General features: G+C 44.6%; 6 protein-coding genes across 6 annotated transcripts; 3 read left to right on the plus strand and 3 right to left on the minus strand.

Moving 5' to 3' along the window:
- Positions 1-13,958: 13,958 nt before the first annotated feature.
- LOC306796096 (cystine/glutamate transporter) lies at positions 13,959-17,979 on the plus strand. Its single transcript, XM_079294874.1, has 13 exons — positions 13,959-14,050; positions 14,119-14,359; positions 14,841-14,967; positions 15,056-15,171; positions 15,278-15,403; positions 15,532-15,631; positions 15,736-15,780; positions 15,884-16,007; positions 16,088-16,191; positions 16,303-16,399; positions 16,864-17,013; positions 17,093-17,270; positions 17,568-17,979. The coding sequence occupies exons 1-13, from the start codon at positions 14,027-14,029 to the stop codon at positions 17,630-17,632; spliced, it is 1,497 nt and encodes a 498-aa protein (XP_079151000.1). The 5' UTR covers positions 13,959-14,026; the 3' UTR covers positions 17,633-17,979.
- Positions 17,980-18,836: 857 nt separating this feature from the next.
- Positions 18,837-24,915, minus strand: foxm1 (forkhead box M1). Its single transcript, XM_079294988.1, has 9 exons — positions 24,769-24,915; positions 23,415-23,900; positions 23,153-23,286; positions 22,379-22,558; positions 21,958-22,086; positions 21,720-21,779; positions 21,248-21,296; positions 20,962-21,134; positions 18,837-20,847 (listed from the first exon to the last, which is right to left on the minus strand). Exons 2-9 carry the CDS (start codon positions 23,860-23,862, stop codon positions 20,035-20,037), a joined length of 1,986 nt encoding a protein of 661 aa, XP_079151114.1. The 5' UTR covers positions 23,863-23,900; positions 24,769-24,915; the 3' UTR covers positions 18,837-20,034.
- Positions 24,916-25,085: 170 nt separating this feature from the next.
- On the plus strand, positions 25,086-26,552 carry rhno1 (RAD9-HUS1-RAD1 interacting nuclear orphan 1). The gene is made up of 3 exons (XM_079294125.1): positions 25,086-25,179; positions 25,333-25,520; positions 25,677-26,552. Exons 2-3 carry the CDS (start codon positions 25,356-25,358, stop codon positions 26,385-26,387), a joined length of 876 nt encoding a protein of 291 aa, XP_079150251.1. The 5' UTR covers positions 25,086-25,179; positions 25,333-25,355; the 3' UTR covers positions 26,388-26,552.
- Positions 26,553-27,507: 955 nt separating this feature from the next.
- tulp3 (TUB like protein 3) lies at positions 27,508-46,900 on the plus strand. The gene is made up of 12 exons (XM_079294342.1): positions 27,508-27,574; positions 34,552-34,590; positions 36,069-36,120; positions 39,608-39,770; positions 40,029-40,199; positions 43,073-43,206; positions 43,309-43,500; positions 43,637-43,749; positions 44,229-44,346; positions 44,445-44,543; positions 44,626-44,797; positions 44,899-46,900. Exons 1-12 carry the CDS (start codon positions 27,555-27,557, stop codon positions 45,030-45,032), a joined length of 1,407 nt encoding a protein of 468 aa, XP_079150468.1. The 5' UTR covers positions 27,508-27,554; the 3' UTR covers positions 45,033-46,900.
- Positions 46,901-47,142: 242 nt separating this feature from the next.
- On the minus strand, positions 47,143-49,284 carry LOC306796073 (protein mono-ADP-ribosyltransferase TIPARP-like; the record flags this gene model as incomplete). The annotated part of the gene is made up of 5 exons (XM_079294851.1): positions 47,143-47,590; positions 47,798-48,058; positions 48,180-48,367; positions 48,459-48,627; positions 48,830-49,284. The coding sequence occupies 5 exons, from the start codon at positions 49,282-49,284 to the stop codon at positions 47,143-47,145; spliced, it is 1,521 nt and encodes a 506-aa protein (XP_079150977.1).
- A 948-nt stretch (positions 49,285-50,232) lies between these two features.
- Positions 50,233-52,896, minus strand: trim35-14 (tripartite motif containing 35-14). The gene is made up of 7 exons (XM_079294788.1): positions 52,840-52,896; positions 52,222-52,664; positions 52,041-52,136; positions 51,728-51,958; positions 51,602-51,624; positions 51,396-51,514; positions 50,233-51,230 (listed from the first exon to the last, which is right to left on the minus strand). Exons 2-7 carry the CDS (start codon positions 52,642-52,644, stop codon positions 50,686-50,688), a joined length of 1,437 nt encoding a protein of 478 aa, XP_079150914.1. The 5' UTR covers positions 52,645-52,664; positions 52,840-52,896; the 3' UTR covers positions 50,233-50,685.
- Between the last annotated feature and the right edge of the window lie 11,757 nt (positions 52,897-64,653).

A 64,653-nucleotide genomic window follows, 5' to 3' on the forward strand; every position in this document is an offset into this window, starting at 1 on the left:
ATCTGGACAACTGAGAAAGCCGCAGCTGCCTGAGAAAGACTTTGTACTGGGTTTTGAGAACAGCTGGACGGGCTCCGTTGCGGAGCGGGAGGATCGAGGGTCAGGCCTGACCTTCGCTCCTAACAACTCCAAAAGAACCTTTTTCATCGCACCATTGGACATCCAGCTTCAACCGAGCCGTCTCGGCGACTAAAACTAATGAGTATAATCGAAGAAGATAATTAAATTGACTAATCATGTGTAGTGACATTTTATGTGAGCTGTAGCTGTAACCCTTGCAAAACTAACTAAATATAACCTGCAATAAATATCTAATCTGCATTTAAAGTGAAATTCTCAAGTGCATTAATTTGCTGAGGTAGTAAAGAGTTCCTCGTGACAGTAAAAAGTTAAAGCTATTGTATGTCTAACAACTGAGTTCTGAAAGGTTATCCTAGAGACCGAATCCACTTAACAATCCCTTACGGTTTTAGCAAGAATTAATCCTAGCCGTTAAAACCTAACCTGGCATTTACCAAGAGCGCGGATCCATAAGAGGGAAGCTGCCATAACCGACGCGACTGGTGTGAGCGCCCGGGGCCAGGACTGGTCTCTCGGCCGAGCGCGCTCTGACCGGAGGAAGCAGGGTAGACGTCGGGAGTAACGGCAGTTAGCGGAGCCAGGCGAGTTCCCTCGCCAGAACACCAGCTCGAGAATCTTTTAATAGAGAGCTGAGTCAGTAATTAGCCCCGTATCGGGCCGGAAGTACCCAGGATCTAACAGAGGCTAAATGCATTTTAAAGCCCTGAACATTTCTCACTTAATGACGGCAGGTCAGTCTCCATCGACCCAGTAGACCAGGGTCGGGCTCATTCACCAGGGTCTCATTCCCAGTGGATTTACTCCCTGTGCCTCCCACCCACTCCCACAGTGACCAGACTACATATATGATTGGATACTGAGGCCATTTGTTTTTTTTACATGTCATTGGACGTTAAACCCTCAACCTCTTGGTCCCCTGACAGAGATTCCTGACTGCATGTTGATCCAAACCACCGCAGTTGGTCCGTGCTTTCCAGCAGACGTTGGAATCACAGCTGACCACTTTAAGAACACACAGCTCTGGGAACGGGAAGAAATCGACTTCCTCCTCATTAACGGCAGAATAACGTATGGCGAAGCAAAAGGTCAGCTGCAGTGGCCAAGCTGAATGTCAATAGCCCACCAGCGTACTCCACTTCCCCTGGTGAAGCCTGGTAGGACAGCCTCAGAACAAACCTCTAAATGGCATCGCCGCTCAATCAATAAGCTTGTGCCGATTGCAGATCAGATAGATGTGATCAAAACGATTGTCGGTTTTTTAAGTCGATATCAAGGCGATTATGTAAAAGGTGTTGTAAAAATAATCTCTAGAATCTGCACCCTGCTGTGCATTTAGAGAGGGTTCTGGTGGAGTGGCAAGGGGAGTCATTGTTTCAGTAGAGGAGACTTTGCTATTTAATAGATTTATTTTAATGTTCAGATTTTACAAATGTTTATTCACATGTTCTTAACTGTATTTCTTGCAAAAAGCTGAAAATGGTTCCATTATTTCAAAGCTGCGTCAGAAGCTGAGCAACGCCGCCGCCTCACTCAGCGATCTCGAGGAACCAGGAATTGGACGATATGAAAATAGAAACGATCGCCCGACCCCATCAATCAATCCTTTGTGGAGCGATCAGGCCGGGTGATCCCATCGGATCAGAGGGAACAGAAGTGCAGCAGCCCTCTGGGAAAATGTTACGGGCGTGTACAGTAGAAAAAGACTTACTTAGCCGAGCTGTTCACCTTTCGACATTTGAGTCCTCATTTCAATTTTTCTATCATGCTTTGCTGCCTCATGAGTTATTCATGACTACGTTCAGGACGGGCTTTCCTCATAGGAAGGAGGAGAATCAATAGCGGCAAGAAGAAAAACGCTTTCCCCTTCATTTCTTCACATTTATTCTCCTCTCTTTTCTGTGGATGACTTATTCCATGATGTCAACGATCAGATTCAGAGCACTTTATCCATACCTGTGAGAGCTGTTTGGCCAGTTTTGTGATTACTCTTGTGTTTCAAGTATACAGTAAAAACTAAATCCAAAGCAACCATTAGCTATGATGGAAGATGTGTTTTAGTGAGATTTGCCCAAAAAACAATCAGGAATCAATACAATTTGATTATATTGGTAATCTGAGACTTTTCTTAGATTTGTCTGTGAGGCTCATCCAGTTCATGACTAAGACTGAAACTTTCTCGGCATTTTTTTGCATCCACACCTCCAGACGTTGGGGGTTTTTTTCAGCTGAACCGTAGTTTAAAACACATAAGGTCCTGTTAAACCAATCACAGCTCCAATTGTGCTTCATGTATTAGAATGTGAGAAGAAAAAAATTGTGAAGCTAAAAATCAATATGCTAATTGAGTTTCTCCTTTCACTGAAAATGTTCTGTTTTTTTCCCTAAATACAATCTGGCACGACTGACTTTTCAGGTTTTCCCAGTTTACCAGAGATCTTTCAGTGGCAACATAAAAAGACTAGCTTATGAGAGCTGTTCCTCTAAAGCAGCAGTGTAGCTGCTGATATAGTTTCTGATATAAAGCGTCTTTCATGTCGTCCCAAAAGACGATTCAAGAGAGCAATGCTGTTGCAAACGGCTGCTGCCAAAGTGCATTGAGTTAATGTTTAAACATGCTCTGCTGCGGGAAAATGCTGACTATAGGATGGATTAACTCGAGGAAAGAGTCTAGTGAAAACTCAATGTACCGGTTGATTCTTCCTAAATTGAACATTGTTATGAAACAAATATAAAATATGAAAAACTACACAATATATATATATATATCATGTCATTCCAAATACCTCCACCTCACATTAGTATCGATTGTGGCCGCGTCTGACCATCTGTCTGCCGAGCTATTTGTGCTTTATTTCCCCCAGACTGACACTCCAGCGCAGTAAAGACGGACAGGTAGACAGATGGAGCCTCCATCAACCAAGGCGGGGCAGATGGAGTTCAAACAGCTGTGTTATTACATCGGAGAGGACGGGGGTTGGTGACAGCATGACAACCTGAGAGACCAAATCTGAGCTGGACACTGTATTTCAGAATATTTTCATCAGACTCCATGTGTGACTTCCTGTCTGGTTAAGGTGAAAAAGATTACCGTGGCGCTTTTTTCATTTTACTGGCTCCCCCATCTGAGAAAGTATCAAAACTAAACGTCACACAGTAAAACATGTTAGATATTAAAGATAAAGTAATACTTAGTAATACTTTAGAGTCTTGTCCTCAACCTGAACTGCACCATTCTGTTCACTAATCTGGCAAACTTTCAGTTTAAAGTGTCATTTTCTATGTGATTTGGTAACTAAGAGGCTCTGTGAAAGCGTGAGTCAGCACACGGAGTCAGGGTCAGGAAGTCGGCTGTTATCGGTGCTGAGGGGCAGCCAGGAAGAATTGGACATGACAAAACTGGAGTGAGCTCTTAGTGAGCTCACACCACAAACGCTGGAGAGCAACGAAACGGTTCAATCTATGCTGCTGCAAAGGACGAATGAATAGAAATATTAAATATTGTATCATCTATTATCCCAATCTATTAAATGCTCCACTACGTTCACCAGCCGAGCGTTAACTTTGCTTGTACGGGAGCTTAATCGGCCCTATTATAGTTCAGGAACACATCCGGCTTGTCAGCTCTCAGCAGGAACACAGAGCTTGTGTTTGAACACAACCCAGAGGCTGAACGTTGTTCTGTTGATTAATTGACAATAAATGAGAGTGTCAGCGAAGGTGAGCCGGACGACTCCGACTGAGCGTAATCAGTGTTGTGTTGCGGTGCGCGTCACCATAGAGACAGTGATTTAATCTCGGTTATGATGTGCGTTTCATAACGGGGCTTTTATGAGCCGAGACCTCCACATCACAAACGTATTTCATAAACAATGTCTGCTGTGTCTCGTCCAAATGACGGATAATTCATCCCCCGGCAACGTAGTCAAGATAAGACCGCAGACCATCTCAGAGATCAATTGCTGTTCTTGTTTCACTTTAATATTGTGGTTGGATCTGCCCAGTGGGCCCCACACAGAGATGTAATTGTGGTTGGGTAAAAGAAACGGCAAACATTTTCATGGTCGCACATATTAGATCGGTTTTTACACCTGAGAGCCAGAGAGGAAGTGTGCTGATGGGAAACATCAGTTTCTCTGCAGGGTGAGACTGAATCAGCAGGTCACATAATACGACGACAACAGCAGCCCGCACACATCTGCATCTCTTCCCACGACACACATGCACCGTTTGAGGAGGACGACTTTGGACCACGCAGACTGCAGGAAGGTTTTCACTGCACTTCATCCAGCAGAGTGCGTTTAATGTCACATTTCCATGATTTAGCTGACTATTGAGCCAATTACTCAAAACGTAAGTTGACTAAAAATGGCAACCATATATTCTGTTTGAATTTGGAAGATTTGTGGGAAGATGAATCACCAGTTCACGATAAAACTCTTCCATGGGAGTAATATGTATTTAATCAGAGTCCGATTTTCTTGCCTTGATTTAACTAAGCGACCATGGACGAAGTCACTTAAAGGCATTTCCTTGAATGATGAATACAGCACGAGTTTTGGGCTCTCGCTTCATGGGTTGGTTTCTTCGCCACAAGTGCAAAGAAACATCTAACTTTGTTTTTGAGACAAATGAAGAAGAGGGTTGTGTTTGAAGCTAAATGGTTCAGGCTTTTGTAACGAGCTCACACAAACAATACCAACTCCTGTGAGACATGTTATTTCACCTGTGCTTCTATTGGTCAATAAAACGGCAATTTAGCAGTTAGACATCGACACTATACAATAAGTGGTATTACAGAGTACTTGGAAATCGGCCAAAGCAATTTCATTGTTACTCTGATTCGGACTCACACTCTCTCTTTCACTCTCTCTCTCTCCAACACACACACACACTTTTTTTTACAATGGGTTACCCAGACATCCGCTGGGCAGGGAGGAGGTGTCGCCATAGCAACTGGTTCTCAGCGACAGCGTCTGGTCATCTGGTTTTCTGTTAAGAAGAGAACACTGGCACAGCACTGTGGTGGGTTTGATGAACTGACAAGGGCAGAGATTCATTCATCAAATGTGAGCGGAGAAAATTAAATAAATCAAAGGCTGGGCGATAATCCAATATGATAATTTAACGTCTCTGAATGGAATAATGTCGTGATGAAATCATATGTTGTGATATATTGAATTCTTATAAAACTTGCTATATTGTGATATATATCGTTTTTGAGATGTGAGATGACCTACATATAGATTTCAGAAGACACACGTAGCTCAGAGTTCAAGAAGTAGACCCTGAAGGAGTGGATGAATGGTGCATTCGTGTGACCTGCTTCTCAATTATTATTCTTGGCAACGAGTGAAAACGGTGTCGTTGACTACATCGCAGCCGCGTCGAATTAATGCAGCAGAGTAAAGCAAAGCACTTCATCATGTAGGACATCAATTCCCTGGCCGGACAGATTTACATTGATTGAGCACACCGAGATGAGCTGAACACGCCCCTCGAGGTAATAAAGTGCCACAGTCGATCACCCATCAGACTCTCATCACAGCTGTATCGCTGCCACCGCGGCCCATCGGGCAGGTTTCCCTACAAGCTGTCCAGCAATATGTGGAAGCCTGCAGTGTGAACTGAGAGGAACGCAAAGACACGAAGAGGAAGACGAATTTTGGAGCTGGCATACATTTGTAGTGGGCAATAGTTGATCCCCCAATGCGAGTTGCATCACCATGCAAAATAATTCTGCAAAAGTCTGTTTTTAGCAGTCTTTAAAGAACACTTTAACATTTTGGGAAATACGCTTATATGCCTTCTTGCCGAGCTTGAAGCTCTCGTAGACTCGTCCAACAGTAACAAAACTCCACCGACCAGCAACACAAAAGCTCTGCAGCGCGCCAAGAAACAGTCCACCACAACGCAGGAGGGTGGATCATATCACCCCAGTTCTGATGTCTTTGCACTGGCTTCCTGTCCAACAAAGAATTGACTTTAAAATCCTACTGTTGGTTTACAGTTACAACAGCTTTTAGGACGTCCCATCCGTGTTGGCGAAAGCAGCAGATGAAGACAATGTAATATGGTTAAAAGCTCTGGAAAAATATATTTATTAATTATATATATTAACAAACCATTGACAAGATTTTACAATTCATTTAGTTGTACATAGCTCCACCATTTCATGTCCCTTCTGGTTACAAAAAACTAAGATGGCGACGGACAAAATGCCAATTTTGAGGCTTAAAACCACAGTCCAGAAACCAATGGGCGACGTACAGTCTGTGTAAAAAAGTCTCAATTTGTCAATAATGTGTACATAGACTACAGCTGAAAATATGTCTCTGAAACCTTCACATTTCTAAAATAAGATCATATAAATGGAAGGCTGACTTAAAGCTACAACAAGGCATACCACATAGTTGATCTCTTAGATGACAACACAGTGTTGAATATGATGCGTTTAGGTTTGCAGGAATATTTAGAGAACAAAGACCTCGTGGACGCATCAGTGTCGGTGCAATGCTGAGGTTCTTGTAACGACGGATGACGTTGAAATGAACTGACGGAATTCAAAACAGAACAAACATTTAGATATGACAATTACAGCCATAACTCAGGGTGCCGCGCATGACAGCAAAGTAAATTGACGACAAATGAGCGCAGTCAATGCCAGCCAGAGAAGGTGATGAATTATTAATCGTATTCATTATTTTTGATGAACACTGACTTGCGCACGTGAATTACATTGTTTAATGATTCACCTGCAACATCGCTCAGACTAACGTTGCCATGTTTATCATACCAACACAAATAAGGTCATGGGTGTCATCGTGATCGCCAATCAATCAAATATTAGCCATCTATATACACGAACTGAACTATGACTCACTGTCAGAGATTTCACTTTACCAGAGAATAGAAACACACTGTATGAGCCAGAGCTCAATACAGTTTACCCTGCAGACAAGTATGAATGTCTGTCCAGGGTTCTAGACACCCAGGATGTATGTCTGTAAGCGGAGAGAAAAACGAGAGAAGGAAATGGCAAGAAAGAGATTAGAGGAAGAGAGATTTCATTCTGGGAGCCACAGAGTCAGACGGGGATGATGAATTGATTTTTTTAACCCCCGTTCTTTGCCTTTTGGCTCCGGGACAGTGGGGGTTTGTATCGCCACGCTACAGAGCCGGTGGTGTTTATTTACACTTCAGATAATGGAAAGACCTCAAAAACCCAAAGGCGGCTTTGAATCGCTGCCTTTCTTGTTTGTCTCCAGGCTAAAGAACCCGTGGTGTCAGATTTTCAGTGAAGTCTACAGCAAAATGCAACAACATGGCTTCTTTTACATTTCTGTCTACGTCTTTCTCTCCAGGGCCGAACTGTAATTATCTCTGCCAGAAGATTATGCATTCAGTCATGTGTGTGCATCTCTGTGTCCGTCTTTCTGTCAACGACTAATCTTGCATACTGCTAGAATGTGTCAACTAATGTGATGATCCTCTTCCCCTCACCCGACAATATTTATAATTGAAACACTCTGTAAGGTGAAGTGTGTATGTGTGACGGAGTCGGAGCAATAACAGATGGGCTGTCGGGCATGACCTGGATGCTAAAAAGCAACATCCCGAGTGCCATTTCAAATCTTGTATTGATGTGTGGAAGTTTTTCCATCATTTGATTTTAATGACCGAAATGACCCAAGTTTTAACCTTCCCACTCTTGCTCCAACCTCTTACAAGAATGAGAAGTTAAGTCACATGAAACCGGTCTCTGTACATAAAACGAGCATATCATCAGATACAGTGACCAAAACAGAAAATCTTGACAGACTTTGCCCCATGCATAACAAACCCCACCCACTGAAGAGATGCAGAGGGTTCAGGAAAATGATCTTCGATGACAGAAAGCGATTCTTAAAAGAGAACAATATATGCTTTCGCTGCTATGCTTCTACTACTTACCAGGCAAAATCCTGTGAAATGTACAGAGTGTGACAGCAATAAACACCTCGCTGCTCTTCACCCTGGTCCTGCTCCGCAATACCAGCCAGGTTTTTCCCCTTCTTCAGAGAACGGCAGGGAGAGGGAGGACACAAGGCAGCCAGATATCACATCAAGGTGTACCAAAGTATGTGGTGAGGAATTCAAAGGCAAATCCTGTTCAAAGACCTGCATTGTGAATGTGTATCCCAGTGGTCATCGCAACCTACAGAGAAAAATGTATGCCATTTTAGATGACCAGAGCAATGTGTCATGAGCTTGATCAGAGTTTTTTGAAATGTTCAACATCGGTGAAGCAGCAGTGGCATACACACTCAAAACCTGTGCAGGGATGGTGGAAACAGCTAGCAGAAAAGCCCATGGATTCACAGTAGAATCTATAGATGGAAAAATAGACATCCCACTACCTACACTCACTGAGTGTAATGAAATCCCAAACAATAGAGCAGAGATCCCGACACCAGAAGCTGCGTACCACCACCATCACCTAAGGCAGATAGCAAATGAAATCCCACCCCTTGATCCAGACACTGACATCCTGCTGCTATTGGGAAGAGACATTATTAGGGCCCATAAGGTACGTAAACAGCACAATGGCCCTCACTATGCAACATATGCACAAAAGCTAGACCTTGGGTGAGTCATCATAGGGGATGTGTGCCTAGGAGGCGCTCACAAGACAAACGTAGTGGGTGCCTTGAAGACCTGCATCCTTGAAAATGGAAGACCAAGTTGCCTTACTCCAGCGGTTCCCAAACTTTTTAGCCGCATAAAAATCGGACGAATGAGAGAACAGTTTGCTCGCGCGTGGCGTTTGTTTACAAGATAAAAAACACAAAAACTCTTCCTGCACCGTGCCTTCGAAAAGGTAACGGACGTAACGTTACGAAGGTAACGGACGATTGGCCAGATTGGCCACATCTGTAGACTCGTCTACTTGCAGAGAGTAAAACTCACTCTTCTTCACGCAACCGACCAATGTAGCCAGGATGTCTTCGGACAAAGCATCGATGCGCGCGACAGTGTTGTTGGACACCGGGATCACGTCCAACTTTTTCGCTTCTCTCTCTCCAATCATACATTCCACCATCTCTTTCACATTTTTCCCTCTCCTTCTCCCTATTACGCGGTCAGAATACTACCACAACACGCTGCCTGTCTTCGGCAGAAATGCGCTCATCCACGCACGGGAACAACACCGAGTTGTAATATATACGTCCATAACACCCCGCCACTCTCGGCTCATACCTCCCCAGCAACGAGGCACATCACCCGGTCACAATACCTCCAGAATGTCCCCGGGTGAAATCCGGGACTTGGTTTTATGGTTCCGAGTGGCGGGCGCTCACCCGTTGGCGCTGGGACGCGAGGTCTCCAGCCGCCCCCGCCGTGAGGCACCCGATCGTCAGGTCTTCAGCCCTCGGAACAGGCCGCGGGTCAATAACTTGTGGGTGGCGGGGTAGAGGCGAGGCAGATCACAGAAAAATAATAAAGACTAGAGTACAGCAAAGATATGTTGATGAGAAACGTATTTGTACGTCAAACACAAACGTAATCAGGGAGAAAATACGTTCGTGGTAAAACGTAATTGAGAATGCATTTTAGTTTTGGGGGAACGTCATTTTTAGGAGACAGGACTGCACCGCCATTACATTTTTCCTCTCGCGCACCCCCTAGAGGCAGCTCGCCCCACTTTGGGAATCCCTGCCTTACTCCATGTGAGAATCAGATACGAGTGAAAGAAATCTATAGTATCAAAAGTAATGGCAAGAATCCTCTCCTACACAAACCCACGCAAAGTGCATTGATGGTATCAAAGATGGATAACCTTGGAAAAACGGTTTTCTGTACAACAGAGAATGACAACCTGCTCGCTCACTCTGTTGAGGATCTAGCCTTCCTTCAGACCATGGAAAGAGAGTCGACACAAACAGCTGGGTTGCTCCTCTCCCTTTCCGTCACCCAAGATTTGTGTGGCGTTTGATTCCAGTGCACAGTACAACGGAATCTCACTGAATGATGTGTTGCTTTCTGGACCAGACCTTAACAACACCCTCATTGGAGTGCTTCTCAGATTCAGAAGAGAAACGGTTGCAGTGACAGCAGATATACGGCAAATGTTCTACTGTTTTGTGGTGCACGAAGACTGCAGAGACTCCCTACGGTTCTTGTGGTACCGGGAAAATGATCTCAACCAGGAAGTGGTAGAGTACCGCATGCGAGTTCATGTTTTTGGGAACAGCCCATTACCTGCAGTGGCAATCTTTGGTGTGCGGAGGGCATCAAAACACCAAGAGGAACACTACGGCAGTGATGCGAGGCACTTTGTTGAAAGGGACTTTTACGTCGATGATGGTCTTCGATCATTCGCAACTGAAGCTGAAGAAATCAATGTTTTGCGTCGAACACAACAAATGTTGGCTGTGTCAAACAACGCTGCACAAGATGGCCTCAAATCGAACAGAAGTGATGGATGCATTTCCGGCAGAGGAAAGAGCAAATGATATCAAAGACCTCAACCTCTCCATAGACGACTTGCCTGTCCAACGGAGCCTTGGAGTCAGCTGGAACATTATGTCTGACACTTTCACTTTCCATGCCCCTGAGGGTCAAAAACCATTCACACGCCGAGGCGTACTGTCAACAGTAAACAGTCTGTTTTATCCACTGGGTTTCTTGGCTCCTGACACTATTGAAGGCAGACTGCTCCTCAGAGAGTTTTCAACCCAAGATACAGAATGGGACACATGTCTTCCTGAGGCCAAAGCGGAAGATTGGAGAAGATGGCATGAATCACTGTCAACACTAAAAGAGGTACATATCCCACGCACATATGCATCTTTTTCCATTTCCAAAGCACAAAACACAGAACTGTGTGTCTTTTCTGATGCCTCTGTAAAAGCAATATCAGCAGTGGCTTACCTGACAGTTACAAATGAGCATGGTCACAGTGAAGTAGGATTTGTCTTTGGAAAGTCCAAGCTCGCTTCCCAGCCTGAGCTGACGATCCCCAGGTTAGAGTTCTGTGCAGCTGTATTGGCTGTTGAAATTGACCTGAAAGTGAATGCGATAAAATTCTACACAGACAGCAAAGTTGTGTTAGGATACATAAACAATGAGAGAAGAAGATTCTACGTCTATGTGAGTAATCGCGTACAGCGTATTCGACAGTCAACACGGCCAGAGCAGTGGAGTTATGTTCCCTCTGAGTTAAACCCAGCAGATCATGGGTCCCGATCTGTTCCAGCTGCCAATCTTACAGACACCACATGGCTGACTGGAACAGCTTTCTTGACCAAGCGGAAAAGTTCAGTGGTCGACACTGAAGATAAGACGACATATGTCCTCGTAGATCCAGATTCTGATGCTGAGATTCGTGCCAGCGTAACATCACTCGCCACAAAAGGTCTGCTGGTCTGCGTTTGAGTCCACCATCATGCCCCATGACAATAGTGGCTTATTTCTTAATATGGGAGTGTATTGTATTCAATGTATTGGTTATTTTATGTCCTTTAGCAACACCTAGTTGCGATTGTGAATAGCTGCACTGAACGAAGTGTAAATAGTCAGAGTAACAGGAAGTGATGTTCAAGGAGTGCCGTGTGCCCATGGACTCATTGAGTGAGCATCTCAGCATTCAATCCATTGAATCCTGTGCCTTGAAGTCCACAAAAATCGGCTTCATCCGTAAGTGTGCTACTATTTACAGTTATATTAACAATAGCTGAAAACTACATTTTACTAAAACAAGTTTTAGTGAGGACAGCACAGTTCCTTACACAAACAGATCAGAGCATGCACATCTGTTTTCACAACAAACGCTAGGTTGCTCGTGTGTTCTTGTCCTCACCTGTCGGAAGGCCATCTGCGAGCGCACCAGGCATTCCTGCTCAATCTGCTGCAGGTTCAACTTCTTCCTCTCGTTCATTCCCCTCTCTTTATAAATCATTCTCATTGTATAACACGGTTAGTCCGCTCGGCCTCTGTCCCACTGCGGCCCTCTAAGCTTTCAAGCATTTCGAGCTGAACGAGGCTCTGCTGGAGGCTGCACCGCATGCATGTTAGCAGCTAGCATGTTAGCCAGACCCCACCCTGCACCACCTGTGTTTGATTTGGGTCACTTGGCGTCACTTATCAGTTAATTGGGGCAGTAGTAAAAAACACAGCATGAGTCACATGACATAATTCCACAACTACATTTTGTTGCTGAACCCTTTGTTGTACAATAACAATAATTTACCCAAACCTGAAACTTGAATGACTAAAATAGTTGATATATATATGTATGATGAATTCGTGGACCAAAATAAACATATCTTGTTATTATATAGAACAACACACAAGTGTTAGATTCTATTTTGTTATAATTATTTGTAATAGTCAAATTCCACGTTTAGACTTGGGATAAAACCTACATTTGGGATTACTTTCATCACACCAGAATTAATACGTAGCTTGGTGGTGAAGTTGCTAAAACGTACTCATAATTACAATACTTTGTATTCTCTGTGAGATGGGCTTATGGGAGAAGCGGTCTACAGTGAGCAGTTGAGGCTGGTTTGGCCTCCACTTGAGTGGGCAGGGATCTTGGGAGGTCAGGTGGAAAACAGCCGGGGAGTCGGGCTCACATCTCCTGGGGCCGGTGTCGTGTGAGCTCGGGGCAGGGTTACCCGCTGAGAGAGGGGCCCAAGTCAGGCCTGCCGTGGGATTTCACAGCGTGATGCCCAGGATGTCCCAGGGCCTGGAAGAGATATAAGTCACTCAGTGTCAGATAATTGATATCTAGTGAGAGATGAGGTCGCCATCTTCTGGAGGAAACACAGAGTGCACCCAGCTTTGCCTAAATTGAACAAGGTTGGTGCATGTTGTGCAAGACTTTAATAACTTCCTGTATGTTTAAGTAAATCAGCATTAATGTTGACTCTGTGTGTATGCTATAGTGACATATGTTGTTTTATGTCTTTGCACACAGCTCTTACGTTGGTTTGGAATTTTGCAATACATTTAAAATCATGTATTGCCTTTAACAGCAGCAACAAACATCCCCCATCTTGGCACCTGTCAGCTTCTTAACCTCTCAACAAAACAAAGACATGTGATCCATCATATGATCCTGTTATCTGTGTGCCATAACATCCCATAGTCCTGCATTATCTTCTGTATCTGCTTTTGGCTCTGAATGCATCAATATGACGTCTCGTCACAATCTGACTGCAGATGAAATTGGTCACACTTCATAACTCTCCAAAGGAACCTATTGGTAGTGGGTGTGAAGGAATTTTAACAAGCAGAGTTATAGCACTGATGAAGTGAAACTGACATCCATGCAGTGGCCAGTCGAGTGGAAATAGGGACAAAAAACAAGCCTCAGTGATTCTCTCTGCTGAGCTGAAATATCGCACAAATGTTTCAGGTTTAGCCGAAGCCACGGGTGCGTGACAGCTGGGAAAAAAGCATGACTCAAATAAAGGACTACAAAGCTTGTGAAACAGAGCTTTGGCTGGGACAAGATTAAAATGTGTGTTGTTGAAAGCGGCCCCCTAGAGTCTGTGCAGCTGCCCCCACATCACCACATCCCTTTCCCCCCCCCAAAGGGCTGAAAGGCCTCTGTCAAGCTGTACACACACACACACACACACACACGCAAGAGCACAAACCCAAAGTGCAACGCAGGAACGTGTCGAGTCTTTAAACTGCAGTAATTACTGAGTGTAGTTTGGAAGAGTGCTGGCTTTGTTCCCTGTTCAGACTGGGGGGGGGGGGGGGGGGGGGGGGACATTCAGCATACATTCGGGGGAGAGGGGGCCATGTTGTTGAGGCCAGTGTTGTCTATTCCTTCCACAGCCTCATTTCAATTCTTTAACTGCTGCAAATGTGTGTCCAGAAGTGTTAACAGGAGGCACGGAGAGGACTGTTGATTGCTGTTTTCTGAAACAGCATCGAGGGGAGAAGTGGAATGGATTCAGACACACAAAAAGAGGTGAGAACTTAAACGATGTAGGTGTAAACTTCATATCAGCAGAAGTAAGGAAACTTAAGTGTGTTCAGTTGAAGTTGTCCAAAATGGACGGGACACGCGTGAGGAAAGAGGATGACAAGAAGGAGAAGACGGAAGATGAGGTGGTGCAACTTCGGAGGGAGATCGGCCTGCTGCCTGCCGTGTGCTTCATCATCGGCTCGGTGGTGGGCAGCGGGATCTTCATCGCACCCAAGGGAGTCCTGTTGAACAGCGGCAGCGTGGGGCTCTCCCTGCTGGTGTGGGCGCTGTGTGGGGTCCTCTCCATGCTCGGTGAGATACAGGCCTGATGCTGCCTGTTAGAACTAAAGTGTTCATTTCTGTGTTGATAGAATTAATTTGACTTTTATTCAATTGCCATGTGTTTGGTGCAGACATGGAATGGAATATTTTGGGAAAACAATGCAAAATAATAATTAAACAAATTAAAATATTTACTTTTTCTAATTTTCTTAAGCATTCAAACATGCATTCATTTCTTTATTTTTGATATAAATAATGAACTAAGATTATTAAAGTTTTTGTGGTTATTTAACTTTTAAAATGTATTTTTGGGCAGCATCATGTAAGCACTTTGTTTTCCATATGTCAGTCAATGCATTCAAACATGCATCAATTTACCAAATTATTATTGTAATAACAAATTCAATGATTGTGTTTATTTATCGATTTCATTTTGCTGCAAGTTATTCACACAACAGGGGACTACTTGAATTACATGTAAAACGTTTTTCTCTGCCGTCTGCTCCGTTAGGGGCCCTGTGCTACGCTGAACTGGGCACCAGTTTTACAAAATCAGGGGGCCACTACATGTATCTACTGGAGACACTGGGACCACTGCCTGCCTTTGTACGACTCTGGTCTGAGTGCTTATTCATCAGGTTTGGAATTAGGTGGATTAGTTTCGCCCTGTTTGTCTTGACTGAAAGTTAAATCAGACCATCATAACAAGCATGTTTCCGTGTCCAGGCCAGCTGTGGCTTCCTATATGTCCCTGGCTTTTGGCCGCTATGTGGTGGAGCCGTTCTTTGCACCATGTGCTGCTCCCACAGAGCTCATTAAACTGGTCAGCATCCTGGGATTGAGTGAGTGGTTTTATACAACACCAATCATACCGCTCTATAAGTCCACGTCGTGCCAAATATAGATTAGCCGTTCTCTCACCAGCTGTTTGTCTCTGTGTCTCTGTAGCGATAGTCGTGGCAATCAACTGCTCGAGCGTGACCATGGCCTCCCGCACTCAAGTCACCTTGACTTTCATAAAGATGTTCGCTCTGGTCCTCATCATCGTCCCTGGAGGCATCGCACTGGCCAGAGGTGGGAGGATGTCATCGTTTATCCTGAGGATACAGATGTTTTTTCCAGCTGCTAAGGCCTTGTCAAATGATTACCATTTGATGATGATGCTCCGTTACTCTCTTTCTCTGCATCTTCTTTTTTTCCAGGAAAAACAGAGAGTTTCCAGAATGGTTTTGAGGTTGACTCATTTAAACTGGATACGTTGCCACTGGCCTTCTATAACGGCCTATATGCCTACAGCGGATGGTAAGCGACCCTTCATTTCATTCATTTACTGTCTCTATGACAGTATACCAACCAGTGATAATAAAAATGCTTGTGTGGACGGACCTTTTCTTTTTTCCTTTTAGGTTTGCTCTGAACTTTATCACAGAAGAGGTGATAAACCCAAACAGGTATTTTACATCTGCCATCCTCACTGCACTCAAATCCATTTCTAAAAGCCTTGTTGCCTTGACAATACTATCAGATCTCTCCGTGTGTATCCCGTCTTGACAGAAACATCCCGCTGGCAATAATCTGCTCCATGGTGACAGTGACAGTCTGTTATGTGCTTGTTAATGTGGCCTACTTCACCATGATGACTCCCGCTGAGCTTCTGCTCTCTGAGGCTGTGGCTGTGGTCAGTGGTGTGCTGTAGAACACGCACGCATTTAAAAAAGGAATGTGTTTGAAGGCCGTTCTGCTCCTCTGTCTCTGCAGACGTTTGCGAACCGTGCTCTCCAGGGATTTGCTTCTGTGATCCCCTTCCTCGTGGCGATGTCGTGCCTTGGGGCGCTTAACGGCGGCATCTTTTCGTCACCCAGGTGATCTGTGCACAGATGGGTTATTATTGTTTTATACTCCAGCATGTGCTTTAAGTCAGCCAAGAGTGACAGCTTACAGCGCGAGTGGAAGTCTTACTGTTTGAGTTGCAGGATGCTGTTCGTGGCAGCCAGGGAGGGCCACTGGCCCCCAATCTTTTCCATGATTCACATCCGCAGACGCACACCTTTGCCTGCTGTGCTATTGCTGGTAAAACACTTTCCACACAATAAAAACAAAGCTAGTGGGCAATCTTTGATTTAACATCCACTGACTAATTATTTTCAAGGCTTTCAACTGTATCTCACTGTCTTCACCAGCAGATGGAGCTTGCTTGTTACATTTTAGAATTGCCGAAAACTGTCCAATTTAAACACAGTAGACTTCACAACTTTATTTTTTGTTAGAAATGATAAGTGAATGACAATTGAATTAATATAAGTAACCACCGAAAGGGGTCTCCATATCCCTTTTGCATACTTATATTTCTGCTTGTTTATCGGTAAGATATCTTACATTTAGGACATGGTTCGAGATGGGAACCCACACTTAATTCTCATTCCTAGTGGTACCCACATGTAACATAGCAAGTTATGAATTAAACATCCCTATATGTAACAGTCACAACAGACCGAGTATGGATGTGTCATCATACCTGCATTGTCTGTCTCCAGTACCCCTTGATGCTGGTGGTGCTATTGACCGGAGAGATCTACCAGCTCATCAACTTTGTCTCCTTTTCTCGCTGGTTCTTCATCGCTTTGGCAACCTCGGGGATGGTCATCCATCGATTTCGCTTCCCCAACCACCGACGGCCTTTCAAGGTTCGTGAGTCAAACTGGATATAGCATTCTCTATTATACGGTTAACTACGTTTTATTTGCTCTTTTTGATGACCCAAAGGTGCCGCTGGCCCTTGTGCTTACCTTCACCGTGGTTTGCTTCTTCATCGTGGGTCTGTCTCTGTACTCGGACCCCTGGAACACCGGGATGAGCAGTGCTCTCACACTGACCGGGATCCCAGTTTACTATGTGACCATCTACCGCTATCGCCTACCACATAGATTGAGACGCATCTTTGGTAAGTTGTGCCAGAATCTGCAAACGTATTGATTTTATATATCCATTTAGTTGGGAAAAGATGTAGTTACATCTTCAAATGTGTAGCGCAGAAGGTGAAGAGAGCCAATGGCATAATTGTGGAACAAAGCTTTTCCTAAGGAATGTAATGTGTGTATATAGGTTTCTTTAGGGCAGTTTGTTTGTAACATAGAGATGGAAATTACAAACAGCCTGTTCTTCCCAAAACATTTCCCCCTTTTAGCTTACTAAACCTTTCCAACTCTTCCATAACTCGGATTCTCTTCAATATTCCCAGACTACTTCAGCAAGCACCTGCAGATCCTTCTAGAAGTGACTCAACAGGAAGTCCAGACGTTCTGAAGATGTCTTTCTACTGGATGCCACCTTAACAAGTCCAGGAATCTTTTTTGTTTAGATTTTGAGCGTCCATTTGAGTATTGTAGTCATTTAAAGATTTTTAAAAAACAATGCTGGAAACAGGTTGTGTATCCGACTTCTCTTGTAGAATTTTATTAGCGCTTTATATTTGTGCATTGGACTTTAAGTTGCTTACTTTTTTTTAACTGCCATTGCCACTGGAGTAAGAGGTGCTCACTATCATTCTCCATGATGTGAGGAATTTAAGTTTTTAAGCTCCTAATTATGGAAGTTATATGTTACAATGTATTTACTTTAGGAGGTTTTGACCAATGATTCTCAACTGGTGGGTCGCGAGCCTTTGCATGACAAATAAAATAAAAATAAAAATAAAGTTGTGATTTTGAAGGGCATTTTTTATGCAGCGGATTTATTCTAGCATTTACGGCACTTGTTCAGCGGTGCAGGAAAAACAATGCGTTGTGAATCACATCACGTGATGCAGCTCAGCCAATCAAATATGAGTACCAGTATTCTGACAAGTTTCCTGACTTGAGTGAGATGTACACACACCGTGACACACGGGGGAGAAACGAGGATACAGAGAGCAGAGCAGGACTGTTGAGGTGTGAGTCGAGTCAGTCAAATCATAGGACGATTTCCAAAAGAGAAAAATGTCCAGAGTCATATAAGTGAATTCTTCCAACACTAATTTCTCTTTTTAGAAGATGAGAAAAATATAATTGTGACTTTTCACTTTACCCTGAATGAACTGAATTTAAAGCTGCAGGGCAATTCAGTGAAAATAATGTTTCTAAAATAGAATTTCGTTATGTAATTTATTTAAAAATCCATGTTATTTTACTTGAAATAAGAACATTTATGTATGATTTATAATCCATCCAGTTAAATTTGAAAACTGAGAATAATAATTGGTGTACTTTCTTTATTTGATTTGACAGTTGACTACACAGAGACGTTGTTACTACTACTAGACTTCTTGAACATATATATTTTTTTTTCAAGAAGTCTAATATATATAAAATTATATATATATATATATATATTTAAAATTTGGTGGGTCGCGGCTTGTCCAAATGTTATGGCCATAACAATGAAGATCTAAATCTCCGCCTACAAAGTTTTGTAAGACCAATAAAGTCCTTCTTGAATCACAAAGACAACCTATGAATGGTTTCAACCTTTATTGAAATATAAATAACAAATAGTCAACCTTGCCATGTCTTCCATCAGATGCAATCCACCCGTACCGGCGTTTCAACAGCACTGTACTGTGGTTTGTGTGAGGTTGTCAAAAACTCTTTATTTACATTTTTGAAATGTGAAAAGAGCGAGGCAAACCGCCATGCTCTCTGAGGCACCGACACCAGCGCGTATCATACAGACTTAAAGAAACACCAACTTTAGGAAACAGAACAAGGCACACGCTTTGCTCAAAACCCCAACATCTCACTCTTGAATGCCGTGCAGCGCATGAACAGATCAACTAAGTGCAATGCGAAACCTCTCCACACACACACACATGCGAACAAACCAGAAGGAATGATTTAAAGCCTTACATTATTTAGAGGCATTTACAAAACGAGAATATCTCCCATTCTGCCCGCCAAAGATGGTGCTTACAGAAAAATACATTTGCATCGTTACTGAAAACTAATCAAATCTGCTAGATGGACGCTACATAGTCAGTATTTTGCTCCCAAAGATCTTCAATTATGGTGTTGACATGAGGGTAAATGCATGCAAAATGTCCCCGTCTGCAGGTGCACAGTGCCTACTGATGGCAAACTAGTGAACAACCAGGATTTATAAAGTCAAGTGGGGAAGACAGTTCTAGGAGTGAAGCACAGAGACAATCCCATTGCCGTTGGTGCCATTTGTATTACTTTGCCATTGTTTATTGCCGACAATCTCACAACCTAAAAGTCGATTCCAGGAGGCCGCCTGAACCAAACGGCACGGAAGCATCTCGCTGGCAATATATTGTCTTTTCATTCACAAATGCAAAAGCTAAATTATATATTAAAATGTGCAAATCGACATACATAAGTGTATGTGTACATACATACATAAGGATAGATTTCTCCTTCAAGAGCACAGAGATACGACAGGTAGGATGAAGTATCGAAGGAAACAGGACCCGCCAGTAGCTTTACTGGTAGAAATAAGAGAACAAGACAAAAGCCGATGAAGAGCGATGGAACCGATAAAAAGCCAGAGGTGGAGACGAACATCTAATGTGGGGGGGGGACGAGTAAGCAGCTTGCTAATTTGACCTGGAAACAAAAATCAAAGTTCCCCCGTCATTATTCCCATCTTCTCCTATAGTGTTTCTGAAAACAGACGACACATCGATGTGATTAAAATGTGTTTTGTCCACCCGGCTACTTAAACTGAGGGATGAACTCGGACCAGCTGATATTGGCCAGACCCAGCTCCTCGTCATCCAGACCGGAGAAGCTAAGGTCCACTAGTATCTTGCTCAGGCTGTCGTTCATCGTGTCCAGGACGAGGCCCTCCGTCATCGAGCGGTTGGTGGGCGTCGCGCCGCCGCCTCCCGCCTGAAGCAGCTCCCTGGAGCAGCTGCTTCTGAAGCACTCGATGCGAGAGTCGGACAGTCCCGTCCCTCTGGCGGGAGCCGACGAGAGCAGCTCTCTGGGGGAGCTGAACAGAGGCCAGTCTTTGAAGGGGGTGCTGTTGAAGCTGAAGGTGGTGTAGTCGAGCCGCGGCGTGACTGCGGGGCCACCGGGTGTGCGGATGGGGCTGAAGTCCAGAACGCTCTGGCTCCCCTTGCCCACGGGGGTCACTTTCCAGGGCTCGGGTAAGACGTGAGTGGGAGGCTTGCTGGGCGTGGAGGAGGTCAGGTGGCTGCTGCTTTTGATGGGCGTCTTGAAGGAGAAGTCCCGATCGGGGCTGTGCTCCTCCAGCTGAGTATCCCGCATGTCCTGGAAAGTCGAAGCATCGGAGACGACGCCGGAGTCAAAGAAAGTATTATTGGGGCAGAGGAGGACGGGCTCCTCGTGCAGGGAGTGAACCAGGCGCTGTTTGCGTCGCGAGCTGCTGCCTTGTCTCTTGCGAGGGACTTTGGGAGTCTCGCATTTAACCGGGACACATTGAGGCTCCTCCTTCACCATCACCATGAGGTCTTTGTCCTTCTGGGGACACACTACCACAGCTGGGACGTCACTTTGTGTCACCTGTCGGACATACAACAATGCACTTTACAATTCTACCAGTAACTGTCCATCATACACACCCCAACACAGAACGTAGTTCATTTTAACATCTGCAATGCGTGAGGGAGCCTTTACCTTCGGAGCTATGCGCACTCTCTTGGCTCCTCGCGAAATGATCTGCTTCTGCAGCGAGCAAGAGGGAGGAAACTGGGCCAAGGAGGACGGCAGGAAGAGAGAGGAGGTGAGGGGGAGCTGGATGGGAACCAAGTAGGAGTCGGTTCGAGGGAGAATAGGTTTCATCCGTCTCTCTGAAAGTACAAAAGAAGAAAACAACTCAGAGCAGAGCACCTTCATTTCAAATGACTGACGTTTGTGTGGATTTGTTTCCTCTATCAAAGTCCTTCCATCTTTGTTGACGTACCAGAGCTAGTTGGCGTTTTTCTTGCATCAGGAAGCATCCTCTTCGGTTGCTGTGAAAAACAAAAAGACATAACATCAGTTCATGCAGTGGAAGCGTACCGCCTCAGTGGCCTTACTGTGCTCTCTCATTCCTGACCACAACCTGTGTTCTCTGCAATGTTTTAAGGATTTGGCAAGCAAGAACAGGCAAAAGTCAGAGTAACACCTCTTATGATGGATACTTTTATTTCTGAGTGTAAGCATTCCTCGTTGGACAAGGCGGACTCCCTGCTGCTCACATAATCTCCTCCTGCAATAAAAATAATAACCGTAGACCTCACGCTGCAGCTGCACTCTTTGGATCAAAGGGTCTGATGATTAAAAAGAAAAAGGCAAGTGAATGTGGACATCTGATTTCCTGTCCCTTGTCTGCTTTCTTCTGCCTGACTGATGAAGACTGTTCCGAGAGGACTGAAAAGGTAAAGACATCTTACTTGGTTGGGAAATAAAAGTTGTGGCACCAGAACAGGAGCAGTCATTGGGTCACAGCCGGACTGTAGAGAAAGATGTGGAGTAAATCCAAAATGATCCCCACGACACCATGGATGATAATGATGGTATCCAATACACAAAATGATGAACAAATAAAACAAAATAACTCAATTCAGTGTCGGGGCTTCGTCCTTTATTTTAGATAAAAAGGGTGACGGTGGTACAGTCAGTTGTGCTCACCTTGTACACCTGATCAAGAGTGAGGCACCTGTTGGCCTCAGGCCGGATGGTCCAGAACGAGAGTTTACCATCTGGCGACGACTTACGAAGGAACATGTCGTGTAGAGAGAGATTATGGCGGATAGAATTCTGCAATCACAAATGAGTAAAAGAAAAACTTTAAAAAACTGCCAAATCGGAAATTCAGTGCTTCAATATAACAGCAAAAACGACTTGCTGTGTGATATAGTGGCGCACAGAATGAAGTCACTCTCCCAGATCAGCCGTCACCATGTTGAGAGCCGTGTGGAGGCAATCCCTCAATCATAGATATGCTCCGAATTTGGAGTTCAGGAGTTTTAATGCATGTTTCAGCAAGTCACCCTAAAAGACTTGCTGAATATTATGTGCCCACGAGTTCAATTTTTCAGTTGTAGAGTACCTTCCATCCTGGTTTGGCCACCTCTCTGAAGTAAGGGAAGTGGTCCTCGATCCACGTGTAAATCTCTTTCAGTGTCATCCTCTTGCTCTTCAGACTGTTGATGGCAAACTGGATCATGGCCATGTAGGAGTACGGTGGCCTCTCCGACATGGGTTGCTGAACAGCCTCTGCATTCTGTGCCTGTAAAAGAAATGAAGAATAAGAAAGAGGCTTCAATACATGATACGAGTATTAAACTGGAGACAGATTGTTTTCAATTCAGGTGATCAGCATAAAACATGGACAACACAAGAGATTTCTACTGAATCTTTATGTACAGAAACATCTGAAATCTGACTTCAGTCAGGTTCTCAAATGTAAAAGCTGTAAAAAAAAAAACCTCAAAGTGGCACCGTTTGTGACTGAAAGTGAGCAACTTCCAGTTTAACTTAAAAATTAGCAAACGATGAAATGGTGAACTGTAACTCGACTAATAACTGCAATAACCTCAATATTCATGGTAACGACAATGTTCTACAGGTGTCCACATACACTAATGTTTCAGCTCTGCGCTTTACCTCAGAACTGAAAGCGTTTCAAATCTAGCAGCATGTTTTCTGCAATCCCAATACCACAGAGGTCTTTGTAAATCACAATAGAGTGAGACAGACTGGTTACGGATGGTGTTTTAGGGGACATGCTGACACATGCCTGAGATCAGTGTCTCCTCCACACATGCATATTCTCACATCAACAGTACGATTCACACTGAGGCGACATCGAGGAGCAGCTGACCTGTGAATTCGAGCTTTGGTTCTCCTTGACGGCCATCTGCTTGGCAGCAGCCTGTTCGATCGCGGTCATCGTGCCCAGCCATTGAATATTGGTGAGGCTGTCATCCAAAGCACCACACTCCAATTCCTTGTTCACTAATAAAGAAAAGCAAATGCCATTACTGTTTCAGCAAAGGGAAGGACTAAAGATAAAAAAGATAGGCAATAAAACTCTACAATTATACTTGAAATATCATCTTATCAAATCAGCCTCATCTCCATACATGCTTTGATTCCAGTGAGAGGTTTAACGTCCAGGGAGACGGGCACAGATTCTTCTTTCATTGGTTGTCCAACTGCAGCGACGTCATCCCCCTCAGCAGCAGGCTGACAAAAAGATCCATTGTCCCGGCTGCCACTCCCACTCAAGAGGATGAACTTGTTTGGTCCCTGGACGCCACACTCTTTGCCTTTGGCAGTGAGCGCGCCAATAATACTTTGAAGGTCTGCCGTTTTGGGGATGACAACCACCTGTGTATCAGACATGGAGGGGTGATCCATAATGCGGACGCCATCGGGGAAGCACTGACTGGTGGCTGATTTGGGAGGTTCTTTGAAGCCCGGTGCATCAGCTCGGCTTCGTGGTTCAGCCGCTGGCGGATCATTTTGCTGAAACGGCAACTTTCTTCTTCTGAGGATCAGGGGTCTCCTTGGGCTCTGTCTCATGGTCATCAAATGATTGAAAATGCTCCTTGGTGTTCACTGGTATTCTGCACAAAAACAACACAAAGACCAATGCAAACATTTGCAACTAGCGCCATAACAAAGTTTATTTTAAAGCCCTCTAATCTTTTATCACTGCCTTGTGTGCATCATATCACCACACTGTGCTCACTAGATGCACCTGTAATTGAGGTTTACCTGGCAGAAGGTATGAAGTCAATATCAAGTTACGAGCAAGCTAACCAACAGTTAAGAAAACCAGGCTGGATTCCACCCGTTTCTCCGTCCCTTGGTCGATTTATATTGACAAGATGAAATCATTTAACCAATATCAAATAACGTTACCAGTCTGGACACACTGTGTCACTGATGATCCGGGTTATGTGTTAATAATGGACCTTACAATTAAATGAAAGCTCCGCGTTGTCCCCTGTGGACGTCCTTTAGCTGTGAGATTGCTCGGTTTAGCGGGTTCTTGTCAGATCAGTTGCTTTAGTTCCCTGGCAACGCATCGCCTTCTAGAACAACGGTTACATGTCATGCAGGCGACGACGTGATTTGTGCAACGTTTACCGCTGGTTCTCTGGTGAACGGCTAACGGTTATATGGATCCATATCTGACAACAATAGGCGGTGCAGGAACTTAGTTCAATGTGACATCCATTTGACTGACATGAATGTCATACACCAGGGCTCGAAATGAGGGTTAAGGAGGAAACATGTTTATTATTATTATACATTAAAACCTGGAGAAAATGTAGCTCGGCTATTGCACTCGGCGAGCTTAGCTAACATTACAACTTTCCCTTGGTTAACATCAGCCATCTGTTTGGAAGCTAGGCTAAGTTAGCTATGTGGCTAGTCGTTAGCTCACTACACCATTGTAACGAATAGCAAAGCTAGATAAAGCCATACCTTCATATTAATGTGATGTTTCAGGCGATTCCACTCGGCTGGACTCCTGCCAGTAGTTGAAACACCTGATTCATATTCAATGCGATATCAGAGGACCCCAAGATATCGATTATATTCTTTAATTTCCTCTTATTTACATGCTGTCTGTTCGACTCAACAACGTTTTTTGAATTTTGGCGCTGTGGGCGCCACCCCCACTCTGGTCACATGGTATAAAAATGCACTAATAGAAAGCTAGGCGTGACCGCGCTGCAACCAATCAGAGACGTCGATGGTGGAAACCGGGAAATAACAAGTAACAAGAGGACGGAAAACAAAGGAAGTTCATAGTAGACAACGACGGTGGAATAACCAACGTTTTATTAATTATTTGCAACAATGGATATGTTTTGCTCGAAGTATTACATTTAGGTGAGTACAATGGCGAGTTAGTAACTACAAGTGAAAACGTTCAAAGGTATACAGCTGGCTGTTGACATATGACCCGTAAACAGTGATCTTGTTGACGTACATTGAATCAGAAAGGTACGTTACATTGATGAAGTGACGTTTTCATTCCACCAGGTTTTCAGGGATGCTTTCTATTAATGCCCCGTAAAGCCTTAAAGACAGAGAAGCCTCCCCTGCTGTTCCTGGAGCAGCCTGTGTGTGGAGCCAGACTCCAAAATGTGCCTGAAGTCCGAGCAGCACTCAACCCCAAAGAGTTTTTCCTAGAGACACCGGCACAGAGCAGCTCAACTCTTGATTCTTGGGTAAGTTGTTGAATTCATTAACACTGCTAGTCCTCGAGTATATCGCTGAATCTGATCTAGCTTAAACGGTCTGCAGATAATCATCATTTCACAGAATAATGCTTATTTTATGTTACATGAGTGTTATTCAGATGTTCCTGCACTGATCTCTTTCAGGTCAGACCACAATTCGACCGTTCGATTGCAGCTGCACTGCCGGTGAGACGAGGGAGGAGAAGATGCGTCTCCGCCACAAGCATCCTTGACAGTTGCAGTCATCTGTCCAGAAAGAAGAGCGTGTGCAAATTCCCCTCATTATCGTTTCAGACGAGGTCAAGAGACGAATCTCATCAACCAAAGAGCACACGCACAAATAAATCTACAGAGTGTGATGCAGGAAATCAACCACAGGGATCGTGCCGAATAAAAAGGACGGTTTTGAGTGCACAGTACTCTGACACACCAAAGAAACAGCCGACCTCAATCAGAAAAAGGAATGAGGAGCGATTTTCCAATGGTGCTGCATCCTGCAGCAGATGTTTGGACGAGCCTGAAGCTCCATCTATTCAAGTGACAGAGAAATGCAGGATTCCAGCAGACGGTGCGTCAACACCATCCAATGAGGTCAGCGGGGTCAGTCCACCACCTGATGTGGACACTCCAAAAGTAATTCAAGGAGGCAGTAGCTGTCCCCCCTTCACCTCTCTACATTTGCTACAGGCTCCGCCATGTACACCACCGTGTAATCAGCCACGTGACATTTTAGTGGCTGACACACCAGAGCGGGATTATGGGGTGAAGGTGACATGGAGGAGGAGGAGGGGTTTGATGATGTTGTTGAAAGAGAGGGGCCATCTCTCTGATTCAGATGCCTTAATTAACAGCTGATGTAGAGATTGTGTAAGAAGATGATTAAGCAATGTCAACAGAGACTGTCACAGATTATTCATCGGACCCACTTCTGTGACCAGAATTCTTTCTATGAACTGTTTTTTATTTCACTGAATGGAGCTGCTGCATTTTCAAATCATGGTCGCATTATTAAATGTCTCTCACCCAACCCCACTTCACAACCCTGGTTTATTATTGTAGGACTCAAATAATCAAAGAATGGATCAATTTAAAATTGCAATAATTACCGCAAAATCCAAATAGCAAGCTTTTTCCATGAGTGGGAAATTATTAAGACTGATCCCATTATATATATTATGTGGGAAATTCTGAATAATCCTGACCTATCAACACCAGCCTTTTGTTTCTTCCTGCGCTCCTACACTTTAATGGCAGAAGTGTGGGAAACGGTCATGTTCATGTGGACTATATTGAGCAGACACTATAATTTTGTCAATGACATGAATGCTTGACTCACTGGTGTAATATAACAAAGGATGCTGCTGAAAGAACGTTTGTGAGCAATGCTCTAACTTAAAACCATTTTTTTTTCTTTTTCAAATGTGTAAATACATAATAATAAATGTATGTGTCCAAAGGGAAAACTAAATTCTTGGTTTATTGAGACTTCTCTTAGACTGCATTTAGTGATATGATGGCAGGGATAGTGAAACTCTTACGAAGATCCCATTTCTCTCCGAAATGTGATTACATGATGTAAATGTTGATAGATAGATACTTTATTAATCCCGCAAAGGGACATTTGTTCGCTACAACAGCAAAAAATATACATAAGAAATCAAAGTAACAAGTAAAAAATATTAAGTCTAAAAATGCACAAATATACCATAAAAATAACCGTAAAATATATCATGTAAAAAATGCACAGTACATACAATTTATTTTTTACATTTAATATTTTTTACTCTGTTATTTTGTATTACTTATGTATATTTTCAAGGTAAAAAGGACAACATAACAGGTCTCAACAGGAGGACAACTCTCTCTATCATCCAAGATGTCCGCCAATCAGAATCCACGTAGGGAATCGGCCGACCAATAGGAACGCCCGTTCTTAGTGTACTCGGTAACCAAGGACCGAGTAACTCTCCACAAAAGAGAGTTCTGCTGCACGAGGATATTCCTTAGTAACCGTGGATAAACATGAGTTACTACAGTATAAGGTAAAGTAAAAGATAGTATTTGTATTTGTTCCGTTTGGCCAACTTGGGCACGAGAAGCTTACCGGTGTCTCTACCGTTTTCTTTTACCCGTAAAAACTTTAATTTTTTTATAAAGGCACCATTGCATACAGTAGAGGCAGCTAACGTTAGCTTCCAATCGCAACAAGTTAGCTGTAAAATGTCCCAGCAGGCGGATAAACACAGCTGACGGATAACATGTCTTCTCTCCCCTCATTTTGACGATATATGTGACTCATTTAATGTTAAGCTAAAGTAAGCGAGCTAACGGTCGAAGTGTCACAGCACAACAAAGGAAATAAATTAACTATTCAGCTACAATAACGCTATTACAAGTGAATAACGTGCTTTAATAGTGTTTATGGTGACTCGCTAGCCAATACGAATGGAACAAAATTTGGAAAGCAATGGACTGTCTCGTCACGTAATATATTTTTGCATTTCTGTATTTTGACTTGCAATTTCCTACGGTATTCCCGTCGATACAATGTAGCGACAACTTCGCTCAATATGTAGCTTTGCGTGGAGTTTTGGAATGTGGAATTATGCGGCGCCTTGTGTTTAATTACAACGTATCAAGTGTTATGCATCGCAGATGGTGGAAGGCACACGGTCACTTCAGAGCCCTGGCTTTAGGTTGAAGTAGCTTTAAGTCCAGTGACGCAAGAGACATAATTAAAACAAAATATTGCACGTCATGTTAGAGCATGTCTTTCTGTAGCCTCGTCTATTCTTGTGTGAAAGAGTTCCTGTTAAGTAGTTACGTTATACGTCCTCGCCACGTAAACGAGCAACTAAAGTTAGACCTAATATATCGATAACCAAGTGAAAGAAAGTAGGGCATTTGAAAAGAGGGATCGATTGCACGCATGTAGCAGAAGCTTGGTAGTCATTGTCAGACTCAAACACATAATTCACCTCAGCATAATGCACAATAGTGCTTCCTACACGTTCCCTCTGATGTCCACTCACTGCTGGTCATGCAAACAGGTGTTGGAAAAAAGGATCCTCTGTGTGTGTGTGTGTGTGTGTGTGTGCGCGCATTTCAAGCACTGGTCAGAGGTCTGCTTTCATTTTGCAGAGAGATAAAAATCAAAGTACCTCCCACTCTTTCCTGTTACATTCCCATTCTGAGTATGGAGTGGTCTCACCGACGTCACGATCTCCTTAGTTACGAGGTCGGTCGGCCATGTTGGAGTACATACAGATCCTACATGGCGGCGCGTAAACAAGGAAGTGCGGCGAAAATACCATACTTTGAATCACTGGATAGTGCATCAAAGGTTCGCTACCTGGCCAAATTGAAGGTTATTGGTAACTTGGATCCCTATACGATGAGTGCAGATCGTTGCAGTGCCGATCCTACTTATCTTCCATCGGTAAACTACGCCAACATCTACGCGTATCTCGTGAACACCCCCAGTCCTTACACAAAAGACGAGCTGGAGTGCTACAAAGGGCTCGACGCTTATAATCAGTTTGTCAGTGGATGGGTCCGAGACGTCAAAGCAACGGTCGTCGACAATTCTCATATCGTCATTGGAAGGGTAAATATATACAGATCTGGTCCGATATTTAGCAATATTCAATGTTTACTCAGCGCAAACAGACACGTGTGTTTGTTTACATTGTACGTGCACGTCATTGTGTGCGTGTGTGTAGGAATTCACTTTCAACTAACTCCTAACTTCATCCCCCCCCACACATATATATATACATATATATATATGTATATATATATATATGTATATATATATATATACATATATATATATATGATCTGACGTTAAACTCGTATCAAGCAATGCTGAGGCTGCATCTCTGTGTTTCGCCTGTTGTACACGCTCGACACGTCTCTGGTACCGACTGCTGTCACGGGCCGATGAAGCTTCGGTAACCTTCTCATGTCAAAGTTTAATTTATATTTCCTTTATTAAATACTGTTCACAAACGAATTTGTATATAAAATCACGTACCACTTATAAAGTGATCCGCACATACTCTAGTGTACGCCAAATTCCATTCCTTTATATCTCGAGAGATGCGTGACAGCCATTTCTCGCGACGTCGCTTGGATAGCTCCTTCGTGTCATTTCCTTGATGTGTAATGACCGCTGGCAAAACGAAAGAATGATTTCTTGTCTTTATCAGCTCTGCTGCCACAACCAAAGACAGCACAAAAGTTCACCGTGATCGATAGGTTATGCGACTCAGCCGTGCATGCCAGTGGCTTTGTGTGTACTCCAACATGGCCGACAGCTAAACTGTGACGTCACACGAGACCACTCCATTTGTTGTTTTTTCTTCCTCCAGTTTGTCAACCAGAGCTGCCATTCAAGGCACAGACGCAGAATGCAACACATTCTTGATTGCAGTTACAGATGTTACTGCAAACAATTATGTGGCTTGCTACATCCGTGGTATATTCTTGTTAAATTGTCTTTGTACTACTTCCATCCTAAGTGGTGCCAGTCAGTGTCGGTGGGTTCGTGTGTTAGAAAACGACGAGCTACCACCCTGGTAATGTTTCCCCCCAGATGTCTATAACAAACACTGGGCTTTTAAAAAAGGAAAACTCTTGGCTTTGTAGAAATGTGAGACACAGCAATGGACTCACTCCTTATGAGCCCACACGCTGTGATGCACTCAGCTCATCGGCTCGATGAACCCAGACAGTTTCTGTTATGAAGTTCACAGATGGCTGACTCAGCATTTGTAATGATCAACCTTCGTAGAAAGTTGAATAAGGGGCCTTTTCCTCTGCGTCTTGTTGCTTTTTTTTTTTTACAATCTCTTACAAATGTATTGATTACTATTAGTATCACTGTGACACTGCAGATGTATTTCCAAAGCACAGGGACGTTAGAGGGAAGCTTCTACAAATACCGGAGCCTGCTCGCAGAGCTGACACATCTGAGGAGTGGCAGCTTTTCATAACAGCATCGCACGTGTATCATTAGAGTGTAGAGTTGAAAGCTTTCTGTTGGCTTGTTGCATTATCTTTGCCAGGGTTAGCGGTAAAAACGACACACGCAACCGAAATGCGAAATGGAGAAATCTGTACTTTAATGGCACCGAAAGACTTCCTGTGTCGGGTAGAAGGTAATGAAAGCCAACACGTTTCCAGGTTGTTATTGTTGACGACTGAAGCTAGGTCTGCCATGGCTCTTAACCCCAGTGGGCGGGTTTTTTGCTATGAATCTGGGTTTACGTATCGTATCACCGAGTACCATCAGTATTACTGTCCAGACTATCCTATAGAGTGGGTGCAATGTCTTAACAGCATTGAACAAGGTCAGAAAGATCACAAATGCCACAGGAGTGAACAAGCAACTCACTGTTATGTGCAGGAATTGCCATCAAGGTTGGAAATGCAGCTGACTAAACTGCCAAATGTATAATGTGTCAGTTCCCCAAGAGGAATCGATGTATGAAAATGAATTCAGTACTTCAGGACCTTCTCTAACTACACCGTGGCTTGTGGTTGAGTTGTGACTCACTGTGGTGTCCACACACACGGGGCCAGAGTATAATCCTCTCTGTTGCTCAATCACTGAGACACTGAAAGCACATTCCTGGTGTTTTGTAATGGACTCACTGTGTCTCCTGGTTGAATGCTACCACACACGGCATACATTTCACTGAAGACGCAGTTCATGCTGCATGTCCGTGATAAGTCGGTCTTTCTGCATGATGTTACGATCAGTGCAGAGTGTCTTCAAAGCGAAGCGTCACTGTCGGAGAGAGTGTTTCCCTTTGGAGTCCACAAGGGACACGGTATCATTATCAACTCTTGTAGCTTCTTCTTTTTTCCATCATTTGTTTTGAGCTCAATAATTACTCCCTGTGGTGAATAATTCCCCCGCTTATCAGCCATTGACTTGTATGTCAGAGCTGTCTCTCAGGACACACGTACACAAACACATTCTTCATCTTCCTCCCGCTCTTGCAAATAGGCTCAGAAAAAAAAAAAAAGTGATTGGGAGGCTCATGGTTCCCTAGCAACTGGATCCCCACACCATGTCTGTTTTTAGAAAGGAGTAATCTATAGGTTTCACTCTATTGAGTTACCTTTTTGTAAATATGAGGAACACCGACTGCCACGTCTTACTCATGCGCTGAGATTTAGGCTATTTAAAGCTCAATAAATTCCTACTATTGCGTGTAAGTGAGATGCCAGACAGATTGTGCATCCGTGGCGTGATATATCAGTGGCGCCTTATGAGTCAGAGGATATGAGCTGTGCCTGCCGAGTCTTTCAGAAAGTAGCCGGGCAGTAGAATAAGAAGAACTCAGGTGACGGCAAGCTGTCAAATAGATTTTATTTTGGAAGTGTATCCAGCCACTGGGATATGGGGCGATGTTATATCACACATAAAAACAAGCTCAAACAGCCAACCGCTGCACTCACGGCGTCAATCCTGCTTATGTCACTTCACTGACATTCATAGAAAATTCAGCCTTGTGCGACACTCGTATTCAGGCCGATCGCCTTCATGCCTACCCCCAGTTGAACCCTTGTGAGTTGCCCGAGGTGTGAAGTCATAGCAACAGCTCAAAGCCTCCAGACCTCAGTCGGTAGCTGTCACTCCCCTGGGTGGGACATAGCGACTACATAGTCAGTGATCTTGGTGCCTGCGGGGCTTACTTACTGTCAGGTAGGACCGCACAGTAACTCCGAGCAGCTCCAGTGTCAATGAAGAGCGGTGTGATAGGAGAGCCCTGGATTAGCATTCCTGCAGCCGCATCCATGGACGCCATAAAGGATGGGGGAGCTCAGCCCGTCTACAGCCGCTGGTCATACAGGTATAGCTGTGCACAGGCACACGTATGTTCTGCTCTTTGTACTATAGAGTGTTGTTTGAAAATAGCCTTCCTTGTGTGCTCTCCAAGACTTATGGTTTATTTGTTCCAGCAGGACAACTGGCTCCTGCATCAACACACACACACACGGACCAACACATTTTTCCTTTAGTCCTCCAAGCTGTATTGACTTTGCAGGATTGAGGATTGCACAGTGGCCTGTGCCAGGACGAGAGGTCAGCGCTTCTATAATGTTTCTTCCAGCCGCGCCGCTCCATCCCTCTGGCCAGCCGAATGGCTGACCTGCAGTCAAAGATGTGCCTCTCGCTCATGTTTCTGCCACCGCGTCGTTACTTATTCAGGCCGTGACTGAGCTGTAACCAGAGTTGGTGATTTACGTGTCCAAGGCTGTTGGCTGCTTGATTGAAACACTCATGGCACTGAGGATGTGCTCAGAATATCCATCCAACTGATTACTGCAACAGCTGAAATGACTGTGACTGTTCAATGTGTCCTCTTAGCATTTCCTTTGTCAGGGCTCAGCGATGTCTAGTCTCTAATGTAATGGCAGTGCGTCCTTTATTCGTGATCCAGTGTGTTGAGGGTCCAGCTATACGCTTTGTTGTCAAAGCACCAACAAAGGGTGACGTGAACCCCTAACTGTGCTGCGTCTCGGTGCTCCTGTGCTATTTGCACATATTTAAATTAGGTAATATGCAAACAGTTGGTGCAAAATTGTCCCCTTTCTATGCAAATGAGCCACATTGCAAAAACAGTACAATTCACAGAGATCGGCACTTACAGCCACAGGTGGGGACAGTGAAATGATTAGCATCTTCTGGGAACTGAAGCACATTTATGAAGGCTGTCTCACTCAGACTTTCCAGCGATCATGGCAGCAGTGATTGTATTGCATCGTCATGACATCTTCTTTTACAGTCTGACGCTGTGAGTTCAGAAACGCCGACAGACGGGGATTTTGAATCCCGAGTACGGTTTCTCTCACGTCACGTTTTAATTTGTTGCCTGAAGTTCTGCCTCTTCAGCTCTTTTTCATTTTCGTTTCGCAGCTCTGCCATTGTTCTGCCTGCTGTGTTCTTGGTGCAAATGCAACATTTATACTTTTCCACAGACAGAGGGGAAAACAGGCAGATGATGATACTCTGCAGCAAATCATCAGGCCAATATCTACATGGTGCTATCAGCCACCTTAATCCATTCTTTGTGAATTTGCCTCTTAGCGTAGACGTGGTTCTACTCGGGGTTGCTGTTTCAGATCAGTTTTACACAAGTGAGCTATGTAAGACTCCACAGGGAATCGGGCATTTAATCTCATCCGTCCTCCTTTTATTCTGTGTCCTCTCTTAGATGGGAGCTGAATGGCCCGTGGCAGACATTACGTTGTGCTCAGTCAACTTTTAAATTCCTCTTTGAAGTGGCAAAGGCTTTTAATTAAAAACGAACAGCAGCCAAAAATGGCCTGTGCTCCGATGAGAAGATAATGCCATGCAATGTTTTTTAATAGCTTTGATATTGTCATCTTGTCCTCCTTTCCACCCTGAACCCACAGTGGTGCGATGGAGAGTGATTAACATGTCATTATTTGCAGCATTAAAATCACATTATATATCTATTATTTATGTGCAGCCCAGCAGTAATTAGACCCCTCCCTCTGCCGCTCTGTAAATCCTTACAGCACAGTGTTAACACCTCCGATTACAGTCAAGCCCCAAGAACTGGCTGCAGGCTTTTAATCAATGCTGGTGGAGGTGCGCTGTTGACGGAGCTCAAGTCTCCATGGCGACACAAGGAAGGGACAACAGGGGCCCGTCCTCTTGTCACCCAAGCTGTGACGGACTAATGAAACATTGATCACTCACAGCTGTGATGAGGCACAAGTGTGTGTGTGTCTGTGAACATTTGCAGTAGAGGACATTCTCTCAACCCCCAACAGATTGAAGTATTTGTGATAATACTCTGATGTTGCACCGGTTCTTCAGCTGTCCTGTGTCTTAACGATCAGCTTGCTGGCCTCATCAGATCATTACTGTCCTCCTAAAGCACAACCTCTGTTCGTTTTTGATCATGTTTCTGAACTTGTTTCATTCTCCTGTCCTCACTGCCGCCTTGGTGCCAAATTGCCGTTGTCCCTGAAGACCCTCGAGCTCTGCCAGCTTCTCTAACTCAACGGCAAGGTAGGAAGCGACACACTCGCACGCACACACACACACACACACACACACACACACACACACACACACACACACACACACACACACACACACACACACACACACACACTATCTTCTCACAACCTGTGTCTTGAACTACCAAGTTAACAGACGTCTAGTTCCATTTTCAAAGGGCATTTTCTCCGTTGTGTAAACGCCACGTTTGTCACATGGCTTAATGTCATGTCAGAGACGCTTTCATCCTTTATGATTGCTCTCTTGGGGCTAGAGTGCTACAGAGTGGCACGTCTCTTTGTGTGGGAAAACATGCTCGACTATTTCGAAGCCACCATAAATACATTTAATCACATTCTTTTCAAAGTTTGCCCTCAGGGGTGAACCGCACACTGGGTTTGAGGTTGAAATCGTCAGGGAAGCTCTCCGACATAGAGGGCGTGTCTTCAGCCATTCACGAGACTGTACTTTGCATGGAAACAGCATTATAAATAGCACAGCACAATGGGAAATGTAAGTCAACATTTTGTGGCTGTCCTTTGGTAGAAGTAAGTACTCATGCAGAGACCCGTCGTGCCTTCTGCCATGTCTCGCTGTTCACCTGCACACTTCTTTCCCCACCCTCCTAAATGGCAGTCCCGCATAATTAAAAGCTACTATCATCCTCCACCCTCGATTACCTTTTCCGTGTGACCAGCACTTGTTCTCAGGAGCCATAATGGCCTTGACATTTGGAGAGGGATTTACAAGTGAGATGACCCATCTTGACGGAGAAGCGACTGATCGGAGGTGTTGTTGGAGGGCTGTGAGGAGTGGAGCGGGCCTTTTGACATCCAGCGACCGTCCTCCAGTGCTGAGCAGTGATGTCAGCCAGCTTTGGGCTTGAGGTCCTTTAAGTAGTGTGTGTCATCACCTACACACTAGAGCTGTGGAAGGGCGACAGGAAAAGATGAGAGAAATGGAGTTAGTGGCCTGCCTACACATTACATCAGCCTATGTGAGAGACTGGGATACTGCAGGTCTCTGACTCCGACAGCACAGACTCCTGCTGTTGCCCTTCTCTCTCCTCACGGTAGCTGGGCAACACGGGCCTGGTCCCTTCAGATAGGTGTCCAGGGTGAATTCCCAGAGGACCCAGACTTCAAGGCATCCTCTCAGCTGGAGCGTTGTATTTTCTTCTTTTCCCCCTTCTGTCACTTTCAGAGAATGACTCTTTTTTTCACCTGCAGATTTGTCGTTATTTGGTTTTATTACACGTTTAAAACTGCCACTACTGTGACTTGAACCCTGTCGACGCCTTAATTGGTTTATTTCATTCAAGACCATGCAAGAGACAAAGCCTTTATTGCCTCGTGTGCAACAGCAGTGGTGGCCTCTGCTGGTTTAACATGGAAAATCAAATTCAAGTGTCGATCCTCTCAGAGATTAGCATGCGTGAAATCTTTAACTCTTCATAAGAAAGGTTTCTTCTTTTTTTTCCTCCGCAGTGGCATCGAAGATGACAGCACCAGTCTGATGCAGCAGAAGCTGGAAAAACAGGTAGGAAGCCAAAGGTCATTCACGAACACACACTTTGTGTAATTCTCTGTTTCCTAGTGTTGAGACCTTGATGTCTCCACTCTTTCATTATCATAGTTTTAAAGCAGGGAAGCACCAAGGCTGATATCGGGCCGATACTGACTCGAGTAGCTGGATCGGGTCTCGGTGGCACTTAAAAGAATGATGCCAGTCACTTCCACACAGTGAGACAAATAGCCAGTATCGGCCGAAACCCGAGGCCAGGTATCGGCACCGGGACTGGAAAAGTTTGATCGGTTGCATCCCTCTTTCAAAGAACATCTGCTCGGCTTCATAGCTGTTGTGCTGCACCTTTAGCCTGATTAAGCCCTCCAACTCACACATAGGTGGTGCTTTTGAGAGCTAACATGTTAGTTGTCTATTTGTAAGCACCTGCCAAGATTTAGAATGAATACGGGGACATTAAAAGGGCTGAGATGACTCTGGGTTCTGGTGTCACCAAGGGGTGCCAGCTGTTGGCAGGAGCAGCTTCAACACCGCCGCAGTTTAGTGATTAACGACGGGTTCGGAAATCTCCTGTTTTTCACCCCCTGTCGCTTGGAATTTTGAGGCTTACTCACTCCTGAGACTGAATTGTTTCCTCTTATCCACCCTGTACCTGACATAGCCCTTCTTCTGTCACGCATTTGCTCTCTTTTCAACAACCCCCCGAGTCTCTGTGAGACGCTTTATCCCAAACCTCGCTGAAGAGCCGCGGTGTAGAGCTTTGATTTAAGCTGGAAGCCGTTCTCCACTATCTCACACATTAGGCAGAAAGGAGCGGGAGGGCCAGATTGGTGAGTTCAAAGAGAGGATTTAGTGCGCAGTGTGTGCCCCATGGTCCCACTGTGGCTCAGTTATGCTGCACACTTTCAGTTGAGTCCAAACAGCCTCACTTGAGAGTCTTCTGTTGTTATATAACTCATCATGAGGACAAACACACACGCTGTTCTTCCCAGAGGGGGGGGGGGGGGGGGTCACATGCAGGTTTTGGAAAATTTATGAATATTAAATAAAAGTAAAATCTGTCTTCTTTTCTACGTTCTCACTGGTTCACACCACATTTCAAATAGTAAAAAGGAAACCATTCAGACAGTAATACCGGGAGCACTGTGGCCGTGACCGTATCTCACTTTGAGCGCAACCCCCCCCCCCTTTCTGTGAAGAAACCGGTTAACTTTGGCTCGCACTCAGGATCTCAATGGAACGGGTTGGTAATATCTAATGTTTCTGTTTCTGATGTATGTTTTACTTTGTGATGATAACAGTTTGTATGAAGTGTGAGGCTGTTCATCCAGTCTTCCTGTCTGTCTGAGGTCGGAAAGATTCAGACACCCAGTAATCTCTCGCTGACTAAGATCCACTTTTGTCTTTGAGAAGCCGCACATTAATAAACCGTATGCCTCCTCTCATCAGATTTATAGTTTAGTCCACTTTACCTCATGTTTTGGCTGATACAGGAAAGGCCGTTAGAGCTTGAATGAAGTCACATCCTGCTCTCAAAATGCCAAGTACAGAGTCTTAACAAAAGAATGCAATATTACAATAGATTGGCTTAAAGTAGCAGCTGCACAAACGGTTCAGACTTTGATTGCATGAAGAATTAGTCCAGAGTGCAGACGACTGATTGTCTTCTTTTCAGTTGTGCCCAATCAATCTAATTCAATTCATTAAAAGGTCAATATCTCGACAAAAGGCAGACGAACTGAATGTAGAAAATAATTGAAGAGAATCTTACCGATATGTTTAATTTCATGGTTTGAAACCACCAATAACAAGATGGGCTTCAGGCCATATTCATCTTTACATGCAACTTCACCATCATCAGTAAACATCATAGAACTTTGGCTGTATTTCCACATCTATTTATGACCCTACCAGTAATGACGTTATTATGATCATCTAGGTGGATGTTTCCTTCATGTGTCGCCTGTATTTATAGCCATATTGCGAAATCCCGAGTATTTTGAAATGACAACAAATCTCTTTTCATACCCGTGTGCATTAAAGAACCAATATATTCACTGATACAATTTCTATTGCCTTTTTTATTATTCGTCATACCTCTTATATATTCCCATCTGTTGGTCAGTGCACCGTGCCTCTTTGCAGCCATGGAGATGGTTTCTTTTTATGGCGCTGATGATGTAAACGCTTCACATTCATCCGTTAACCTGTTCACTGGCAGGTCATGACGGTGGAAGCAGATGTTGTTGTGGTTGCACAGAAACAGTGAGACGGATTTATTAGAGACTGACTGATGAGTTATGAAAGCTGTTTTGGGTCCGGCAAATATGAGACAAGGCCTCCTGGTCTCTTCAAGCTCGCTAAACAGCATCACCAAACAGGACTCGTTGTGCACTTGACGCATTAATGAGTGTGCTTCCATCGGCTGCTTTGACCACAGAGACGGGCCTGTGGGCAGCGGACACTCATGCTGTGTAGTCAAAGGGCAAAACATACCAGCTGAGGAAAAGGAAAAAAACGCAACGTCACTGATCACATTTAGTTGGAAACGACTCTCGTTGGACGATATATTGTCCCATAAATAATTGTGATTATTGTCATTTTAAGCCACTGATATGATATTATAAAAGCAAAATAATGCAAGTGCACCCTTTCAAAGAGCAATGAACTTTAACGATATCCAGACACTGGAATTTGAATGTGAAAGTAAAACATAATGTCCATACGTCGTACGATAAGTCGATAACGTAACTCTCATGACAGGCCTCGAGCCTCACAGGCCTCACTTCTATCAAACCTCATTGGATGGAATGTTGGCCATTCTCTGTTCTAGAACAATACAGCACACCACCAAATGAGACTCTGGCAGCAGCCGTGAGTTTGTCTGTTCAGTGAACCCGTTCAATCCACTCGGAGGCATTCATGCCTTGGCATGATTGTTGGCTTTATTTTGTTTTGCCTTCATCTTTTTGCTTTACGCTTCTTACGGGTATTTTCTTCTGCTGTGCAAGTCATCCTGTATTCACATTCACGTCACCTCTACTGAGTGTTTGCATCGCCCCATGCGGTGCGTTCCATCACTATACTCAGTGTAAATAAAGAGATTCAAGTTTTCTATACCACGAAAGGTTGCTTTGTCTGGAATGTAAAATATTCGTGTGGCTGCAACACTGTGTTTGAAAGTAAAATATCTTTGGTGAATCCATTTAACATCACCCTCAGCTGTTTATTGAGAATAATTCACATTGTGCAGTTGTCGCCTGTATCTTTTAAAGTGTCCCGATATTTCCTTTCTGTCTATTTTTAATACCGACTGATGGGCACAGGTTGGCGCTCATCATGCGTACTCATGTAATTACCCTCAGCTCAGGAAGTCAATGTTCTCCGGCTTGGCTAAATCCTCTCTTGTAACATGTAATAGAAGCCTTATGTATAAATACGTGCGTGATTTCCCGGTAGTGCTCCTTGAAACTCCTTCCTTTCCCCCCTGTTTGGTCCACAGAGGGCACTGCTGGAGCAGAAGCAGCGGAGGAAGCGCCAGGAACCCCTGATGGTGCAGCCCAACACGGAGGCTCGGCCCCGGCGCTCCAGGACGCGGCGTGGTGAGGAGCAGGCCCCTCTGGTGGAGTCCCAAGTCAGTATCACCCACAATGTCATCATGGATGGTGAGGAAAATATCCTCTTGTTATTATGTTGCGTCATTTCTGAACACCACATGAGGGATATCCTTCCTCTCTGCATGGAGAGTTGGCCTTGATGTGCTACGTTCTGTTTATGTGGACGGGATGATATCTATGTGTTTAAAAGCCAGCATTATAATGTGTAACTGCGTGAATGCTAAAAATACAAAAAAGACATTTATTAACCAGAACATGAGACCATTAACAGCTGAGGGAACAACTGACTGGTTTCCCCTGCTGCAGGTATCGATGGGCCAGCTGCTTTCTTGGGCTCAGAAGCCCCTGATCTGGGAATAAAAATCCTGTCAGTGAGCCAGTCCCAGTCCCCTGTTGCCGAGGAGCCTGAGAGAGATGGAGACACTGAGACGCTGCTAGCACCCAAGACAGATATCCATGAATTATTGCAGAAACAAGGTGAGTCCTAGCAGAGCTTAATACTTCATTGGCTTTTCAAGAGAAACTACACTTCCTCCATTTTCCCGGAGACACAGACCAGCCAGTTTGCCGTTGTCAGGTGGCCTCAATCTCCCCTCATTTGGACCCAGTTGGTAGTCAAATCCCTCTTAAGAGGCGTTATCAAAACATAGATGTCGTTCGTGAATTAGAGAAACAAGTAAACGTTCTGTTGTTTGGAACAATGCAGCAGGAAAAATCACCCACAAAGACATTTTAAAAAGGGGAAGCGCACTCCTCCTTAAAGATTTAAAGTACATATTGGGCAGGAGAAGATCGGCTCCATGACAGAGAGAACGTTGAGTAATTAATAGGAAATTACATTTCAGACTTGAATATCCTTTTAATTCACTTCACTGAAGGATTAGTGAGGCACTAATTCTCCATTCAGACATTTTAAATCCATTGATTGACTTTTATCCTGTCTTCAGTCAACTATCATTTGGTTTCACGAGCACGCCCGCTTAATTATTTGCCTTCCTCGCTGACTCTGGATTCCCCCCCGATCCCGTTTCCCAATCCACTCTGTTTTCATGGAGTCGGCGTTGTCAGTCACTCCAGATTAGCAGCTGTTTGCCAGACTTCTTGACATTCCCTCGAATTCTAAGCAGTCTGCTGCTGCTGCGGCGTGGAACAGGGACGGAGACGGTGGTGTGTGATGGATGGCGACGCAGCGAGAAATGGGTCATTTAATAATAGGCCAGGGCATTGTTCACACTGCAGTGCTCATCTATGGCATCATTATAGATACGACCACCCACACTCACCAGCCGGCTGGCAGGGACGTTTAGAAAGTTTATGGAGGATGCATTAAAACCATGCCCGAGTGGGTCGTGTACTCTTCTGATCCACCTGCTGCTGCGGAGCAAAAACAAGTTTCTCCATCCGAAAAACATGCTCATTTAAAACCATAAAGTTAAAGTTTATAGCAGCTCCACCAGTGTAGTGTTTGCACAATTGAATCCGAAGTCGAATCACGAAAAGCTGCTCATATTTAGTTGTGACCGGGCTTTAGGGAGATGCGAGGCCTCCCTGCTAACGCCAGCCCAGTTTATCATCGGAATATGTCCCCAGGACTTGCAGAAGGTATTTTTGGCTCCCTGTAACTTGCATAACACCCCAAACCCCCGAGAAACAGAAAAGTTGTGGGACACTCATATTTGATCAGCTCATTTTTGACTTCCCGTGAAACATATTCTTCACCAGCTGCGGGTTCATAATCATGTAGATGTGTGTGTTCTTTGGAGGGTTTATTCAGTAGGTTGTTGGTTAGCAAATTATGAGTCCTCTCTGACATTTCCAGATGGTTGATTTCAGAAGCCACTGGCGGTTTCATTGGAGCCCCGGTGTCACGGTTAGAGCGAAGATAACATTTGCAATCGTGTGTTTCATGATGGTACTCGCCGTCTCTCAGGGATCGCTGGAGCCGTCTCTTGTAAATAGCCCAGGATAAATATTGTGCTTGGCTGTGTTTGTCTGTCACATTATTATTCTTGTTCAATACTGCAGAGGCAAAGTGCACTCCCGCCGCTCACGCTCTCTAACCGGCCCATGACGTGTCGGTCCAGGTGGAGGGAAGAAGTGGCAGACCGGCTCGTCGGTGTGCCGAGTAGAAAATGCTCTCTGTGTAAAGAAGTGGGCTTTGCCATTTAAATCAATTCAAAGCTGAAGATTATATTTTGGGAAATTGGTGCAACATGCTCCATCGTTTTCTACCAAACCACATTCGGAGCGTTCATGTAATTTCTGGTCAAGCTATTCATTTTACAATTCTTAAAACATTGCAAAGCTCTGGTGACACGAGCTGCCCTGCTCAGTGGTGGACCACCGCCATCCTCTGACTCTCTAGCTGCCGCCAAGAGCAGCGTCCTGGCCGATCAACCCAATTACCAATGAAGAGACAGATGTCTCGACTGGCTGCAAGCTGTGCATCTCTTCACATGAATCTCACCATTGCAGGAACAGACTTAGAAGGAAAGATGCATTGTTTGTGACAGGTATTGAGGCCGTGCCCGGATGTGACCTTTCGGTTGGGTGAGTGCTGAGCAGAGCCCTCTGAACCCCGCGCCGTTTCAGGGCCTTTTGTTTTATTTGTTGGTCCTCTTGTCACATTTTATTCACTGTGTCTTGAGTTTTTCTCTGCAATAGAATAAGTCCTGCAGGTCTATGGAAACAGCTGGTGTTAGTTAGAAGTTGGGGGAACTCAAAAATGTCTCTTGTGCAGTATTACACAGTCGCGATGCCAAAAATCATGAAAAAGAAAGAAGAAAAAAGACAATTTCAATGTTTTTGATCATTTCGTTTACAAAAATTGGAAAAATATATATTAAAAACATTTTCCCAAGTGCCCATAAGTGTAACCAATATTGAGAAACAAATGTGAGCATATTGAACTATTTACAGTTCAGTTTGATGTCTCAGTCAGATTCACTTCGCTTTGTTCATTTCCCTCTTTTGCTGTTAAAGAGATTAAATAACCGAGTAAACCAAATATCCTGCTTAATATTTCTGAGAAATATCTTTCTATTGAATAATGCACTACTTTTGCTTAAGCCGTTGCACAAGTATTGCATCATTTCTAATTGAGCTTTCATACATCAAAGACCGTAGATGAACCGAAAAACGGTGAAATCCATCTTGGGGACAATTTTGTACTTGAAAACGAAAGAACCCCCCCTGGGAAGTCTTTGAGATTCGTTTTTGTACTTGGAAATATACACAGACAGAGCTTCTGGGATATATTTTCTAGTCTGGCGTGTATTTTTGTGAAATTATAAAGGCCTTCATGTGGCATTAAAGCTCCGTCCCACCATTTGCCTCTTCTTCCTCGCCAGGTCTGTCTGGCAGTATGAACTTCGATGAAGACAGCGAGCACGAGGACGATGCGGAGGAAGAACGTTCACGTTCTCTGTCCCCCAACGCAGACAACACCAGACCCGCCTCCGCCGCCAGTGGCAAGGACATTCCAGTGAGTAGCGCAATAAAAGCACTGAACCAACACGCTTTTAACAAAGACGAATCCCAACCCCAACACTGAACATTGTGTGTTCATGCACCGCGTTGTGTCCAGGAGGTGGGATCCGCCGGATCGCCCACAGCAGAGAGCTCACTGATCGATGTGGACAATCCAGAGGAGTTTGTCCTGCGTCCGGCTCCACGCAACGTCACCGTTAAATGTCGAATCACCCGAGACAAGAAGGGCATGGACCGCGGCCTCTACCCCACCTACTTCATGCACATGGAGAGAGAGGATGGCAAGAAAGTGAGTGTGTAGCCATCTCGGAAAAACAACTTTAACATACAAAACTGACTTACTTTCAAGATGAGCAAAGAATTAACCTCTCAGGAGTACAGCATCTGTGTAGCGATATAAACACTTTTTCTGTCTCTTTTTCTAGGTCTTTTTGCTGGCAGGAAGGAAGAGGAAGAAGAGTAAGACGTCCAACTACCTTATTTCAGTGGATGCCACTGATCTGTCGCGGGAGGGAGAGAGCTTCATAGGAAAGCTGAGGTAAAAAGCACACTTTCTCTCAGATCTACCTGCATCTACCTGGTCATAGCATACCTGAATATACATCTCAGGGTGCTTTCTCCCCTTACCCGTTTGGTTTGGTTGAAACAAAACTCGCCCAGTTAGTACGGTACATTTGGGTTGGCGGGAAAGTTGTCACTGGAACCCCGGTGTGGACCAACCAGCGAGCCGAGACCGCATGAAGACGTGGTGTGAAAGCAAACGAACTAACCACAAGGTTTTATGACAGCAGATGTTTGATTCTTTTTATCTTTCAGACACTGTGCAGCGACTGTTAGTAATTGCTGCTGTTAAACTGTGTACAGGTATGAAATGAAACCTTGCAGTGGTTACGTTTGGTTGGTTTTAAGATGAGTTGCCTTCTCCACTACACGTGATTAGGATGTTAAAAATGCTGCCAGCAGTGGACAAAATGTGAAACGGAGGAAATATTTCATCTCGGGTGTGTATTCTATCAGGTCCAACCTCATGGGCACCAAATTCACAGTGTATGACAACGGCACCAATCCCTGCAAAAACCCCGGGACGCTGCTGGAGGAGAGCAACACGCGGCAGGAACTGGCTGCCATCTGCTACGTGAGTGAATGACAAAAGAAACACACAAGCGTCCGCTGCGTCCCGTGTTCATTGCTACTATGAAGTGAAACTGTGACGCTCTCTGTACCACTTGGCAGGAGACCAACGTGCTGGGATTCAAAGGACCACGTAAGATGACCGTAATCATCCCCGGCATGAACATGAACTTTGAGAGAGTCCCCGTAAGGCCTCAAAATGTGAGTCCGATGCTCCCGGAATCATTCCGTCGGAACCAGAGCATGGGCCGAATGCGTAAACATGAGTGTGATTGTGTTACAGGAGCAGGAGAACCTCCTGAGCAGGTGGCAGAATCACTCGCTGGACAACCTGATTGAGTTGCACAATAAGGCCCCCGTGTGGAACGATGACACCCAGTCGTACGTGCTGAACTTCCACGGCCGCGTCACCCAAGCTTCGGTCAAAAACTTTCAAATAGTTCACGACAACGACCGTAAGTATTCCCCACTGGTCACTGTTTGTCCCCCGCACGTTTTCATGCTTACAGTGACGATTAACAATACTGTGTGGTTGCCCCCCCCCCCAAAACTCTAGCGGATTACATCGTCATGCAGTTTGGCAGAGTGGCTGAAGACATCTTCACTCTGGACTACAACTATCCCATGTGCGCTCTTCAGGCCTTCGCCATTGGCCTGTCGAGCTTCGACAGCAAGTTGGCTTGTGAATGAACCGCCGGTTTTTAGCTCCACACCACCACCTTATTCCTGTCCCCCCCCCCCCCACCCCCCGTCAAATCTCCTCTCACAGGACTGTTTGGAAGCCCACAGCTACACTGCTTACATCATCAGGGGCCGGATCACGCAGAAGTCAAGAGACAAATATGAGACTGAAGAAAAGAGCAGGAAGATACTGATAAGAGACGGCGGTGCTCTGTTGTGCCGATCCAAAACGCCCTCTTTGTTTCTGTGCGGAAGCTTTTTTTATCATGTAACTCTAGTGGGGTGATTTCAGTATCAATTTAACCATTTTGTACAGTTTACATGTACACGTGTATACAAAATAAAAGGGAAAAGACAAAGCAGAACACACCCCTCTTGTTTGTGCCAGACACAGGCACTCTTGTCAGACATCTGGTGCAGAAAGATCAGATTATAGATGTATGACTCAGTCAATGTTTGCAGGGGGTGATGTGTGTATTAACCATGTATTGTCCGTTGCCTTTGAATTTGGTTTCCCTGCGTGTTTTTGCCACACTAGCGATTTGGCTCCAAGGACGGCAATGCCGGCTGAGATTTGACTCTCCAGAGCATAAACCATATTTAACGACGTGGCCTTTCCTCTGGCACCACCCTCAGGCCAAACCTCAGAGTTATCTGGTAACAAGGGACGAAGAAAGCAAAGTTGTTTTTATGTTTTTCATAAATCAAACTGCAAGTAAGTTGCATCATGGTTAGAATTACAATCTTTATTACATGTTTAAATGTGACGGCATGGTTTAATCTTGTTGTCGTTCTTTTGTTTTGTCAACCTTTTTTTATATTCTTGTGTGGAAAGTGCATTATTCAGAACAGACCTGTGTTATGGTTTTTGTTTGGGGTTTTTTTTGTGAATAAGTGTAATTTTTATTAGTGACGAGTTGGATTGTCATGAGAGAAAAAAATGCAGAATTGCACATGTAAACAGAACATAATAACTGTACATAAAACACAAGGTAATGCCTTATCTGATCTCTTTTAGCAGTCTTTAAAAAAAACACAAATTACGAAATGTTATTTCAAGACATGGAATTTTAAAATATTGGCGTTAACACAACAGATAGATTATATATTTTCACTGGTGCACAAATACAGAGGTCGTCCCAGACTTTGTTTGCATGAAGGAAATGAAGAACTCTGTTTCTACACCGAGTATTCAAGATATAAGGGAGCTTTCGTTCAGCTGAGATAGAGGCCGTGATGTACAGCTCACAGGTTTCTCTTAAAGCTTTAACAATATAACTGCCAGTGTCTCCTCCCTTTAGAATTATAAGGGAAACTTAAGGGAAATCAAGAAAGGATGGCGTCCTTTACGGGTCTATATGTCATCATTAAATGTCTGTGTGTCTGTGAGGGACATGTAAAAACATCTGTATGAACATAAATAATTCAGTTATTTTAAATCAGTCTAATCTGGATCCTCGAAAGAAAAAAATGTTGCGTGTTATTCAGGGTTAAATATAAATGCTGCTTGATGGCACAGATGCAATCAAGAGTACAAACACCTGGTTATGTCTTAAGGGAATTCATGTTACATTTTTTCAAAGTGTGCCAGCAATTTATGAAATTCCTGTTTTGTCATTTTGTGTGCAATGGAGTTTTGAGGAGAGAGAGAGAGAGAAAAAAAAAGTTTCTCACAGATATTTTGAAATATAAATGCTTTTACTACAGGAGACTTCTGTGAAACACATTCCAGTCTGACGACATGTTCACACGGTTTTATTGGAACAGATGAAAGTGTAACAGTGGGCGATCATGTTCAAACACAGAGAGATGAGTGGATTCAGTGAACAGGTTGTTTTCGTGAACATGACCGATGTCAATTTGATTCAGAACACCTTTGAGAGAAAAACAAAAGTACTTATTTACATCGATGTAAAATGTTTGAGTAACCAAAATAAAGAAACGTTTTGAAAAAGTGCTTCGAAAAGTTTGAACTACATTTGAACCGTCTTTCATAACGTCATTGCACATCATCTACATATTGATATTTTGTGCAAGTGATAACATTTGATAAACATTTCCAACTGAACACTTTATGTCGGAACAATCAACAGCTAACTAAGGCCCGTCCTCTTCGTCATCACATAGTAATCAGCTTGGGCAGGTCTCTGTACTTGATGAGGTAGTATGGGTAGCACTGACAGCTGTCAAAAACTACAAACATGGTGGGCTCGTCAATGTTGTCCACGCAGGTGTCGTAGCGAAGGAACTGACTCGTCCTGGAGTTGAGTGGCGGCGGCCGGCGGTAGTGGCTCCTTCCGAGGCTCACCTTCCCCACCAGGACTTTGGCCAGGAACATGCAGCGGACCTCATCCGGCCCCGACTTGGCTGAAAAGGTTTTGGAGAGGGAGGCGGCGGGGGCGAAGTAGGAGCCGACCCCGTTGGACGTTCCGTTGACCCCGGCCATGCGGGGGTCGAAGTTGTTGTGGCAGATGTCCTCCGAGGGGTCTTTGGTTGTCCCGTGGAAGAGATGTCTCTCCAGAGGCTCCTGAGACGTGGCGTGCTGCTTCTGCATGTACGCCTTGTGCCTGCAATGACAACGCAGATCAATGGAGACGGTGTCTTTTGGACATGTTTCAGTATGTTGTGCTGAAACAAGCTTTTAATAAAATGCAGCAGATTTTGCTTCAAGCTAATTTCTGTCTGCAGAGAAGCAATTCTGTGTATCTTCAAAACCCCAAATCAATGTAAACTTAGTAACTAGAGTATTTTTTAGACACAAACAGCAGCTGGACCTTTGGTACTTGTCCCAGTGGAGGATGTTCTGGACCTGCTGGATGCCAACGACGTCCACCTCGGTCTCAGGCAGGCTCTCGTGGAAGAAGTTCTGGACACTCCGGTAGGCCTGTGTGCCGGCCGGAAGGTCCACCAAGCTGTAGTCCTGCTCCGAGTCCAGGCGCCACACGGGAGGATACCAGGAGCTGAACTCCTCCAGAGGGTCCACGCTGAAGTTTGCCCCGGGGGGATCGCCGACAGGCTCAGTCAGGATCCCTGTCCTGGGTGTAAAGTAGACGAGGTTATCATCGTGATGAAGAGGAGATACAGGGCGACTACGTGGGACCTGACAATAACTACATCATGCCACTGAAACAGAGACACAGAGAAATGGACACCGACTGCAGGTAAGGCCGCATGGAATCGGGGGAGCGGTAGAGGGGTCTGCAGCGAACATTTCTGCAGACCCCTGTGGCGAAGTTGGTCTGGATCATGGTGGTGAAGTCCACCTCGTAGTCCTGGGAGCCAATACAGAAGGTACACTCAAGCTCCTTCTCGCTCATACTCTTCAGCAGCGAGGCGGACGCATCCTAACGGGGAGATGAAGCAGTCAAGTGAACAAGGAGCCGCTGCAAAACTCATAGCTCAGGGTTTAGAGGTAAGAGGAATCATGCCAGTCACCTTGTTGTACTCTTCCCAGTCCCGGTTGTTCCACCAGTAGATTTTCCATTTGCTGGGAAAGTACGGGTTTATGGCCAGACTGTCAGAGTTTGTGAGTCGTCTAACTCCGTCATACTTCGATGAGTCGTGAATCTCCATCGAGTCAAAGACCAGACTGCAGTGGAGATTGCTGGAGGGAGTGTTGCGCAACAGCATTGTAAGGTCACAATGAAAACACACCAAGTTATATTTTTGACTCAGGGAAAACCAAACTTGCTGTCAACAACCCAAATGCAAAAAAAGGGGACAAAGAGAATTTCAATGTCAATTTTCCGACTCAAATAGAAACTCTTAAACCAGAGATTCGACTCCAGTTCTGCGCTCTCACTCACCCATCGACGATGCAAATAACCTCTTGTTCGACGTTGCAGTAGCTCTTCTCCAGTAGGACCTGAGAGCGAGAGGGGATGTCGATCCACTGGTGGGTGACCACGCTCCACAGCTGCCAGTGGAACGGGTAGGGAGTGTGGTGCATCGTACACTTGTTCCCCGCGTCACACAGACTCAGGAGGAACTTGTCGCAGACCTGGATGTTAGAGGAGGTCTTGGTGTGGAATGGAGAGGGGACGTGCGGAGTGACGGACTGGATGACCATCTGAGGCTGCAGGGTCCCGGAAGAAGGCAGCGAGCTCTGCGCCACGCTGGAGGCTCCTTCGGTTCGGGCGGAGGTTGCACTCTGAGACTGGCTCAGGAAGGTGACTTTGGAAGATTTAGACAGAGGCTTCAAAACTGCAACGTCGTCCGCCATCTTTCTCTTTGAGCGTCTGCTGGATGAAGCTTTAGGCATCTTGGACCTCCAGTAAATAAAACACACACACACACACACACACACACACACACATTGGACTATTCATTTTGAGTAAATTAGCACAAAGGACGTTAAGTGAGTTTAGCTCAGTATAAAGTTAAAGTTATAGAAATAGAATCAATCTATAAAGAGAAATGTGTTTTTGTTAGCGGCTGTATTGTCATAATTCATGTACATTTATGTTTCCTAAACCTTTCATCTTCACCACCTTTTAACGTTCTTGTGAATTGAATACACACTTAACTTAGCTAGCTACGTGCACCGTTAGCATTGCGGCTATAACGAGCTAATGAAAGCGTATCAAACAAGATGGTTTTTTTGGCTAACCTTACCCTGAACACCCGCCGAAGGCCCTTTGACGTGGAAACGTGTTCGTAAAATTAAAATGCAGCTTCAAAAATTCACTGAAGGCCGAAAAGTTAAAGTAAGTAAAGTTTCACGACTTGTTCGGAGAAGTACTTGCCAGACTGGCTGCAACTGTTCTGCTCTCAGTGAAGAAGCTGTCGAGTCGACGTGCCGAACGACACAATGTAACGTTTGTGGGAGTAAAAAACTAAACCGCGTGATGTGACCAGTTGAACGTATTTTCAGTCAGAGTAGTAGTTGCACGTGCAAGCATACAAACCAATATAATAGGTTTTGCTTTATATACGGCAGTAAAAAATAATCTCCCATAATTCCCGAAATATTTACTTTTCCAATCGTGGAACCACATTGTGAAATGCCGGTTTCACTATATCGATATTATTGTGATATATCCCTGTTGCCATGCTTGTTAATGCAGTAGCTGACAAGAAGTCGTCTTTTTTTTTTTTTAAAACCCGTTTCACATTATTCTCATAACCCATAAAGTCAGAACATTATTGACACTTAAAAAAAAAAAACATTCATCTTTTTATTTCAAGCCAGACTGGATTTGCAGGTTGCACAAAATAAAGGGGAAGTAATGAGATCAGCAAATTATTTATTTGTAGATTAGTATTCTCATATTAGTATTTGCACATAAAGCATATTGTAGTCTTTGCAATATATCTGAAGCCGTAAACAAAAATGGGCTTCACAACCAACATTCAGAGTTTGACATGCAAATTCAAAATCATGTGACAAACAAACTAAAGCCACACGTTTGGTGACTTTTTAAAAACGCACATCATGCTTTTTTGCATGAAACAATTTTGAAGAAAGTGCTGAGATCCAATTGTGTAGTCATTATGTTTGAAGCTGGTCGTATAAGACATTCCATTGGACCAGGAAAGAAAGTGCTGAAATTATGCAATTTTAGATTCTGAATGTTCCCCTCATACCGTCTGAAAAATGAACAAAAGTTCCTACTGCTTTTGTGCCGAGCAGAAGTAAAAGCTGTGAAGCGGAAGTGCACTTTCAGAAATATTCAACAGCCTTCACAGAAACTTCCAGCGGCTCCAGTGTCAAAGGACACTGCTGACAACCCACCCAGAAGTACGGGAAGACTCTCTCGGTGACGGCGTGCTTGAAGGTGTAGATGTGCGTGTTGTCATGCGGGTCGTAGAAACACACCCGGCCCTTGTCACAGTCCAGCTGCACTCTGATCCTCTGCGGGTTCCTCTTCAGGTTGAGTCTCGTGAGAGGAGAGGTGCCTGCGAAGTACATCTTGTGGTAAAAGTACACGCTCAGGTAGCCGTTCTTCAGCACCGAAGACACTTTCTCTTTCCTCTGGATGGATTCTTTGGCCACGCCCACGACCCACGCAGTGTTCTCTCCCACGGTGACGACCCACGTGTGCTTGCCTGAGGTGAAGCTCTCGCGGCCCAGCACACCGGTGTCGGGGTCGAACCTCTCCGGGTTGTCGGGCAGCTTCTGCTTCTCGTCACTGTCACAGACGCTGGCGAGGTCTTCTGACAGGATGAGCCACGGGGCGGCGGTGTTTGGGTCCAGAGTCACCGGGGCTGAAAACAAAAACAAAACATGGCAGACTGTCAGCTGCCTCTGGTAACACACTGACTGTAGTCCACTCAGCATCACAATCGTTCATGCACCTCAGGAATACATGACAGTCTGAAGGACTACAGAATAAACAGAGAGCTGTGAAGCAGGATAGAGGATGTACTCACTGAATTTGACGGTTTGATGCATCTTCTCCCACACGTGGAAGTTCAGAGACCCCAGACATCTGGCCACATCGATGAGTGCTCCGGGAGGCATGACTGGATCCTCGATTGGGCTGTTAGCTCTGCAGGGAGCAGAATCAGGCAGTTCATGCATCGTGTTGTGAAAGCAGAGAAAAGACAGAAAACTTTAAAAAAAAGTTTTTTTGCACCTTGCCAATGTTGTCTTGCATTTCTGAAAAAAAAGAGGCAAAGTCACGACATTTTTAAGAAAATAAATGGTATATTTATGAGAGTATCTTTGCACTTATTCATATTTTAAACGTTTACAAACGCACATGAAGGACAGAGATGCCCTCCAGAGCCATCTCCTCCTCTAAAACTCTGATGGATTCGGACACGGACGTTATATTCCCGACGATTTCTTCGATCTGCCGCATCAGCGCTCGACTCTTCTGCTCCTCCTCCCTCCTCAGCGCCTCCATCCTGGCCTCCTCCTCGGCGTCAAGGAAGCTGTGAAGCTTTTCGAACTCCTCCCGGGTCCGTCTCTCCACGAAGCGAGCCTGGACCTGAGGTAAAAACACGTGTGAGCATGGCTTGGAAAGGCCCAGCGCTGCTTAATGAGTGCACGATCTTTAGCAGAAATCTCACCTGAATGTATGCAACAGCATCCTCGCAGCTTTTCTTCATGTTGTCAAAAGCGTCCCTCTTCACCTGCATTGAGCCAAGGGCAGACTTCATCTTCCCCTGAGAAGGTAAACAAGAGAAACTTCATTTGAATGCTTGTTTGATTGTAAAACAAGGTTTTGGACACAACGGCTGCTGTATTTACCTTCACATCCACGATAGCCTCGCTGACGGGGCAACAGTCGTGCTGTTTGTGCTCCCTGGAGGTGTGGCAAACCACACAGATAGGCTCCTTGTCCGGGAGGCAGTAGAGCTTGAGCCTCTCGCCGTGCAGAGGGCACATCTCCCCCGGATCGCAGTACAGCTCTCCCCCGGTGTCCTCCAGACCCTCGCCCTCCTGGATATAGGCCTCACACAGGTTCTTCAGGGTGAGACTGGGCACGGGTTCATCCACACTCTGGCTCCTGCACAGGGGGCAGTCGCGCCTCCGCGCCCCTTGGGTCCAGTACTGCTGCAGACAGGGTGCACAGAAGCTGTGGCTGCACTTGAGGACCACCGGGTCCCTGAAGATCTCGCAGCATATGGAGCAGGAGAGGTCCACCTCCGGGAGGGACAGCCTGCCTGCCATACTGACGCCCTTGTTTTGCTCTGAAAATTAAAAGTAGGGCAAAGGCACAGATCAAAACACAAAGCCCTTCTTCATACCCACAATCCCTTGTAGTCTATTTACTTCCCCCGATGACCACATTAGTCTTTAAAAGCATTCGAGTGCAAACTGATGAACTTTTCTGACGTGAAACTGACAGTCAGAGGCAAAACATACCTCACACACAGAGTCCTGTAGCAGATATCCGAGCTTAGACGCAGACACTTCCTGCTTCCTGTTATGGTGAGTCACCCAAAGGGGGCGGAGTCTCAGAGCAGGCGTTTTTAACCCTTCACTAACCCTTACAAGGTATTCACAGTCCAAATCAGTGGCTCCCTGTGGGGTGACCGGGAGGCACACAGCATGCTGTCACCTCTCCAGGCCTCCAAAAACACTTTCACTAAAAACACTTTCACTAAAAACACTTTCACTGAAAACAATCTGAGAAGATTATTTGGTTGAACTGCTTTAAACTCTTTATGAGGGGGGTCACAAGTAGGAACTGCTCCATAAGCCAAAAAAAAGAGTTTAAGATTCATTGTTTAAGATCCATAATCTACACTGAATAATAATTCAAAAAGCCTTAATTTCAAACTCAAATTCATCTCAAATTGAACATTGAAACTATAAATAAGAAATCTTTAAAATCGTATGTAATGCTATGCAGTGGAAAACATGTGCATTATGAAATATTGAATAATCATGTAGCACTTTGCTCCCAAACAGCAGCCTCTTCGCATTGGTCTCTGGCGGTGTTATGGAGTCCTGTAAACTGCTTTTAGCATATGTTGCCATCTAGTGGCAAAAAGCAGGAAAAAGGTTTATCATCAGTGTGCAACTAACGCCAACTGCTGAGCAGATGATGCAGTCGAATGGGCAGTGTGATCAGTCAGCAAATTTCTGTTTTTACCTGATATGAGGGTTCACTTTACAGTCAACACACTCATTTGGTATTTTCATCTTTCATTTAACAACAAATACGGCAGTTTGTTCCTTTCCGATTTATGTTCCATTTGATTTTCATGAGAAAACCTTTCTGTGGATTTATCATTCATAATGTATGTTGAAGGGGTGAAGTTGTTAGTCACACTCAGGCATTTCTTTCAGGATTCTCATCCTCATTTATCACACAGTACGCTCCAACTGTCCAAAAAGACTTTCCTGTATGTCTTGCTGTTTTTATGCTCCAAAGAACAAAAGCAGATAAGAGTCTGCTCACTGTGGGTTCTTGCTCCTTGATGAATGTAACTGTAGGGCATCAGTGTGCAGACTCTATTCATCTTCATTTTTCATTGAAAATTCACTTAATTTCATTTCACTTGGAAAGTTGGACCCATCGACAGCCTCCACGTGGCTTTTGGGATTGTAACTTGATGAACTGCGTGTAGCAGGAACTTTTCTTGATCGTTTGGAAGCTCCTCGTCAGGAGCCCGGGGGCCTGATCATGTGCCGTGTTTGGCCCTCTGGTGATTAGCGCCATGGACTCCTCACCTGGTCAGCACTAACCATTTGAGTAATAGGGAACATTTTGGAAAGAAACAAAAAACACTATACATCACATCAAAATGTCCCCCGGCCAACCTTGCATTGAAACGCAAGTCTATCAAGAGCAGTTTTTGGAAATGTGGGTAAAGAGAAGACATGGTGGCAACATTTTACTTTTTTCCCCAGAAAACTATTAAATTTACTTTCTGCAGGAAATGTATCTTCTTCTCTAAATGTATTGCTTGTATGTGGAAAGATCATAAGATGCTTTACACGGTATTGGGGGAATTTTGATTGCCTCTCAACAGTTCGCAACATGGCGAAAGGCTATTTGAATGATAGATTGATGGTCGTCTGTACTCGGCCATCCTGTCACCTTCAAGAACAACGTCAGCTTTCCAAAACTAACTTTTAATTGAGCAGCGTTTTCCTCAGCTGATGGCGCTATACTAGGCGTCTATGGCTTTGACACGAGTACAGCAACATGCACAGATGGCCCGTTTGTCATTTGTAAAGGAGGGTTTGGAGCTTCCAGCAGATGCTCTGGTTGTTAATTCCTTCACTTCCCTCCTGGAATGACTCAGAGTCTTTTAAAAAGGCCCGCTGAGCGCCGCTCCAGTTTGGGTCAATGAAGCATTTACTCTGTTGATGCTCTGTGTAAATACGACATCGTGAAAATGCTGTCATGTCGTTTGCTGGCCTGCCACTGTTCATACAGTATGACACTAATGCTTTTTATGCCCGAGGGTGGAATTTATGTGACATTGTGCATCATAAAATGAACTTGTTATATATGCTTGTTGTGCTTACACTGCTTCACAAGTCTTTATGAGCCATATATCATGTACATATTTGTCACGTCTGAAGTCTGGAAGTTTGCATCTCACTTTGTTGGGGAAGAAACTAAATCATATTTCTACTCACATGACACCTTGGACAATAAAGACTGACACCATTCTTGTACTGAGATGAAATGCAGCACCTTGCCCTGGTGTTGTAATGATCATTCACCACTAGATGTCAGAATGCACCCACGTATAGTGAAGTCAGCTATAAAAGCACCAAAGAAAAAGGTACTTTATGCCGCAGCATTTATGCAGAAGTCTCCCGATTGCTTCACATCAAAAATGACTCGAGGTAAACAGACAAATATCAGGAGACAACATGTAATCTGTGTTATCCTCCCATGTTAGGTGCTTTGGAAAAACCTGTGCCAAATCGGAATGAAGCGGTTTAATGCTCAAATACCTGGACGTCGCTCTGTCCAACCTCTCCTTCCCTGTAAATTGGCTGTCAGCCGGTGTGACCCAAGATAATAGTGATTCAATATTGCTCACACCCTGCTAGTCTTCACAGAGCTTCACAGGGGCTGGAGGTGGAGGGGGTGGGGGGTGGCAGGTGTCAGGGTCAATCTCACAGCATCTAATGAGGACAGGCAGGCTAACACACAGCAGAGACAACTCCAGGTCGGACCTGTCTCTCGGCAGAGAGCATCGCTCTGACGGATACCGTCAGCGGACGGAGCTCCATCCTTCTCAGGTTGAGGAAAGTATTGACGGTTGCAGCCGAGGCGGTGCGTTAAAAAATAATTTGTGAAACATAATTCAATATTTACTTCATCCTCGTACAAGCCTGTATTTGCACACTTGTGACAAAAAGCCAATGGTCTTTGATGCAGTAAAGCTGGACAGCAAAAAGTAAACTAAAGCCAGTGAATTATGGGAGACTAAGAGGAAGGAGTGGAGAGCGAGGTGTTTTATTGTGTAGATTGAGGATGTTGGCAGGCCTCCGTAGAGTCCCCATCACTTCATTATGCTTTCACAACACCTGTCCAGTTTCCCGATGGCAACATATCCCTTTATCACGGTCCCGCTTTCTAACTATGCAGTCTTTGCAATCGTGACTTGTGCCTGTTTTAGTGGCCAATGCTTTGTTGATGAATTAAGCAAATAAATGAATGCTACTTAAAATGACAAAACTTAATAAAACCTACATTAACGTCACGTTTCAGCCACTTTGTGGCAGCAGAAGAAAGCTGTAAACAAAAACAACAAACAACTTCTTAATTACTTGCAACTTAATTACCCCTTCTATGCAGCACACCTCAGAGCATGTTTTAATCCTCTGAAGGATTTGTTTGTTTTGAAAGCTAAGCTTATTTCTTCCTCTCTTTATTCGCATGAATTTGAGCAGTCTGTGTTTTGTTATTTGTACAGACATTAGCTTTGTATGCGACCACACGTCAACGCTCGCAATGTATCAAGTCGAACTTCGTGGCTCAGTTGTTTCCAATTTGGAAAGCTCCTCCTGTGACTGCAACCGTCCTTGTACATTCCTCTGAATAGTGAAATGACTGCAGTATAGGCAGCAGCTGAGTCAGAGCGGCGCGTGGAGACGACATTATAAGATTCATCTCAATTGCTACCCGGGAGACGAGACAAAGAGAGAGGGACAAGGCCACCAGAACCGATTTATGCTTTGCCGTACAAACATTTGATCTTTTTCAGATTAAAATACTTGTGACGCATTGACAAATCATTTCCATGCTCTTCACATTGTGACTCATGAGCAGAGAGCTCCATCGTCGTCAAAGGGAAAATACATCCATTTCATCAGAGGACGCTTTCATTCCGTCTCTTCTTTCACACATCAATTGAGTGCTCAATATGAATTGGATTAAATGCACAATTTCACCGGGGCTCTCTCACCAAAGACCAGGAACCCTTATTGTTCGTCATATATTGATTTTTGCCCTTGGTAACAGCTGAGAAACTTTTGACAGCCATCTCACACGGACAGGAGATGTAGTAAGAAGCAGTTTAGTTCTTTTCCCTGTTGGCTATTTTTAGTGTGTATTTGGAGGTGTGTGGACTGAAACGACACACTTGCATGTTGCTCACACACACCCACACAGACAGATGTGCCTGCACATGAGCACCCCGGCATTTTCACAAACGCACACTGATTTTGAGGTGAAGTCAATCTTATTGGAAAAGCCTGGGGCTCACAAAACCTCTTTCAGTCTCTGGAAGGTTGCCAGGCCCTCCAGATTCACAGGAAAACCACAGGCATCATTGTTTCCCCTCCCCTCCTCCACGCTCACTCACTCACACACACACACACACACACACACACACACACACACACACACACTCACACACACACACACACACACACAGCGACCCAACCCACTGGAGTTTAAAAAGGAGTGACAGCAATTCAATGAGCCCGGGCTGACAGGGACATACGCCACAGCACAGCGGCTCTCTCCATCTCTTTGCTAACCCATTTCCCCTCCTGGCGTCCTCCCTTTAAACTCTAGCTCAGCAAAGCAGAGTGATGACAATTTAGTTTTCGCCGGATGAATCTGCTGTCTGTGATGACCCACATCTTTATAAGGTGTTTTTCACTGCTTCGCTGTCAAAAAAAGCGGTACAGAGAATATCAGGAAATGGTTTCCCCTGTCTCGAAAATCGCTGACAATCATTTTCTGCTGGAATTGAGTGACATGTTCCTTTTTTATTTTTCTTCTTAGGATTTCATGTCATTTTGAGGAGGCGAAGTGAGATATCCACTAAATTGTTCTCATTCCTGTAAAGATTCATGATGTAGAAAAATAATCTGAATTACATCAAACAGATGGAATTGTAGACTTTTTAAGTCGGATCTTTGTGGAGGCTGCAGGGCCAGGAGGGCCGTGCACCGGCCGTCTCTATGTGGGTCATTTGGCTCAGCCCAGGCCAGAGCCGCCTGTCACCGTCGATGTGGTAAATCAGCGGTGGCATGACAAGATAGGCTGCGGGGCTGAAGCCAGGAATCTGACATTATCGAGCTCGAAGCCCGCAGGATGCTCGCACTAATTGTGATCAGCACCTGCATCATGGCCGACTTCATCCGGTCTATCAAAATCCACTTTAAAAAAAAAGGACCAGAGCAAAAAGCCTGTGAGGGGTTTTGTTCTCCAGGAACAAATTGGCCCCCAGCATCTTCTCATTTCATCTGGCGGAGGGAGGCTTGGGTCTCTTTAAAGCGCAGATGGATGTGCTCGCTCCACCAGCATGACACCCAAAGGGCCTCTGCCACGTGATAATGCACATTACGAGCTGATCCCGTTGACAAACACCCCGCCCTTGATGGCTCTATGTTGGGGCAAATATATGATATGGATTGCTGGATGGAGCTGCACAATCCCCCACTGACCCCTGCAAGTCCTCTGTGTGTGTGTGCGTTTGTCAGTATAATGTTATTTTTTTACTATTGTTGATTTCTGTTTTGTTTTTCTTGCCGGACAACCAATTGAAACCCACGTACGTGCATACATGAACATCCATATGCACACATACTTACCTGTTTCTCATTTTTTCATTTGTTTGGTTTGGTTTTTTAAATTATTATTATTATACATATATATTTTTTTCCTCCATCTCAAAAGGCTCAAGGACATTCTCACACACACACACTGACTATATGATATTTTCTGGCTTTTATCCCACTGTTCTTGTCATCCTCTTGTTGTTATGTCTATGTATTGTCTTAATATTGTCTCGTGTCTTTCAATAAAAAATATAAAAAAATAAAATAAAATAAAAAAGCACAGGACAACACATCGAGGAGTGGGTGATAAATGACCTGATAGCCTGGACAAAACCGTGGCAGAATACAGAGCTGACTTTAAAAAGAAAACACGAGAGTTGCTTCGGTCGTCGTTTTCAGACAACCCAATCAAACACACCTACGCTGGTTAAAATACTTGCCCCTACATTCCCTGTACTTTTTGTGACCTCAGCGTTGATTAACATTCCTGGGGCTGCACATGTCAGAATGATTTCAGCCACTGATAATTCTGTGGGATTATGATATATATATATCTTTGTATCTTTAGCTCCATGGAGAGTATGAATGATATGAAATCCCCATTGCCAGAAAACGGATTGGAGCTTTCGCCCGACTTAAAGGTGTCGAACCGTCCGTGATGGCTGTAATCTTCCTGTAAAGGTCCTTACATCAGTACGTACAACACACACAAAGAGACGGACAGAATATACAGAAGGACAGCACTGCCATTAGGACTAAATCTGCCACACCAGCAACACCTCCGCCCACATCGCATCTGCCATCATATCCCACCTCGCATTGCTCCATTTTGCCCTCGGCTGAAATCACCGGGGTGTTGGCATTTTCTACGGGATTATAATAATGTTCACGCTCCCTTTGTCTTTGAATATTTGTGCTTACATTCTTACATGTGATGGGTTGAGTTTTCTACACAAAAGTAAATCGACCTTTGGGCACATTCCAGGTGTTTGTATTGTTGCTGTCCTTAAACCTTTATTAGAATGGTCATAGAGATACAGTGGGCTTCTGGCTTCTGGCAAACGGTTGCACCAATGGCACTAAAGGTCTGCCCTGATGCATGCGACCTACTGGAAAGGTGTTATTTAATATTCACCCTCGTCCAGAAAAGCTAACACAGCAAAGAAATCTCAGAAGGGCCTGAAGACTAGAGTCTAAAACGAGGCCTGCAACAAGTCAAGGAAGGATCAGAATCACCCGACTGCACAATTCCACACCTCTCTTAAGCCCTAAAGAAGGGGCGTCGTCACACCCTGATTGGCCAAGAGGGGAAATGCACCAAGCTGCTCTCAATTCTTAATTAGGAGCCGGTCCTGACACCCCGCGCAACAGGTGATCTGAATAACCCTCCAATCAACGCAGAGGAAAACAAGCAAATAAGTGCTGCCAATGGGATTGGCTATATTCTACGACTGTAAAATCATTTTAATATGGATGGGCGACGACTCGTTTGGACTGGAAAGAGATCGAAATGAACAGACAAACAAATATAAGATGCATCCCAACAAACTGGTGGTTGAGATGCCAAACAAAGAGACTTAAATATGCTGAATACTATTTTACCCAGGCTTGGTTTGAATCAGAGGAGGTACACAGTGACATATTCCTCTGGTCCTGACCCCTTAAAATAAGGGTTTGCTCGTCCTTTGAAAGTCGACATCTTGTTTGCAGTAACTGCTGGGCAGAAATTAACTCTCATTCCTCTCGGTAACCAGCCCGTCCCCTCCTACTCCCTCATGTATAGGCTAGCAGAAGAGATTTAGAGGCTTGGGAAGAGGGACACAGACATGTTGCCGGGATACCAGAGAGCTGAATACGCTGATTGGATCTCATGCTTCAAGTTGTATGCTGAATCGGATTACGGTGGCTGTTTGTACCTTATTAGTGTTGGTTTGTAAAAGAGGACGACGCTGTTCCCAGATGACTCAGAGAATTGGTGGCATTTACATGTCAGACTACCGGGGCGAATAATCTTTTCCTTGACATACATTTTAATATGCTTATTAAAGCGGAGGGAAAAATTGCAGACTGCGGACCGAGAAACTGATAAGAGGCCTTCTTTTTATCACTGCGGCTCCTTTCAAGAAGAGGAGACACAGCAAAGTCTTCAAGTGAAGCCGCGACTGAATGCATTTGATGATAGCAATTGCATAACTGGACTCTCCTGAAGCTTGGCTGAGTACCTCGACTTGAAAAATCACAGGTTTAGAGTGGGCGAGTCGGAACAATGTTTGAAGTCTTTGTTGTGGTCCTTCTTTTCAAATATTAATAACTTTGGGATGGCCTAAATCGAATGAATGTCACATCATTGTCCAGTGTCTTCCTCACAGACGTCCTCCTCACAACAGAAAAACACATCTTTCAACAACCTCTCTTTTCAATCTTTTCAGGCTCATAAGTGGCTCATAATGGGGCAAACGTCTGTATCGACTCACGCCGCTGTAGTGCTGCACTTGGGTTTGCGACGAAGGGCGCTTAAACCACAGCAGGAGCAGCAATCAGCCATCGATCCACGGACAGAGGAGTAGCTGTATTCAGTCAGGCCTTTTTCGAGTTTGATAAAACAATGATGTATGGTGGGTGCGCAGTTGGGGAAACGAGCTGAGACAATTGTTTTGTTGGTGTTCCCTCCCTGGCCACACCGTACCCTCGGTGGAGGTCACACCTTGAGTGTTTGGCAGCACTTGCGAACATAACCGCGGAGTAGCGTTAGCGATCAACGCTGCTTCCGGCTGTGGAATATTCTATTTTAGAACATTCAGAAAATGTCTCCGAATTATGCAGTGACAAAGAATGTTTGGAAATCTTGCGGTAGCACAAAAGCTTATCCGTCAGGAGTAATGGATTTCTGTGTTTTCAGGTGGCCGGTTGTAAAGTCTCATTATCATAACGCTGGCAGACAGGCAGAGTGGAGATTGGATTGAATTTGAGGCCACAGGAGCAGTAGCTGTGAGGGAGACAGAGACACCACAAGCTAGATAGGAAGTATTAAAGCTGCAGTTGGTAGCTTTAATAAAATTAACTTTACATGAGATGGATAATCTGTGAAAAAAAAGCAGGTTCCTCTGCCTCCTTTTAGGGCTCCTAATGGCATTTGCAAGATTTTTCCGTGCCGGGAAAAAAACCCCAAAAACAACAACCAATCAGAGGCAACCGAGTTGCGTTTATATCTGTGAAACAACCACACGGAGGCTCCGGAGTCCGGACTAAGGTCTAAGGTCCGGACTATTACTTCGTCCAGCCTTGACAAAGGCGGCAAAGACGTGATCCTCTCCTTACATTCTTACCTTTTCAAAATAAAAGCTTACATTTTCAGTGCTGTTTATTGGTCACAACCAAGTAATTGCTCAGCGGCTGTTCAACAAAAGTTACAGGCTGGCTTTAAAAAAAAGTATGAAAACCAGGTTTACTCAAAACCTAAAAACATTATAATAATCTGGCAATGTGGGAGAAATGTTCGCATTTATTCTGTGACATATTTTTGTACATTAATTTTTGACTGCGTATGTTGGCACCATGATTTTTAGTTCCAGTTTCTTTTCCCTCAATTTGTTTCCCATGTATAACACCCATTTACAACAGTGTATCAAAGCTTCTACTGTCCATGCGTTTTTAAAATGAAGTACAGTTTATTGTTTGAATTGATGTAAACGAGTGGAGAGATAGAGATTAATTGGGAATGGACTTCACCCTGATGTCCTCTCTGCCATCCCGACAGATTGAAACCTCTTCAGTGAGCGATGTGCATGATCCAGCCAGTGCTTGGGTTAGTTGTCTGCAGTCTGTCTGGCTCTTGTGACTGATGGTTATGGGGTGTTAAAGGTCAGAACAGTCTGGCCTAACCTGCTCGGACTGAGGCTAGCCTCAACCTCATTAAGTAGAAATCCCAGAGCTCCTCTCGGTCCAGACGCATTCTCATCTGTATTCCAGGAGACACTAATACAGACATCAATGTGGCTGGGGCTCAGCTCCGTCTGCTCGGCTAAAATTGACCCAAATAAAACACAAATGAAACACGTATCACTGCAGCGGCTTTGCTTGGGTGAATTTTCACAGGGTGCCGGCCATAAGATTCGACTTGTAAATGCAAATAGCTCAAAATGATCCATATTTAATGCTGCGATCAATATTCATGCTTAGTCAGAATGAAGTTAACGGCTTATCTTTAATAAAAAAATAAAAAAAAAACATTCAGAGAACTTTTTGGGGAAATTAAATGTGCATGAAAAATGTTGCCTTTGTGGTTAAACTTACAAACCCACTCATCCAATTTCAATAACGTAGACCATTTGGGAGGCTGCATTGTGATGCAGCACATTTAATGCCTGCTAATGAGAATACAGGATTTGTATCCCTAGGTGATAGATGGAAACTCATCAGTAAGCATGGGGCAATGCAATGCAAAGGCTAATCCTTACACACTGTCCAATTCCTTCCGTGACAAATTGTTCACCGCTGAAGCACAGTCCCGCTGAGGCTGCTGCATGTGGCTTCATTAAAAATGGATGCTGATCAAAAGTTAAGTCCCTATTTACAAAGACTCTACTTTGTCTCGTCTCTGATTCGAGCCGGACGCTGGTGCGTCTCTCTCGTTGCCAGCTTCCTCCCAGCATCATGACCATTTGTTAGGAGCTGAAGAATGTGCCTCCTATTTACAAACATGTTGGTCACGTTGCTCAAGATTGAGTATCATTGACTTTTGCAAACACTGCAGTTAGACTGGAGCAAGTCCTGCTCATCAAAAGGCAGACAATTCCCTCCTGTTTTTGTTTTCAATAATGTCCCGTGAGCGGTGTGAGTAACCCAGGACGAATCCACAGTCTGCAGAGCGCTGATTGCAGATGGTCCGAGCTGTGTTGTCAAGATGGACTTTTATTTACGGTACCACCTCCTGGATTGACAGCGAGCAGCTGCACTGTCAACGACCGTGGCTCACTGGGTTAAGAGGGTTCTCTGGTCACCGCAGGGTCAACGGTTTGATCCTCGGCTGGGTGTCACGTGTCGTAGTGTCCCTGAGCAAGACACTGAACCCCCGGGCACCTGTCATTGGCAGCCCACTGCTCCCTATATACAGGGATGGGTCAAATGCAGAAGTCAAATTTTGTGTATGTGTATATGACAATAAAAATGGTTTCTTTCTTTCTTTTCTTTCCTTGCAAAGGGCAGGCCCAGCGGCCGCTAAGCTGATGTGTGTTTACACGCTTGGCCGACTCGGAGAGAAGCCCGCGACTGGAGAAATGAGGGAGAGCAGGCCCGGTGCCAATCACAGACACCTTTAGCTGTCTCGCGAAATCCCACCGAAGACAAGAGATAAACAAAGAAATCAAGACGAACCCATCACTTTTGCATATGGTCCCTATCACCCACATGCCGTCTCATCACCACAGGTATTTCTCAATCTTTTTTTGGAAAGGTGGAACAGAGTTGAATTGCGGCTGTGGCTCAACCTCTCTCCTCAGTCATCCGGCGAGGTTGCGAGTGGTAATTTATTTTCTCATCGATTGCGACTGCAGGCCCTTCCAAACACTGGCAACTGGTGATCAGCTGGAGTGAGACAGAGGTGTTTTATTATGAGGGTATTGACTATAAATACACTTAAGTACCACAGGTAGGTCATCGTCGTACAGAATTCTGAAGCAAGGTGGAGGCGGAGGGTTCAGCGTTTGGCCACATTTCGCTTCTTTCTTCCTCTCAATCGGTAGATAAAAGGGCTGTGCAGTGCCAAGTAAACAGCCCCCAGCCCACTGGCTACAGACTAGATGACTGGGAACAAATCAAACAGAAAGACGAGTGCTCCATCAGTCTCCATCAGTGATAGCGGTGATCCCAGGCAGTTTTGATGCTTCCCTTGTCTTTTTTCCCGCTTCTCAGCTCGGCACTAATCCTATTGTCAAAGGTGACTGATGGGAACACCGAGACGCTCCCAGCACAGAGCGCTGTGTTTTTTGGGATGATGACACAAACAGAACCGGGCAGATGATTTGTCATTTAAGTTGTTCTCACCTCTCTCACTCCGGCCCTCATTCTGCCTCTGTAGTTTTTTGTTTTTTTCACAGCAATTCTCTCACTAATTGGCCTCAAAGCTTTTGTGTACCATGCGTGCATTTTCTTTCTTGATGAGAATTTGGTTTGTTTTGACAAGTGAAAGTTTGG

The sequence above is a fragment of the Melanostigma gelatinosum genome (assembly GCF_949748355.1).
Source record: "Melanostigma gelatinosum genome assembly, chromosome: 22".
Lineage (NCBI taxonomy): Eukaryota > Metazoa > Chordata > Actinopteri > Perciformes > Zoarcidae > Melanostigma > Melanostigma gelatinosum.

Excerpts from the sequence above, each read along its gene's own strand:
- rhno1 (XM_079294125.1), top strand. The coding sequence starts at position 25,356 with ATGCCCCGTAAAGCCTTAAAGACAGAGAAGCCTCCCCTGCTGTTCCTG. Across the intron at positions 25,521-25,676 it reads GCTCAACTCTTGATTCTTGG|GTCAGACCACAATTCGACCG; the intron begins GTAAGTTGTTGA and ends GATCTCTTTCAG.
- tulp3 (XM_079294342.1), top strand. The coding sequence starts at position 27,555 with ATGAGTTACTACAGTATAAG. Across the intron at positions 34,591-36,068 it reads TTCTCTAACTCAACGGCAAG|TGGCATCGAAGATGACAGCA; the intron begins GTAGGAAGCGAC and ends TTTCCTCCGCAG. Across the intron at positions 36,121-39,607 it reads AGCAGAAGCTGGAAAAACAG|AGGGCACTGCTGGAGCAGAA; the intron begins GTAGGAAGCCAA and ends TTTGGTCCACAG.
- LOC306796096 (XM_079294874.1), top strand. The coding sequence starts at position 14,027 with ATGGATTCAGACACACAAAAAGAG. Across the intron at positions 15,172-15,277 it reads GGTCAGCATCCTGGGATTGA|CGATAGTCGTGGCAATCAAC; the intron begins GTGAGTGGTTTT and ends GTGTCTCTGTAG. Across the intron at positions 15,781-15,883 it reads GAGGTGATAAACCCAAACAG|AAACATCCCGCTGGCAATAA; the intron begins GTATTTTACATC and ends CCGTCTTGACAG.
- trim35-14 (XM_079294788.1), bottom strand. The coding sequence starts at position 52,644 with ATGGCAGGCAGGCTGTCCCTCCCGGAGGTGGACCTCTCCTGCTCCATA. Across the intron at positions 51,625-51,727 it reads AGGGCATCTCTGTCCTTCAT|AAATGCAAGACAACATTGGC; the intron begins GTGCGTTTGTAA and ends CTTTTTTTTCAG. Across the intron at positions 51,515-51,601 it reads TGCAAGACAACATTGGCAAG|AGCTAACAGCCCAATCGAGG; the intron begins GTGCAAAAAAAC and ends TGCTCCCTGCAG.
- foxm1 (XM_079294988.1), bottom strand. The coding sequence starts at position 23,862 with ATGACCATGAGACAGAGCCCAAGGAGACCCCTGATCCTCAGAAGAAGA. Across the intron at positions 21,780-21,957 it reads CTCTTGATCAGGTGTACAAG|TCCGGCTGTGACCCAATGAC; the intron begins GTGAGCACAACT and ends CTTTCTCTACAG. Across the intron at positions 20,848-20,961 it reads GAGTGCGCATAGCTCCGAAG|GTGACACAAAGTGACGTCCC; the intron begins GTAAAGGCTCCC and ends TATGTCCGACAG.